Source organism: Aulonocara stuartgranti, assembly GCF_965226115.1.
Source record: "Aulonocara stuartgranti genome assembly, chromosome: 17".
Lineage (NCBI taxonomy): Eukaryota > Metazoa > Chordata > Actinopteri > Cichliformes > Cichlidae > Aulonocara > Aulonocara stuartgranti.
Genome location: NC_138953.1, coordinates 34,286,686 through 34,358,774, shown reverse-complemented (window position 1 = coordinate 34,358,774; position 72,089 = coordinate 34,286,686). Strand labels below are relative to the sequence as shown.

Genomic DNA, 72,089 nt, shown 5'->3' with positions numbered 1-72,089 from the left:
TATATATATATATATATATATAATGTATTTTAAATTTTTGTTTTTCTGTGAAATAGTGACAATCCAATTTAAAAACACTGCACTAAGTACAATAAATATTGTCCTGGCATCCACGGCTAAATAATATGAAATATCAGATTTGCATCTCTTGTAATTACCAGGAGCAAAACAAGCAATACAAAACAGTGGCACACGGACATTCACATATACATACAGTATGTATGAACTTGCTCTAGGACCACATATTACCGGGGGACTTCTGAAGGCCCTCTGTTTGGGTGGCTCATAGGAGGGTGAGGTGCTTCAACATGTGTGTGCATCTAATGAGGTGAGACAGCAAGATAGTGAATGTGTGAAGACTGTGTGTTTGTGTGCGTGTGTTTATTTGCAGCATAATCACTGTACCCTCTGCAGAAGTGAGAGAAAGAGAGGGAATGATGAAGAGAAAGCAGCCGCACATGAGGGAGGGTGGCCTTTGAATGTGTGTTTAAGGTGGTAGGCGTCCTTTTCGCTCAGTGTATGCGTGGAGCTTCAGTGAATGGCTCAAACAGGAAGATAGTAAACGTACAAGTGATTTTTGTCAAGTGTTTTATCTTTCTTCAGAGCTACTTAAAAAGATCTTTAAGGGGAACAATGGGAACATTAGGGCTCAAGTGGTTAAAGTAACCTTCAGCTTTCATTTTCAAAGTTATAGTCGTTTAGAATAATATCCTGCTGAATATGAAAAAGTGTGCAGCAGCTACAAGACAGAAATGTAGGACAAAGACGCCTGTTAAGAAACTGCAGTTTGTATTTGTGTGCCTGTGTGTGAGCGGAGTACAAAAATTTGGCGTCGCCTGAATAAAATATTTCCCAGGGGTTTCTCTGCTTGGCGCTTTGCTGGGGGAAAGCCTGGAGCATCTTTTCAATATCACCCCCGAGAGAGAAGAAGAGCATTCATGAAGGGATCAAATGAATTGCAACCCTTCTTGCTCTCCATCTTTACCACCAATAAGAAGGGGCTCACAGGGGCTCTCTGAGTGCAATGTGGTGTACAGGCTGGGGCGAAGGTTTGGAAGGGATCATGTGATCAGGAGTGCGTGACTTGGTTTCATGAATGGCAATGCCGGTTTAGCTGAATCTGGATTCTAGACAGGATGCACAAAACGAACTACAATATACTATAATGCTTTGAGCATATAATTTAGTCAGGATAAAGAAGATAGAACATTTTAACAATGTTACTGTTAAGTTTATAATTTATGTCCAAAATGAATCTCTACTTTCCTTTTAAAGTCATCTCCAAGTTTTGCACATTATTAAGATAAATCATTGTCATTCATCACCTTTTTTCCTTCTAAGTCACAGCAAAGGGTAATACAAAATACAAAGCACACTCATCTCTGCACAAAATAACCCGTATGGTTAAGTCACTTCTTATTTTCTTTGTATTGGCAGATAAAGGCACTTTTGTTGCTGTGTTTAGACCTAATGTGACACCTACATGCTGCAGTCAATATAAGAGATTCATGTTGAATTTCATAGTGTATAGAAGAAGGCTGTAGCAACCCTAGCCACTTAAATGAATTTGATCACAACTGTGCTTCTAGGTACATGCTCACAACATGAGGTGTAGAGCGCTTAAGGGTGAAAACAGTGTTATACATGCTGGCAAACACTGGACATTTCATATAACTGCAGCGCATGCTTCTCAAATTTCCCCTCTGTTTCAAGCCACAAATATGGCTGTGCACTCAAAAGTTTGAAACACAAAGCTCAGCACCCAGGATCTCACATACACCACCTGCTGCAGCATTTCAAGTCCTAAAATGATGATGGTGTGATGGGAAAGATGTTTACACATCTTTCCCATCACACCATCAATAGCACAGGTCATTATAGAAGTGATTACAGAAGACCTGTTTAACTGCTCATTAACATAAACTTCTAAACATCTTTTCGGCCAATCACATGACAGCAACTCAGTTCATTTAGACATGCAGACTTGATCAAGATGATCGGCTAAAGTACAAACTAAGCATCATAATAGGCAAGAAAGGTGATTTCAGTTACTTTTAAGGTGGCATGGTTGTTGGTGACAGACTGGACTGAGTATCTCAGAAAAATTCATGATCTTCTGTGATTTTCCAGAATAATGCCTTGTTGATGTCAGAGGTCAGAAGAGAATGGCGAGACTGCTTCGAGTATATAGGAAGGTAAAAGTAATTCAAATAACCACTTGCTACAAGAAAGGTATATAAAAGAGCCTCTCTAAATGCTCAACATGCTAAACCTTGAAGACCACACCAGGGGCACCGCGATAGGAGTGGCACTTTAATTTCTCCTACAACATTGCGAGCATTGGTGTGGTCATCTGATGGTAAAGGAATATATATTTGGTACATGTTGGGCCCTTTAGTACCAGTTGAGCATTGTTTAAATTCTAGAGCCTATACTGCTTTCAGCACAGTATCTATCCTGTCACTAAGCACAAATCATCTCAAACTGGTTTATTGAACATTACAATGAGTACTCTTTGTACTCAACAATCCACGATACTCCAGGATCACCAGATGTCAATCCAATTAAGGACCTTTAGGATGTGTTGGAACAGGATCCAACAAATCTGCAGCAACTGTATGATGCTTTCATGCGAGTATGGACAAAACTCTGTCATGAATGTTTCCAGTGCCTTGCTGAATTTATGCTAGAAAGAATTAAATCAGTTCTGAGGGGAAAGAGGGATACAAAGTGGTACTAGTAAGGTATAGCTAACAAACACTCAGTGAGTGTGCATCTATTTCCAACCTAGATCGGTCAATATGCATTCATTTGGGAGATGAAAGATGAGCAATTACTCATCGTCAAAGCTGTGGTGAGAGCTAATTAGCCAACGTTAGCAAGCTATCTAATATTGATCCATGGGTCGTTAGTTTCAGGGTCAGAGCAGTCAATGTCCCAAGGTAGTATTGAAAAGACATATATTTTGAAAACAGCTATATGACATAAATGTAATCAAAGCCCTTTTCAGCTGGCAGGGTAAATGACTCTGTACTGACAATTTGTGTAGCCTAACAAGGTAAGCTTTGGTAAGTATATCTGCATTGCTATACTATGATCTAACTTCTGAGCAAATAAAAACTGAAAACAAATAAGTGACACGAAGCAGGAAAATGCTTTGTTTTGCCCTGCAGGTGGGCACAAAATTTGATATCACTTAAATACTTTTACTATAGACTAGTGATGTGTCGGTCGCGAACGAAACGGCTCTTAGAGCCGGGTCTTTGACATGAACGACGCGAGCCGGCTCCTTATCGCGAGCCGTGGGGTTTTCACAAGCTTGAGATTTTTGCGCTGGGAAGAGGGAGGAGTGGCGGTAGTTACACTCGCAGTAGCACAGGAACAGAGCAGGAGGGAAAGAGAGAAAAAGAGAGCCAGGGACAACAACGTCACATTAGACAGGTATAGTAATCCTCCACAACTATTTTCAGTTGCAAATGATAAAGGATTCAGAAAGTTTATTCATGCAGACCCATATGACAGAGAATGTGCATCTTCTTTTAGTTTTCATATTTTAATTTATATTTAATTGTGTTGTGGTTTGCAGTGTTTTGTGTTGTTTCACTTTAAATTACAATGATAGCAGCAGATAAAAGTCATTACAATTCACCCTGAGGAAAGACAGGTGCATCAGGAAATGGCTGTGCCACAGGAGGTAGAATGAGTCTTCCATTAATTGGAAAGACACTGGTAATAAATGTGTGTATGAAAGGGTGAAGGGACTTATATAAGTGTTTCCACACTTTACACGGTTCAGTGGTCTGCAATGACAGAGTCAGGTGGATGGTGGCAGTGCGATTAGTGGATTAAGGGGGTAGTCAGTGTCATTTGTTTTTACTCTTGGAAGACATCTAGCGGCTGTGTTATTCATATCCCACAGCTTCACAATGGGGAGGCTGATGATTTTGCATAATCTTGGTGAGTCTGTTCTGGTTGGAGTTGGTTACAACAACAAATGGAATTAATGTGGGTATTTTGTGTTTGGTGGTGAAAAGTGGTGAAATGATCAACCAAGCGACTGACAATTTCATTTACAAAACCATTCCGCTATCGTGGCTTCATTTAGCCTTCTTTAAAAACGGCAGCATGGGTCAAGTATTTTTCACTGATTAAATAAATAACCCAAATCAAGTAAAAATGGCATTGTGCATCCATTTTTGTTCCAGCCAGTACAAACTCAGGAACATTTGGAGCTGTTACAAAAAGCAAGCAGTTACATTTTTTTTCAAAATTGCATGTAGTTTCTCCTAAATTAAAAACAAGGACCAGATGGTTTTGGCTTGGAGCTGGAGACCCGCTCTTTTTAATCAGTGCTGAAAGTTGGATGCTGTGCCACTCCCTATTGCGTGGTTAATTACACCATGATACAAAAGACTGAGACCTGCTGATGACTCAAGGAGCAGAAGGAAGAGGAGGAGGTGGAAGGGAGGGAAGCAGGAAGGGAGGGAGGCAGTAATAACAGTGGCTGTAAAGCCATCAAAGCTCCAGTAAATGTTGACTGAGTGTCCTTGAGATCACGGCGGAAGACAGAGGAGTGCGCCTCTGTGTGTGCTCACGTGGGCGTACTTATATGACAACATGCGCCCGTGTGCATTCGAGTATACGCAAGGATCATTACGTGGATGGATGTGTGAAGCTTGGTGGGCGTGCACGTGACATGGAGGTGGGGGGAAAATGACAGGTCAAAGTGGCATATGTGGGCAAAGACAGTGGTAGTCATAAATCAAAGGATCAGTATACGAGTGGCCTAGTTACGAATGCGGCCACCTCACTTGTATTGTCTTTAAATGTCTCTGATTTCATTCATCAATCATGACTACGCAAGTTCAACATTTGCAATTAACCCTGTGAATGAACACACTGTTTCAGTCCACTATCTCACTGTAAGGACAGCAACTAACGTAAATAATTAGTCTTTGCATGGAAAAGATAAAATTCAAATGTGACCAAAGAGCAAATATTAAAACACTTCCTTCTGACTGCTCTTACAGTTTACACAACTCAGTGTTATGCAAGTTTAAAGACTGTAAGCAACTGACTAATCAGGCAGTCAGCACATGTGCAAATGCTGATAAATGAGCACAAATGTATTCGCTTTTAAACTGCATCTGTCCTATAGTAGCCTGAAGGAGTAAATACAGTGTCTCTGTGTGTGTGCGTGTCTAAGGTGACAGGAGCCCGCCACTATGTTTATCGCATAATCCGCCCTCTAAGGGCAAGTGTGCTAAGCACAGATTGCACTCTGGATGTAATCTGCAAGGGCATCATCGCCAGCATACGTGAGACACAGCGCACACAGATGCTGGGTGGCCTTCAGGAGCGTCTGACAACAATAGACCTACTGTAGGTTCAGCCATACAGACACTTTCATAAAGTCTGGATAGAAATGGCATAAAGCAGGGGTGGGCAACTCCAGGCCTCGAGGGCCGGTGTCCTGCAGGTTTTACACATATCACCCTGGGTCAACACACCTGAATCAAGTGATTCGTTCGTTACCAAGCCTCTGGAGAACTTCAGGACATGTTGAGGAGATCATTTAGCCATTTGAATCAGCTGTGTTGGATCAAGGACACATCTAAAACATGCAGGACACCGGCCCTCGAGGCCTGGAGTTGCCCACCCCTGGCATAAAGGAAGGATCCCTGTGCAGGAGCAAACAGACAAATACATATGCAGATTGTCGCTGTGGGAGCCGTCAGCAGCATCTGATAATTTCATTCACCCAATCAGTGCTCATCAGTGCTGGCTGGAGGTGTATCATGGAGGTTCTCTGGGGACATGTGCTCTTGAGAAGAAGCACAAAACCCCTTTCACATGCTCCCTCATCTCTCTCTCTCTCTCTCTCTCTCTCTCTCACACACACACACACACACACACACACACACACACACACACACACACACACACACACACACACACACACACACCTCACCTCAAAGAACAGGGATAATGAGGGATTTATATGCAACTTCCTCTCTATGCAAGATTTTTTTCTGTGCTCAGAGTAACACGGAGAAAAACAAAAACACAAGGACACTCACGGAGCTCTGATATAAGCCTCCTTTTGCCCCATTCTTGGCTCCGCTGCAAGGAACACATTTTTTCCCCGCTGTTCTTATACTTTTTTCAAGTGTTGGAAAATCTGTCTTGTTTGGTTTTACATTATAATGCTACAACTTGAAATTGTCATTCTTTTGTGCACGACGGGCTTCAAATACAGATGATCAGTGTAGATGGTGAACTGTCGCACAACAGTATATCCTTACTGAAGCGAAACTACGTCGCCAGAGTGCTGCTGTGAATGCATGTGGCACATATGACACCATATGAGATTAATGAAGGAACTTAGATCCCCGCAGCTCATGAGATGTGCTGAATTCACACACACGTGCTTGCAACTGTGATAAGAAGGAAGTGTTCTTCTTGCTCATTAGTGCATCTTTTTCCTCAGGTTCTACAGCCAGAGGACAAATAGTGAAAGAAGTCCATTTCCATTCCCCTTCAACTGATTGGCTTCATCTTGACTCTCTCAGAGCTTTAAAGGCTTAGTCCATTTTACCACACTGCCTCCCTTCATCCCCTTCAAGTCAACCTCTTTCTCCTTTGTTTGTGTCTCTTTCTGCCTCCCTCGCTCTGCCATGATACATTAACCCTCTGCTGCACAGTGCATGTGCCACCAGAGGAGCCGATCTTCCGTCTTTCTTTGTCTGAGCTCTTTCATGTCTGTCTTCACCTGCAGGACTCTCTGATCCAAGAATGGTTCAAGCATTCACAAACCCCAGTTGTCCTAATTAGGTTAAATAATATATGGCAGGGACACAAAGGGGATGCTTTTAGGCTTTCTGTCCATGAGGATGCTTTTTGAGCTCTTTGAATGTCACGGGCAGTTTTACCCTAGGGTTCTTCTTCGCTAAAAAACCCTTTTCAGCAGATCAGGTCCGCACTGCAGAGAGCGGGCTACGCCTCATAACACTGCAAATGCAAAGGCCAACATTGGCTATCACAACATGTCTTTTAATTTGTATTATTTAAGGCTCTGCTTCATATGCAGACCTTGACAGGCTCTTGCAATGGTCAACACATTTTGTAATGAGAGCTCCAACAATATCAGTGCTATCCTTCTCACCTGTGAACCTGTGAGTACTTCTGATAGTAAAGATGCAGCTTCTGAGCTGCACCGGCTTTCAGTGCACAGTAACAGTTTCCCTGTATGGGGAAAAAGAAGGTCATCCAGCCAACTAAAACCCTGCACTGTTACATCCCATTCAACAGAACATAAAAGAAACACCTCTGTAATGTGCATAAATCCCAAGGCCTTTTGACTATACAGTCCTCGGCAAGGTACAAAAAGGTGCGTAAATTACTAGAATTTGTCGGCCCGTTATCAGCTGGAAGAGAGCAGTCTGGCATGATTACTGTTCTGTCCTGACTTGGATGGGAAGTGAAAAGTTGGAGACAAAGCTTGCTGACGGTTCTGGTCAAATACTCTTCCACACCACTTACAGGCACCTTCCCATGCGCATTACAGATGTTTCATTGATATCAAGTCATGCTTAGTCTGACGCATGCATAACAAAGTCAGTTATGCGGCATGTGTAATTACCTCATGACAACAAGTACCGCTTCGTTGATCAAATTAGACTGATACACCTGCATGGCTGCAACTGCACCTGCTTCCCTTTAAAACTGTGCCAACCACTTATGCAGTTGTTCTGAGTGCACTGCTGAAATTAAAAAAAAAAAAAAAAACGCCATAAAAAGAAAGGACATTTAAGACTTATTTTGGATCACAATCTGAGTGAATGCAGGTGTTTGATTTATTTTGACCAAATCCTGTAGCATAAATGAGTCAAAAAGCCAGAATCTAAAGGCAGGGAAGAGAAAGTGAACTGAGTTACACTTCTATGTGGGAGGCTATACAAGAACCTTATCGCACTTCCAATTCTATTATCCGGTGGAGAATGCAAGCAAGCTGGCAGTAGCTCCCACTCTTGTTTATTTGCCTTTATAGATTTTTTTTCTCTCTCTCTCCTTTTCTTTTTTTCTAATGGAAGGCACTGTGCCTCCTGCCAAAATGTGGTGATAGAGAATAATACGCCCTGTGAGTGTGTGTTTGTGTGCGTGGAAAGTGTGCTGGTGCCAGAAAACAATGTATGTATGTGCGAATCAGGATGAGCACTGTGGACTTTCACAGCCTGTTATTTATATGCTGCTGTCAAATGAGCTCACTGTACAAAAAAAAAAAAAATTTAAAAGAGACCCAATCAGCATGCCATGGCATCGGAGGTCGTCTGGCAAATCAAAACACAGACACAAGTCTTATTGAATTGTCTTGTTGTGTCCTATCGCCTCGGCTTTGTGTCTTAAAAAGCAACCAGTCGCGTTGAAAGCGGGGCCAAGTGGGCCATCGCAATCAATTAAGTGCTTCTAGGTTTGTTTGCTTGTTTGCAAATCCACATACACACTACCTTCCTCTATAGTCAATAATGAAAAAAGGATGGTATTTACAGAAAAACGCATTAGAGAGTTTTCTACAGTACTGTGCAAAACAGCCACCTTGCTTTTTAGTATATTTTGCTAGGTAAATGGGATATGGGTATAACAATTTATTAAAACGTGCAAACATACATGGAATTACAGGATAAGGATAGCTTCAAAGGCAATATTTGGACCATCTTTATTCTACAACAAAGCCTGAACTCTGTCATGCAGGCTTTCTTTTGATTTCTTTAAGTAGTCCTCAAGAATAGTTCTCCAGGATTCTTGAAGGACATTCAAAGCTCTTCTTTGGATGTTGGCTGCCTTTTGTTCTGTTTTCTGTCAGAAAGATCCCACACTACTTCAATATTGTTGAGGTCCAGGCTCTGGGGAAGGCCAATCCATGACTGATGGCGTTCTATTGTGTGTTTTTTTTCTATATAGGTATGGTTTTACTCCATTGTCATGGTGAAAAATGAAACTGCTGCCAATCAGCAACTTTTCAGATGATATTACATGGTGATTCAAAATGTGACGGTACGTTTTTGTGTTCATGATTTCATCAGTTTTGAAATGCTGCCCAACACGACTGGCTGAAACACAGCCCCAAACCAGGACCCTCCACCTTATTTTGCTGTAGACACTTACCCTTGTGCCTCTCTCCTAATCACCTCTGTACATACTGACAACGATGTGAACCAAAACTGTTCAATTTCAATTCATAAGATCTGTTGCTACTGATTTTTCAGTTTAGTTCCTGTGTGACATGGCATACCTCAGGTTTTTTCTTGTTTCCCTTCCTTAAGAACTGGATAGTCATCTTTCCACTGAGGCCATTTCTTGAGGCTTCAGTGAACAGTGGATGGATCAGATTCATCTCTCAGGTCCTGTTTTAGGTCTTTGCTGGATTTTTTTCCCCATTTCTTGAGGATTTGACTTTCAGATACAAGAACGTCTCACACCATGGAAGCAAAATATAAAGAAAGGAAGGGTGGCTTGAGACTTTTGCACAGCACTGAAAATGACTGTTTCAGAGCGCTGAGAAGCTCAACACTTGACATGCAGAAAATCACAAGCCTGCAATACAAATCTCTTCAGTTTGCCACTCCATTCTGCTCTCATGGTCTGCTGTTATAATGAGTGCTTCAATGACCATCACCTTGCACAAGTGACTCACATCCTGATGACCACTGCAAACTGGATTGCCACTTCAGTTGAGTAGGGTAAATAGAGGGACGGGTTGCTTTATTTATGCATTCTTCTAACTTCAACAGCAGCTGAACAAAAACCATCACTTACATTACTTTAGAGAAAATATTTACTTGTTAGATAACAAAATATTGTCAGAACTGTTTGTTTCTGCATCATAGTTCAGTTTCAGGGATTTGTTTCATGTTACATTCAGTTAACAGCATAAAATTTGTTAAACTCTAAATTATCTCAGTGATTGTCACTTTTTCTTGGCAACCATGAAGAAATCTTGTTTTATTGGACAAATTTGTACGTTTTAAATTGGAGTTTGATGTTAAATAAATTACTTTGCAGTTCCTCATTTTACTTAATATCACATTATACCAGAGTGAAAAGTAAGCAGTCTATTCAGAGGCATTTACAGGAGAAAGCAGTGATTGCTTTGGCTGCTGAATGCTTGTTGAATGTTGTCACATTCAAAGCAGTGAAATAATGCAGCCTGATTATGGTGCATCTGGGACAAAGGGGATGTGAATACGGAGTCGTTTGCAACTCTGTATGTGTGTTTCCATTGTAACTGTGTGCTTTTATATGTCGAACCACAGTACGTGCGTGGGATGACATATTAGCAGCCTGATCCTTTTGCTTAATCCATACACAAACATCTAGTTACAAGGTTAGACTGTGATATATCACTCATGTTCCTACAGATGAAAAGAAAAATTGCAATAAAGTGATGTCAAACATCCAAACATGTATAATAAATAGGCCAACTGACTTGAATAAATTTGCCTGGTTTGAGTTTGTTTTTTCGTATTCCCATTATATGGTCAGAATTCAATATAAATTAAATGAGAATTCAGACTGCTAGGGGTGTAATGTGCAGAGGATACTTTCTTGACATACTTTAGGCCCCTTAACACCAGATCTCAATCCAAAAGAGCCCCGTGGGGATGTGATGGAGCAGGACATTCACATCATGAATGTGCAGCCAACAAATCTGCAATTATGTCATGCTTTCTTGTCAATATGGATGAATGTCACGCAGGAATGTTTCAGGCTCCTTATTGAATCTATGCCACAAAGAATTAAGACCGCTCAGAAGGCAAAATAGCATCCAACCCAGTCTCAGCAAGGCGTAGCAAATGAAGTGGTTACTGAATAGTAAATAAAAAATAAAATAAATGCATGAATTTGTCTATATGGGTTTACTCTATTTAGTCAAGATGGAAAATTAAGTCTAAATGTTATTAAACAGAACTGAAAAGACATAAAATGAATAAAACTCAAGCACAGGCAGCTCGTACTATAAATTTGTATTCACATGTGTGGAGTGGCATTTGAGTTATTGCACTTACTTACACTCCATCAAGTGGAAAAAGAATATCTAAATCTAAATCAATATCTAAATATCAAATTACAATCAAAAAGCGTTCAAGGTGAGGACTAATTAAAGTCTTCCATCCATCTATTCTCTTATTTATTATTTTTATCAGGGTGGCTGGAGTCTATCCCAGCTACCATAAGGGGAAAGGTAGGGTACACCCTGGACAGGTCGCCAGCCTGACGCAGAATTAAAGTCTTCATGAATGAAAATATTAGCTCGGACCATGTTACGATGAAGTTCCTGAAGTCCACTTAAATACAGTAAAAAAAATAATATTTGCTTTTACACTTTTTATATTGTTGCGTTAAAAAAGAAAACAGTAAAAAAAAAATGTATTTGTTTTCCTGCTAGCATTATGGGATCAGTAGCTATGCTACATTAGGGATTAAAGCTAAAAGATGTATATGCTAACACAATTTCAGCCTTTTCTTAGACCTTATTGGATTTTGGAAAAAAGAACAAAAGAACAAAAACAATTTTTATTTCAAATTCAAAAATGTATAAGCTTAAACATGTGTATTCGATTCAAATTTGGCCAGCCAAGCCCATAAAGGGTTGACAAACAGTTTAGATATAATATGTTAAATGGTTTAAGGTGGAGTTTTTTGACCAAACAATTTCCTTTGCTTCATATCTTACTTTAAAGATAAGACAGATGAAAAGCTGGTATTACTTTTCTAATTTAAGTCTGCACAAGAAAGACAGTTTGCATACTTCCAAGTTTTTAGCACTTCCTTTATGTTTTGACTGTTCCCATTTGTGCAGAAATTTACATGGTCCTGCCAACACATAGAATAAGACGGGGTTTGCGAGAGGTGGGGTGGAGGGGCTGGGGCAGCTTCTTTACCAGCCAGACAGATCATATCAGATTGTTTGCTTGCTTCGGGCCCTGCAGTCCCATCAGATAGCGTTTGACAAGCTAAGGCAGCGAAGGTCAAGACATCATGGCAGTGAGGGCGACAACAACCCCAGTCACAGTGCTGGCGAGGAAAATAGTTGGGGGTCAGGAGTGAAGATGAAATGATCAACTCAAAAAAATAAAATAGGGGGCAAAAAGTAGCTGCAGTAGGAGATTTACTGCATTTGAGGCAAATTGCTTGTGTCTGATTTAATTTTACACATGTGCAAGGAAAAGGAAAGTAACTGTGCATTTGACAGACAGGTTTTCTGATGGAACATGGCATCTTTTAGGATTTAAGAATTGTAGAAACCACTTAAAAACTGACAAAGGATTTATGTAGGATTGGACAGCAAGTTCTTATAATTCAAGGCTGCATTTAACTTGTCTTCAATTGGCCTTTTCACAGAATCTTGATGTCACACACTGCTGCAAGGTCAAGGGAGTTGCACTTTTAAGCCAATCCAAACAGAGCCGTCCCTCTGCCAAGCGGATTCTAGCAATCCCCATTACGCACACATTGTCATGCGTCGCCGCTCAGCTCAAATGAGTTACAAAGAAAGCAAGGAGAGGAAACATTAGCGAGCAGTTGGATTGACTGGATGCATAAAAATATTAGAGAGTGATTTATGGACCATGTCGACAGCCAGTTTCAGGCAAACAGTGTTGTGTAAGCAAAGGCCCTTCCGGCATCTCTATCGACCACTCCGGAACAATGGGTGACAGGGAAAGACAATAAAGCCGTAATCTTTAAGCATCAATCAAAGAGAAAATATATCTTTAAAACTGTCACTGGAATCTGAAAGCGATCATATATCCTAACCCAAAACTGACTAAAATATAGTAAAAGCTGAGACAAAAAAAAAGACTGTATATAAATGATGTGCTGTTCGGGGCTCTACAAATTCTCAAAATACTTGATAAGAACAGTTCTTGCCTTTCCTTTTCACTGAACACTGCAGTAAAGCAATGATATATATTTTTTCTTGAGTCTAAAGTCTTTTTTTCTGCCGAGAATGGAAAATTAATGACTGCCGAAAGAACACAACCAAGTTTCAGTTTATTTTTCACCTTTTATTTACAGTTTATTTGGTTTAAGCTCATTGTTTGCTGCACTGACAATAATCAGCCAACAAGAAAAGGAGGTTTAGTTTGCAAACAGAAACCCCTCTATTTTTCATTAGGGGTATAATTTAGAAAGCTCCTCATTTGAAGAGAATTAAAAATAGCAGCAACCTACACATTAGTCAGGTTGTACTGTGTTTCAGTAAGTAATGGAAGGCATGGCTGTCCATCACTCAACAGCTACATAAGAGCATTAAATATTATGCCGTCAAACTGCTTTGCAGTATATGAATAGATATAAAGTAATGGACTGTGTCTATGTGCCTATGAACTTAACTGCGAGAGGGGACTGTGGTTTACAAAATCATGAAAAAGAAGGCTTTCACAGGCTTATCTCAAGCACAGCAGCAAATCTACAACAGAATGGCTGAAAAAGAAAATAATGACAGTGTTGCAATTGCCGAGTCAAAGTCCAGACCTTAACCCGACTGTGACAGAACCAAGGGAGAGTTATGCATAAATGAACGCCTGCAAACATCAATGAAGTGAAACAACCTTGTAAAGGAGAGTTGGCAAAAACATTATAGAGAGACTGATAAAATCATACATGCTTTCTGTAATATAAATAAAAGTATTTACCTGATATTTAGGGTTAAGATTATAGGGGTGCTGTACCACCACAGGATAGCATAATTACTACACTTAACACTACCTGGTTTCAATAGGTAAACTTTTACAATTCAGCATAAGTTCACTAATAAGGACATCCATCCACAATCACCTGTGCATCTAGTACGTTTGTCCCTGATTCAGAAATGTGTAAATCTGGGTGCTTCATACTCATCATTCCCAATTCAAGTTCATAATCCTAGTCATGGTGGCTGCTGTAGGACAGACAACTCTGGCTTCTGTTCATCGGTAGTGTGTGGTCTGTCTGCCTGCTGTTTACCTCAGCTGAAGTTGTCTATTTACTCTAGATTTTAACACTGTTAGATGCTATTATCATCTGTTAGCTACTGTTAGCCAGCATTAGTGAAACTATCTTTGAAGTGGATCTAACATTGTTAGATTTAAACATTTAGCAAATAAACTCTCATCAGATGTGAGAATGTGATCAAACTGTTTCTAGTGACATTTCCACATTATATCACTGTGACCAAGCTACAAAAATGAAGTAGCAAGGAAAAAATTGAAGCTGTGTTACACAATCGTGTAGTGTTTAAAGGGCTTGAGTGTTTAGGAGTACAGTTAGTCTGTTCATAGGGGGGAAAAAACTATTTCTTGAGAGTATTCCAAAGTTATGGATGCTCTAAGCGTATTAGAGATAGTAACATACAGTGCTAAACAGTATAGTAACAGAACTACAGGCTGAGCTCTGTTTTATATAACCAGTTACATATAAGGTCTCCAACGTACACAAAAAAAATCAAAGCGTATGTTTTTATGCATTAAGTAAAGCTGTCCTGGCTCAGCACCGGTCCCCAGTCACTGTGGGTTGGGGATATTCACACAGGTATTGTGTAGTTTAATGTCTGTTGGCACAGAAAAATCCCTAAAGCACTTCATGTTGCACCTTAGGGGTAAAAGCCAGAGGCTGGAGATGCTCTGTCAACCACATCAGCTCACCATAGAAGGGGTGAATGGCTTTTTGTAGGACAGAATTCAGTTTAGTTTGAGCCCCCTTGCTACTGCCTTCAGGCTGTAGCAGCCAGCCTCTTTTTTTTAAACCAGTTTGTTTATTCTGCTCGCCTTCTGTATCACAGCACTGCCTATTCTGCACACCACAGCAAAGAACAGCCACTGGCTAATGCTGATTCAATAGCAGCACATAGGTTTTTATACCTATTGCTACTATTTATGAATGGGTACTCGAGAAACTGCACCATTTCTACCTCTTCACCTCAATACTGAGAGGTGACTCTGCACCGAGGTGAAGAGGCAGTGAAGTCGGTTTGAAGCTATTCACTAGTTCACCTTCACCTTGCTTACACTAACTGCAGACACCAACATGAAAGGTGCACCAGGGATCAATTTGAGAGCAAAAATCATGTTACTTTTAAAAAGCATTGTGCAGATATACTGTATACTCAGTAGGAGCATTTGTTAGCCCTGCCAAAACTGGTCAAAAATCACAAGGCATAGTAGATTATTTTTCTCAGCTCATTCATTAAAGATAAGACATACATTCTCATCCAGGTACACAAATTACAACCATGTCTTTTGAAAGATCTACACAACAGACCTAAAAATTGCAAATGTTTTATCAAATGGACATAAAAACACTGGCCAGTAGTTTCCATTTCCTCATCTTGCAGTCTTCCCACCAGCCAAGTCATTATTCATTCAGTGCGGTTAAAGCACAATTTTGCCATCTAATGACTACGATGCAAAGCATTGCCAAATGAACCTCTCAGTGTAAGCCCCCTCTCAGTAGCAGAGCTGGGTTGTGAACTCTCACCCATCATTACCATACAGTTGTTATTGTTGAATTTTTTGAGGACTAAACAGCATCCAGCTGGGCATAAGAATTGCAGGATTTTGTTGTTTTAGATGTTATTTTATAGACACAAGCTGGACAATATGTATAATCACAAACAGCCCAATAACACCACTACCACTGGTAATAGTCCATTGCAAGCAGCAGGGGTAGGTCTAGAAGGGTGGTATGGGGTGGCGCCCGCCCCCCTTAACATCTGTGACTACGGATGCCATCACTAAGACAATGCTAGTCAATGGTTCTGAGTGCTACGTCCGGCCTTTTGCCAGAGACATGAGTAGGGTGCAAATCACATATTTCTTCATGGTTGGTACAAGGTCAGTTATAAATTTCCAAACTTATGAACTCAGGTATGATAGTTGTCTTAACGCATTTTACTTTGCAATTCAGAAAAATAACAAAACCTAAGATCCAAAGAGAGACCCCATACAACACAAATAAAGTGGTAAAAATACAATTGTGAGGCTTTAGAATGTTATCTTAGTGATCTGATCAGTTATGATTAGGCTTCAAGATGCAGGATGATGCTGATTAGCTTGACCATATAGTCAGGGCATATAGTTAGGGCTAGATCAAGTGAACCTGAATACTCCTTTAGTTATCCTGCAATAGGCCTAGGCTGCTTGGGGTTTTTTGCACTTTTCCCCCTCACTATTTGTTTATACACTTCTTTGCATTTAATCATTAGTTATTACTCATCTATAGCGCTCATCCACATCATGTATTAATCCTGTGTTCCTCCCCTCACACGCAGTTGTTTCTAGCAGATAGCTGCATCTCACTTAGCTGGTTCTGTCAGAGGTTTCTTCCTGTTGAAAGGGAGTTTTTCCTTCCCACTGTCGGGAAGTGCTCTTATAGGGAGACATCTAATTGTTGAGGTTTACTCTATATTATTGTAGGGTCTTTACCTTACAATATGCCTTGAGGCAACTGTTGTTGACATTTGGCAATGTACAAATAAAATTGAACTGAATTGAACTGGAACACCATAACGCGACTCAACGAGTGGTGACAGACATTAAGTCACTAGAAAGAAAAAGAATTATTTGCTTTAAGATCATTTTTAAAGTGGTAGTTACTTCTGATGCCCCCCACCCACCCTGCCTCTGTCACCCTTTTAAAACAATCCTAAAAACACGCCTGCCAGCAGTCCAGGATGACTCTTGGAGAGGATATTATCCAGGATCACCAGCCACGGAATACAACTATCATTCATTTTCCCCTACAGCCTTGAGGTTCTGACAGTTGAGTACAAGATCATGCGTGCACATGCCTAAATCATGTGACTGAGCACAGACACAGAAACGTTTGATATCCAGTCAACAATCAGACTTCGATGTTTCAGGGAAGCTGCAAGTTTAGAGGAGACATTTCAAGCTCAGTCTCACCACAAGGTCATAGCCTGCAGGCAGCAGCAGTAGCAGCAATAACGGCGCTCCATCTCCCAGCCTCATTTAACTGACTGATGCTTTTTGACATGGCGGAGCAATCGAGCCAGTTAGCCTCTGGGAGGCTTCAATTAGGACTGAGACTTAATGCAGCAGAGAACTTTGCAAAGCCCTGATATTAAGTTACAGCCGGACTAAAATCAATAAGGAGAACATGGCTATAGACAGCTACTGTATGCTTCGCCTGACACTTACGGAAGTACTGTGACAGAGAGTTTTCCATTTCTTGCAGATGCAGACTTTAGCTAGGTTGAATAGTTCTGAGTTGTCGCCTGAAAAAGCGTTTAAACTCTCACAGCCAATTAGATATTTCTCATTGAAGTGGTAGTTTGAGGCAAACAGGTGTGCGGGACTGAGTCTTAAAGACGCGTTTTGAATCTCAAAGAGACATAAATTGGAAATTGTTTCAGCTGCACCTGTTGCCTATATGCGGCATTACACACGGACACACATTTTGTTCCTTTATGATAATGAAATAAAGGAGCAGAGCTGTGAGTGACGCAGCCGCCACACTATTTCACAGCTCCTCCGACAGATCCATTTCCTTGCAGCAGGCATGTGATCCAGCTGAGGCCCCTATATAACTGCCTCTGCCACCTCGCATCGGTCGTACATAGTTGATTTATGGATAAGATGCGTGCAGTTATACACTCCCTCGGGGACCAAGCCTATTTGATTCTGTCTGGGGCTTTTAACAGTCCAGGCTGGGCCTTGCAAAGTGGAATATGATGAACTATGGCAATGATTTTTCATTTATTTAGGCCTGGTCATTCTCGAGTTGGCATAAAAAGTCCAATTTGGGATTATTTTTGCAAACAAATGCAATTATTTCATTCAGTCCACACGCTCACCCCAGCTCCATGAATTAACTGCAAATGTCATATGCTGCAGTTTTGTCTAACTTCTCTGTTTTTGAGGACATTTGCGAAATCCCATTTTCCCTTTTCATCAAAGCAAAGGCAGAGATATTCTGTGGCAGCAAAACAATGTTTGATGGAGCAGCCGAAAAAACAACTTTGAGTCAGGCAGACCTTGAGGTTGGCTGTACATCATTTTCCCCCCCTACAGTGCGAGTGCATCATTGTCTGGGCTGTAGCAGTCAGAAATGACAACAGAGGGTGACACTGAAAGGTCCCCAAGTTCAGCAGCCTGAAAAGTCACTGGGCTGGCTCTGACAGAACGCCACAAAGGAAGAGGGGAGGGGTTTTGACAAAACAACAACCTTAAAGTGCTCCAGATCTCTCCGGCAAACACAAAAGAAATGTACATCCAGGTCCTGCTTCTCAAAAGGAATGATTATCTGTCTATTGTATCATAATGGACTCAAATTTTAAGGGGATTTTGGATTGTTTTCAGTTTTTGCTTGAGATCAACCCACTTTTTTAATGGGGGATGAAGCCAGTTACATAAAGATATGATAGCTCTATGCTGTAGAATGCTGTAGAATTTGGTATTGACATGCTCCATATCTCCGTCTGTTTGTGGGTGGAAATCCATTTTACTTATGCTCTGTGTGTGGATTTTTATTGCAATGACTTTAATTATTTTTTAAATTCTGGTGTTCTACGTGTCCTCTCACCATTGATAATTCCTTTGCCATCATCACTCTCAGCAGGGTGTTGTGTTATTTCCTGCTCAGAAGCAGAAAAATTATTAAATGAGAGAGCTATTATACTGCATACATCAAACATTTAGGTCTTGTTTTTCTGGTCTTGTTTTTCTTCTTCAGATGGCATTTGAAGTAAATTCCACGTGATACTGGCCACATAAGTAACAGGTTTTTGACTAAACCTGCCATTTTTCTTGGCAACAGGCTCACAAAGTTGAAAACTCATCATCGGCCCTCACCAGTTGCTGTGTGCTCTTTTGCCCTCTTGAAGAAAGGGGACAATTTGGGTTGAACCAACTGCAATAAACGTGTCAAGTGTAAAATGTAATTCTTTTGTCCAACAGTGAAGCATCTCGGGATGCCAGCGTTCCAATCATTTCAACCATGCACTTTACAAATGCTGTTTACCAATTCCCAGAAAAAAATTGAGACAGTTTAAGATTAACTGTCCCTTTTTATGGTAAAGTCCTGGAGAGTTCAGCCACTCTGTGATGTAAAGGTGACAAAGAAAACTGAAGGCAAAATTAGAGGTTTTCCTAGAAGAAAGGACAAACAAAAACTCTCAAATAACACGTATTAGTTATTTCTATATTTGCAGCCTTCCAACGCCTCTCTCTGTCTCTCGCTAGCAAAGTTGACCCAGAAAGTAAAAGTAAATCTAGTTTTCAGCTACGAGCCCGACACGGAACCCGACTTATTAGCCAGAGGTCCCTTTACTACGGTTCGGAGCCGCAGACCTGTTTTATATATGCACGGAATAGTTTTCCATATGAGATTGCTGCAAAAAGTGCAGCCTTACCTAATGTCCACCCTACAGTTACTCATTTTATATTAAGATATAAAAATCTAGTTGGTATTGCTATGGCGAATAAGCTTCAGTAAAAGTAATAAATCACAAAGCAATAGTACATTCGTGTAGCTGGAAAAAGCTTGACAATATATTATGTAATCTAAAGTATTCAGAATACGTTACTCTCATTGAGTAACGTAATGGAATACGTTACAAAATACATTTGGGGGCATGTATTCTGTAATCTGTAGTGGAATACATTTTAAAAGTAACCTCTCCAACACTGAATGTAATAGTTGGTCATTAGATCAATTTTACAGAGAAGCCCAGACCTCTCCATGTAAACCTACTACAGCTCCTCCAGGAGAACACCCCCCCCCCGCTGAACCACCCCAACTGACTCATTTCGATATGGAGGAGCAGCGGCTCTATTCTGGGACCCCTTAAGTTCTCTCTCCACTACTACAGACCAGTACATCATCCGCATCAGTGCTGATGCTAAACCAATCCATATGTTAAAACCCTGTTCTGCTGTCACTTGTGAACATGACCCTGAGGTACAGTGTGAACTCCTCTACCTGTGGAAAGAGTTCGTTTGTGACCCAGAGAGGGCACTCCACCCTTTCCTGACTGAGAACCACGATCTTATACTTAAAGATACTAATTATCATCCTAGGAACTTCACACTCAGTCGCAAACCTCCCCAGTGTCGGCGCCTCAGGTCAATCAGGTCGCACAGCTCGTGTTTTTCTTGAAGGAGCGATCGTGGGGAAGTCGGGTTTAACTTGAGCGATCGTGGCTCAAGAGTTGGGAGTTCGCCTTGTAATCAGAAGGTTGCCGGTTCGAGCCCCGGCTTGGACAGTCTCGGTCGTTGTGTCCTTGGGCAAGACACTTCACCCGTTGCCTACTGGTGGTGGTCAGAGGGCCCGGTGGCGCCAGTGTCCGGCAGCCTCGCCTCTGTCAGTGCGCCCCAGGGTGGCTGTGGCTACAATGTAGCTTGCCATCACCAGTGTGTGAATGGGTGGATGACTGGATATGTAAAGCGCTCTGGGGTCCTTAGGCGCTTTATAAATACAGGCCATTTACCATTTACCTCAAGACTCACAGTTTCTTCCCCCCGGGCTATTCAAAAAACACAATTTCCCCCCATCCCCACCCCCTGCACATACACCTCACCAATCTGTGTCATGGTCTGTGTATCCTCATCACTCGCATACGGAATCTATATTCAGACCAAGTCCTTTGCACTACTTCCAAGAACTTTGTACTCCATTGTGTGCCTCGAGTCTGTCCTCTGATGGTCATGTTGTTATAAGGACAAGATAAAGACACAATTGCTTCAATTTTCAGGAATGACCTGTATAAATACTGTACTACTCAGAAATCAGAAGAGAAACGACATCGTTACAGTCTCTGCCCCAACAGTTCGCATACAACCTACACATGACTTTTCCACTTCTTCGTGCTTTCAGTTTCCACCTTGATTTAGGCGGTTCTGTAATTAATTTGCATAATTTACTTCAAAGAATATGAAATGAAACATGTAAATTGATAAAATATATATTCATAACTATCCAAACACAGGAGAGAATCTATTGTGAAGCAGCCAAGTGCTTCTAACACCTGGAACTACAAATGCATAAAAAAAACCAAACAAACAAACAGCTGTGCATTTTTGCACATTTAAATGAGCAGATCCGAATTAAATATTCGCAGGTAGCAGGTAAAGGAGCGTGTGCTCCTCTGTATTAGACTGCACTTGCTAAGATAAGATAAGATAAGATAGAACTTTATTAATCCCTCGGGTGGGTTCCTCTGGGAAATTCGACTTCCAAAAAGCACAGCAACGACCGAAGTTACAGTTACAGAATTGTTATATATATATATATATACACACACACACACACACACATATATAAATACAGAGACAAATATAAATAAAATATACAAAGGGGATAAATAGAATAAATAGGAATAAAAAATAAAAATACAAGTGAATTGCACATTTCAAGTATTGAGTCTATTGCACTGTTGACTATTTACAAAAAGTATTGCACAAGGTATTGTACAGTGAGGTGAAGAGGCACTACAGCTTAGTTGTTCCCCCCTCCTTTGTCCTCCTGTTTCCCCTCCCTCTCCCCTCCAGAGAGGAGTTAAACAGTTTGATGGCGTGTGGGACAAAGGAGTTTTTAAGTCTGTTAGTTCTTGTCTTGGGGAGAAGCAACCTGTCACTGAACAGACTCTTCTGGTTGTTAATGGCCGTGTGCAGAGGATGCCCAGCATTGTTCATAATGTCCATCAGTTTCTTTAATGTCCTTTTCTCTGCCACTGTCACCAGAGTGTCCAGCTTCATGCCGACCACAGAGCTAGCCTTCCTGATCAGTTGCTGTTGCCACGGTAACATGGAGAGTCACTAAATCAAAAAGGACTGAAACTTTAGGTATTAAAACTTTAATCTGACTGACATGACACCTACTTATAGAAGCTACATATATAATGAGTGAATTTTCAGGGCATAAATCAGGATTGTGAATATGTTCCATCGTAAAGAGAAATGACTGTGCAAGGCACACATGAAGAAGTGTGTGTGTACAGTACATAAGTTGTGGATTCATCGTCGCTTTCAGACCTTTTGATATGTGACGCAGGAACGTCTCCCCTCATTAGACCTGACTTCCCCTTCCTCCCCTCTGCTGCTGACAGGGAGAGACTCATATCCTACCTCCACCAGTCGGCTCTCACAGTATGGCATCAGTCCATCCGCATGAGTAACTCCAGCTCTTCCCTCAAGTCAGAATCAGTGCTTACGCTTGATCCGATTGGCCACGCACGTCAGCATCACCTCGTGTGAACAGAGGAGATAAAGCATAAAGGTTCACCCTTTGATGTCTGGCCAAGTGCTGAGCCTTCACAGTCACCACGTTAATATAAAGTACATTTCCTCTGGGTGTCAACTTATTGTTTCATCTCCTAATCTTTCCATGGTGTCAGACTCATTTGTCTCATCCTTGTAGTTCCTTGTGTTTTGCTCCCTCAAAATCACTGTAACAGGCTGGAGGAAGACTTACCTGGAGAAAACACAGAAGCAGCAAAATCATTAAAGGTACTCGTCAAACTGAGCATCAGTTTGGGGAGGAAAGGTGATTTACGGGACTTTTGTCAACATACCACATAGGCTGGTCTGAGTTTTTCTGAAACTGCCAGAGGTCAGAGGAGAATGGGTGATAGGAAGCCATCAGTAGTCCAAATAACCAGCTGTTACAATGAAGATATGCGGAAAAACATCTCTGAGTGCGCAACACATGACACCTTGAAGCAGATGATGTAGAGCAATAGGTGAAGTGCTGTGCTTTAACCAGAAGAACCAATGTTGTATGTTACTTTATGTTTTTGTAGTATGTTGGGGTTTAACCTTTTACAGTAGAGCATCCCTGTGTGCTTGTTTTACAGCTGACTTGCACATGGAGACCAAAGTTCTGTGATCAGCTGTAACTATGGCTACTGCTGGGCTCTTTATCTGATAGATTTGTCATCAGAAGAAAAATGTGTAACATAATAAATAAGGCTGTAACCGACTTAAAATTGAAACAGCTACATTGAATTTATTGAATTATATACACAAGTCATTTTAATATTCAGTAAGAAAGGACATACGAAAAATCCTCAAATCTTTCTGTTTATACCCTTTATACCCTGCCATTAGACTATACAGGGGAGTTAGTCAAATCCAGTCTACTATATGCTACTATATTCACATTCTGGTCACACCAATCACATAGCTCTAAAAAGTAGCTAACTGATGTTTAAATGCAGGCATCACAACTAAATGTACACAAACATAAGAAAAGAAAAAGAACTTGCAGATGCTGCCCGCTGCATGTGTGTTATTAACCTCCTACATTTAAACACGCACACCTGAGAGGTTTCCCTGGAAACCAGAAGCAAAGAAAGGACTTGCACCGAGTGTTTTTAGTGAGCATGTCCATTTAACCACACATCTCTGTTCTTTTGCACAACTGAACCTTTTTATCTAAACTCTTGTCATTTATCTGCAAATGCGAAACAAATATCCCCATACAGTGTGAAAGCATTGTGAAAACGTCCTTTAAAACCCTGTTCATTTCTAACAGCTTGCATAGCCTCTTTAGTGGATTACCAAGTCTGTGATAAAGAAGCTTCCACAGATGTTATCTTGCCACAATGGGCCTAAGCAGATGACTTTTACCGCATGTGCAGAGTTTTCAGGTATTCATATTCATAAAGACACATTATGATTACGTGATGAGTAATCATTTGTACCCAGAAGTTCCACGGTGTTAATTGGCAGAGCCATCGCCATCCTCCAGTCACAACTCTGCAGCTAGGGAAAAAAAACAAAAAACAAAACCGTGCCAATACTGCTATCATTCAGGAACTGTGCACGATCATGTGATAGCTGCTAAATTATTAGCCACCAGGCAAACCATGTGTCAAAGTGAGCGAGAAAGCAAGTGTGCACTTGTGTGCGAGGGTGAGGTTACAGGGAATGAAAATAAGCATAGCTTGGATCTAGCCCTGCTTAATTTAAAACTATCAAGTTGTCTAATTGGTTTTAAATGAAGCCCTCTCTCTCTTTTTTGCGTTCTTGTCCAATTAGCATAGCGTTGACTTCAGGATATAATCTCTTCCTGTCACTGTTTTTCCGAATGCTCCAGCCGAGGATAAGTCGTGAGCCGTCAAATCATAGATTCTGTCAGTCTGGCTCACTGTCGCAGCAAGGCAGAAGACACGGCCTCCCTGGGGATCTTAGAGCTTATGGTCGTTAAAGGAGAGCTTGGGAAAGGAAGAAGGCTTAGTAAAGGTAGAATGAAGGCATATCAGTTGTATGTTCATGTGCAGTCAGCGTGAATACTTGGAGGCAGCTGTACCCCCAGAGGTTTTGCATCATTTTTAGACAAAGGAAGAAAAAAAAAGAACAGAAAACTTTGAGCCACAAACAGCAACATGAATTAAAATCACATATGCTGCGTGTAGCTGAGATCTCGTGTTAAAAGACGCTTGCACGTATTGCGTTCAGGATTTCCCCGTTGCCTCCTCAACACTGTAGCTCATAACCGATTCTCTCTTATGTGGCTACCCTTCGCAAATAAATGGGACATTCTATCACTTTCTAAACAGCAGGTTTCTCACGTTAGCTTTAACATGCTTTCATCAAAGAGCAGACATAAACAACTAGCAAATGTTTTTTTTTAAATCCCTTCACGAAAATGCGATTGCATCATTTCTTTTGAAGTTATTTCGATGTAGATGACGGCAAGATAGATAAATAACAAAAATGTGGGCATATCCGTTTGAGAGACTTATGGATGGATGTTTTCTTTATTTATTTATTTAGTTTTTCCTTATACTTGGAGGGCTGGAAAGCCAAAAAAAAGGAGAGGGAAAAGCATTTTGTTCATAAAAAATATCATCGCACCTGTAGACAGGTTGAACTGGTAATGTCATGATGTGAGGATGTCTGTGAATGAGATATATGCTATATCTGATGATCAGAATCCCATGTAATAGGGAAAAACATGCACTTGTTTATTAGAGGGGGAAAAAAGACATGCAGGAAGGCGGGGCTTTTGACAGCGTAGTGTTGGGAGACGCAGTGGCACCAAAAAGTGTGCCTCTCTTTGGGATGCATGTCTTGATCAGTGAGATGGGAGGAACGGGAGGCTGGGAAAACAGCTTGTACAGCCGCTATAATCAGCCACAGCTTTGGCAGAGAGTGGCAGCACTTTATTACTTGTCTAAGTAAATGTATAATTGAGCGAGTCACTTCATCCACTGCTGCACAAGCCTGTGCACTGAACACTGGCAACACACAGGCGAATTTATTTCCAATGAAATCTTGCCAAATGGGAGCTGACTGGCGTGCATCAGGAGAGCTCACGATACTGGATTCCTACTCCCGCTGTCCCCTAAACACTAGCTTGTTTTTTTGGGGTTTTTTTTGTTTAGTTCCCTTTTTTATATTGTGGGGAATGGTGCAAAGTATTTTGTGTCAGATTTAAACTGTATTTCCGAATAAACCCTGGAAACTGTGAAAAATATTGCACTTTGCTTCCCTGGGGATGGTATTAAACGAAAACACTGAGATCAAACATACGCTACACTTTCAATTAGATGCCATTCCACTTGATCTCTTATGTAAAAAGGCATGTGTTGCAATTAGTTCTGATTGAGTTTGTTTTATTAAAACGGCCTGGAGGTTGTGAAGAAAGTCGGCATATTGATGTTAATCCTGGCAATCTATCTGGAAGTCAAATGTTAAAATGATTACACTGAACTTCTGAGTTGCTATTTGACATGAAGGAAAATATATCTGATGCGTACTAGGTGTAATACAGTACGAAGCTAATATTTGCAGACCTGATATTTGCAGAACTAAGCATCGATCCCAATGCTATTGGTATGTAAACGATCCTAGTGCAATATGATCGATACTACTATTGATACTATTTCTGTCGTCTAAGTTCAGTATGTTGCCCCCTGAAGTGGAAATGAATAAATATACCTCAAACATCCACTATCAAAAATGTCTTTGTGATGACTGTCACGTCTATTTTATTTGTAGCCTATAGCACATTTAACAGAAAATGACCCAAAGAGACAGTTCTCCAAAAAACTCAAAATATTACATGCACTGGCTTTAGAGGTTAAAAACATCGGTATCGGCAATACTGGCCATGTATTTACTCGGCATCTGATCGATACCAAAATTTGCGTATTGCGCAGCACTAGTGCAGTTTCTTTGTGATAAATGGGAGAAAAGGAGATGATACTAGATATCTCACCCTGAGAACAGGTGCTGTCTTCATCATCCCAGCTCAAACAGGAATTACCTCAATAATATAGAAACAGGAACAGAAGGGGTTTAATTTCCACAGTGCTTTCTGCATCATTAACAATGGCTTTGATTAATGGTTAACATCCCACCCAAAGCCCCACCTGTGAGAATCGCAATAAAGATGATCGTTTTGTCGGGCTGCGGCAGCTCTTCGATTCCCACATGTGGACCGAGAGATTAAACGGGAAAGCGAAAGCGCGGGGGGTAAATTTTTTTACTCGCACCTGTACTTAAGACACCGGCGGTGTAAATATTGTGACTTTCTAATCAGCAATTTTGGTGCCAGTGCATAAGGGGCACACAGTAGGCGTGTTCGATGGGGGGAAAATAGCCTCGCATCAATTCCTCTATGTTTTCTGCCGACCTCTTTGCAGTTTTGCAACCCACCCATGTAATCCATCATGGAGACATTAATTATGTACTAAGCTCTTCCAGGACAAAGACTCTAATGAAGGGCCTGTCAACATAGGCCTTTCCCTAAACCAGTGCAGTCACAGAGGTGGGAGGGACGCTTGTGCCAAGCAACCCCCCAGGTCTCTCGGTTGGATCTTATCTTGAGGAGGAAAGCAAAAGCCATTCAACTGCACTTTCAGCACCTGCATTGTTCTAATGCTTGCTCCACTGCATACCTGGAAGTGCAAACTAATAGATGCACCAGTGTCTCTGGTGTAATGCTAATTTGGTAGCAATGCTAGTAGCCTTGATTCATGTTCATGAGCAAAGAGGGAGTATTTTATTCTATTTTTTCCACTAGTTCTTCATAATTTGTCACAGCAGGGTTTTTTTAAGGGATTAAACATTAATCTGTCTTCATTTTCAGTCAACACAGAAGCTATAATAGGAGCAGGTCACATTTAAAAGCTGCTCACTGAAAAACAATTGCTGATATATGATATTTCTATAGGACTTAGAAGATGTTTGCATGTAAAAGACGCAGCAAACTCATCTATGTGCAATGTAATTCTTTTCATGGTATCTGTCTAGGATGATAATATACCCATTCTAGACCAAGAAGATATTTTCCATTCAGATTCTGACTCCAAATTAAGGAAATTACACGCGCACGCCACTGTTTGTTCAAATGGCACAATTACAATTTTTCAAAAGCTGCTGAAGAAGGGATAATTATCAGCTGTGTGCTTTAATAACATTTAAATGATGCTCTCAACCGCAGAATCCACCTCAACACCGTTCTTGTTTACCTCTCTTTTGAACATTATTACTTCTCACTTCTTTTTTGGTTTTTTGATTTTTTTTGCCTGTTGTCTACTAATATTTTCACCTTGTTAAAGCTTCATATCCCAGCAAACAACTGTTACACCAATATTACAGTGTTTTGTAATATGCATTCAAACTTGCAAAAAGCAGACACAAAATAGAGTTAAATGAGAAGATTGATATGACTTCATGTCTGTAAGCAGAAGTACAGCTTTGTGGTTGTACGCCTCCACCAGATAATCCACTTGCAGTTTGCATCCATCTCTGTCCAAACTCACTCGATACAAGAGAGTAAAGACTTTGAAGGAATTTAAAGATTTGTGTCATCAATTCATGTGTAGAATGTGGTCATAACCTTCCCCTCCCCTCTATAGACAGACAATCATTCATACTTACATTCAAACACGGCCAATTCAGAACCACCAGTTAACCTAACATGTATGTCTTTGGACTGCGGGAAAAAGTCGAAGTACCCATGCAGGCATGAGAGTTGTGAAAATCCACAGAGAAAGGCCCCAGGACCTAACCACCACATCACTATGCCACTCTATAATATTAGCACTTCATCGTTCTATCCTCCTAAATACCTCCTTTAAATGTTGCAGTAATTACTGTGTTTATTCTTCAGTTACAGCCAAAACAAGAGAAATGATGTGATCGCAGTCTTGACTTATGAACATCAAAATCTAATCAGCTCCTCCCTGAGCCAAAGAGAACGTTTATGCCAAGTTTATGTAATGAATTTCTCTCTCCTGGCTTCAGGGTATTACTTGCAGAAGAATGAAGCCCACATGATGTCACAATGACCTTGACCAAAATCCATTTATCCTTCAGTCCAGGCGAATGTTTGCGGCCAAAATTTGGAGAAATTCATTTGAAGACTTCAAGAGCTACACTATTCATCCGCCAGCCGCAGAGGTATGAATATTAAGCAAGACTCAGCAGATAATTAGCTTGTCTTTGCACGGATGTAAGCAAGGAGAAAAGCAACATGATAAAACAACCGGGTACATGCTTCATGAAGAACTATTTCTTCAACACACAGCAAATGTTTGTGCATTAAATCATTTCTGATGTGAAGTTGCTTATGTGCACAGTCTGGTGGGATCCCTAATCATGTGCCCCAGACAGAAATGACAAGCCAGCCAGACAAAGTATCCTGCCAATCGGCCAGACCGAGACTGAGGTATGTAGGCGGCATAATGGATTGAAGACAGAGCCAGGACAGGGCTGCTGCAGGTCTGCTCTCAGTTTCAGCCAGACAACTCGCAGCAGTCATGGCCCCAGCTGAGCTCCGAGCCTCAGAGGCAGAGAGAGATGGCTCAAGGTGTGAAACTCAAGCCATAACTGAGCCGTGTGGGCTTTTGTTTCATGGCTAATTACCGCTGACTCCTGACTCTCATCCCTTCCCCCACACACCTCTTGCTTTCTCTTTCCTCCATCACCCCTCTGCTCTGCTCTGTCTTGCTGTTCACCAGTGGAAAAGGTATTACTAATGACAGAAGAAGGTTACCCAATTTATCTTTGGGCAAAACCTTTCAGAGTTAGCTCTACTTGTGTCCCTGCAGAGCTTAGATTGCCGAAGGGGGTGAAAAAGGCATGCACAGAGAAAAACAGTAACAAACAGGAACTTGGCTGATCCTGATTTTAATTTGCTTCAAACAGCCAACTATAATATTTCTGGTTTATTATTTATACAATAGCATTTTTAAGGTAAGGAATCTAAAACCTAAATGTATTTCTGAAGTGTGATGGGAAAACCAGTTACCAAACACCTAAAGGAATGTTCTGATACAGTTTTCTCAGAGAAAAAGTTTGATGTACTTGTAGCTTTAGAGAACACCTGACTTATGAATTATTGCAGGAAGACCATGGATGACAAAAGGACTACAAAATGCCAGCAAAAAAAAGAATACCCTATATCGAGAATTCATAAAAAAGAGAACAATAGAAACTGAAATGAAGTATAAAACTTACAAAAATAAATTAACTAATATAATGAGATCCTGTAAAAGAGAGTATTACATTAAAAGGTTAGAACACAATAAAGATAACACAAGAGATATATGGAATGTATTAAACAGAATAATCAAAAATGAATCAAGGAATAATGATTACCCTGGATACTTTATAGAAGGGACAAGAAGTATTAATAACATGGAAGAGATAGTAAATGGCTTTAATGAATTCTTCGTAAACATAGGGCCAAAACTGGCAGAAGAAATAAAGGGTGATGGAATAGAAAGGGACACTGGTGAAAATATTGAAAGGAATAGTAGCTCAATGTTTTTAAGAGCAGTGGAAGAGAAAGATTTATGACATAGTTAGAGGACTTAAGAACAAAACCAGTACAGACTGGAATGATATTGATATGGTAACGGTAAAGACAGTTATTGATGGTATCGTAAAACCATTAAAATATATATTCAACTTGTCGTTTCAAAAAGGAGTTTTTCCACAAAAAATGAAAGTTGCTAAAGTTATTCCCATTTACAAAACCGGTGAAAGACATCATTTCACAAACTATAGACCAGTGTCAATACTCTCCCAGTTCTCTAAGATACTGGAAAAACTCTTCATAAAAAGATTTGATAGTTTTGTGGAAAAATATGAATTAATGACAGATAGTCAGTATGGGTTCAGAAACAACAGATCAACAGCTTTGGCACTGATAGATTTAATGGAAAAGATAACGGAATGTATGGATAATAAGAGGTATGTGCTCGGAGTTTTCTTAGATCTAAAGAAGGCGTTTGATACTGTTAATCATGAAATTCTATTAAAAAAACTGGAAAAGTACGGGTTTAGGGGAGTGGTTTTGGAATGGTTAAAAAGCTATGTAGGGAATAGGCAACAATATGTACAAATAAATGAATATAAATCTAATTTGATGGATATAGCTTGTGGAGTACCTCAAGGTTCAGTACTGGGTCCAAAAATGTTTATTATGTACTTAAATGATATCTGCAGAGTATCGGAGATTTTAAAGTTTGTAATATTTGCAGATGACACAAATATACTGTGTTCAGGTGGGGAGTTGCCACAGGTTTTGGGGATGATCACACAGGAATTAACGATATTAAAGAAGTGGTTTGATATAAATAAATTATCATTGAATCTAGATAAAACCAAATTTATGTTGTTTGGAAACCAAAAGAAAAACATCGAAGTAGAAATATGTGTTGACAATGTATATTTAGAAAGAGTAAATGAAATAAAATTTCTTGGGGTGATCATTGACCACAAGCTCTGTTGGAAGCCGCACATTACTTATGTTCGGGGGAAATTGGCACGGGGCATTGCAGTCCTGGGGAAAGCTAAGTATATGTTGGATCAGAAAGCACTGCACATTTTATACTGTGCTTTACTACTGCCATATATGAGCTACTGTGTAGAGGTCTGGGGAAACACATACAAAAGTAACACACAAACAATAACTATAATACAGAAAAGGGCCATTAGATTAATAAATAATGTAGGGTACAGGGACCATACAAATGCACTCTTTGTCAAAATGCAAGCTATTAAATTCCAAGACTTGGTGAAGCTTAAAACAGCGCAAATAATGTATAAAGTAAGAAATAAATTGCTTCCCAAAGAAATCTGTAAATTGTTCATAGAAAGAGAAGGTGGGTATAACTTAAGAGGGAAATGGAATTTAAAAATACAAAGTGCTAGAACAACTTTAAGAACTATGTCTATCTCAATTGCAGGAGTTAAATTATGGAACAGTCTAACAGAAGAAATAAAAGACAGTCAAAACATAAAACAGTTTAAAGTAAAATATAAAAACCTAATTTTAAATAAGTATAAGAATGAAGAAAACGGGGTTAACCCAGGACGGTAATGTTGCTGGTAATGGTGTTGCGGTTCTTTTTTGTTTTTTTGTTTTGTTGTTTTTCCATAACTTGTGTATCTGCAAATATACACATTCTGTATTTTTCATATGAAAGAAACTATACTGTGGTGGGGCTTGCTAATTTCTTGTTTTTGATTTATGTATGTTATGTTTTGTTTTACTTCATATGTTTCATATGTTGTTTGTTTAATTTAAGACAAAAAAAAAATTAAATGAATGAGAGGTAAAACTTGAGGGGGTAGGGACAAATAAGTAAATACTTCAGCCTACTCCTTTTCAAACAAATAATGGAATGATATTTTGTAATGATTGTGAAGGCAAATGTTTGAAATGTTTGAAATAAAAATGAACTGAACTGAACTGAACTGAATTATTGCTGTTGATGAAGCCTTATCTATGTTGCTGAAATCCACCCAAAATATTGCCTGTAAAGCCACTCAGGGGAACCAAGGAAAACGCTATTTCTCAGTGATTTTATCACCAAACAGCAACAGGTGCAAAAAAGTAAACTTAGCTAAAGTTCTTTTGAATTTTTATTACAAAAAAGGATGACAGTGCGATAGCAAAGTGGATACTACAGGACAGAAATGTGCTGCTTTTTTTTTTTTTTTCCTGTCCCGTTTGGCTCTTTTGCCATCAGAATTGTTGTCTAAAGGCAAACAAAGATGCCCAACGGATTTACTTTACCAAATTGACCATCCCAGCCTTGCCGTAATGGTCCATTTGATTCACCTTTTATTGTTTATTTTATTTTCACTTACTGAATACGGGACAGACTTGACTGGGGGAAAGAAGGGGAGAAAGAAAGAGGGAAAGAGAAACAGCTGAGAAGAGGGACGGGGGAGAAGGGCAAAAAACATAAACCAACAGAACGGGCAGAGAAAAAAAAATGCATATATCAATCACCTGGATCACCTGCTGAGAAAGAAAAAAGAAAACAAGCAGAAGAGAACAAGAGTAATAGAATAAACAGCATCACAATGATATATGGGAATATGACAGTAAATACTAAATGTTAAACATTATTGTGCAGCACATAAGATCAACAGAACACAGTGTGCTTTGAGGTAGGAGCCAAAAAGGGTGTAGTTTGTGGGTGTGATCACCCGTGTGTACACCTGTGAGCATGGATGCGCTTGTTTTTTTTTGTTTTTTTTAAAAGGTTCCTTCATGTAATAATCTGCTAGAGGGTGTGGGGGGGCCCCAGCCCCGTCCTCCAGGGCATGAAGCAGGTATGGAGGAGATCAAAACTCCAGACATCCAGAGGCCCTCAGAACACAAGAGACCATGGAAGACCAACAGAGGGGCAGCTGCGCCACTGTCCCAGAAAGAGCTGAGGAGAGTCCCAGATGAGGGCTCACTCAGCAGCCGCGGAGCAGAAGCCAGGGGGGGTTGCAGTGACGCGCCCGTGAGCTCCGCCGGCAGCCAGCCGTGCCTGAGTGACCGAGTCCCAGGCCGAGAGGCCGGGGGCACCCCACCTCAGAAATGTGCTGCTAACACAACTTCAACTCTTTGCAAGCACCTGCACAGACAGCATGCTAACGCTAAGCTAGCCATGAACCCAGAGTAATGTTAAAGCTTTGACTGCTGACATCAACTCAGCAGCCAGACCCTGAATTTCAACAGGTAACAAAAGCAGCGATGAGAAGTCAGGCTTGAAACCTCCATTTCTACCTGTTTCTTTGAGCGAGTTTTCGAGATTTGTGTTGATGTCTGGGACTGTAGTTTAAGGAATTCTATTTTACTGGTGGTTATAACACAGTGCGTTTCAGATCATTTTACAGAGTAACAAGAAAGTAATGTAATGAAAGTAATGTACTGCAGTCCTTGTAAAAAAATAAAAAGTAATGTGTGATACAGTACTTTTTTTTTTTTAGTAACAACCCCAACACAGCTAATGAAACTTGGGAAATTTAACTGGAAATGTAACTGGAATCCTTTAGTACAAACTGGTATTGGTACTCAAAGATTCCCGGTTGACAAGTGTGACCACTCAGACACAAAAAAAACTTCTACTGCCATAACAGTTTTCTTTTCAAAGTCTTATCTTTTGAGTCTCTGAGCGCCTGCACTGATGTATAATGGAAATGGCGGTAGAAACCAACACAGTAATACATTTGTGTCCCCAACAGTCACAGCCGTGGTGCACATGAAATCAACAGGTGCTTCCCCTGCCACTGTTTATGTGGACAATAACAGCGGGTGACAATGTGCTCTGGTACTGAGAATTGGCACGAGTTAATTTAGCATGAATCGGTATTCTGCAATTCCAACAGTACCACTCTGTGCCCTAAAAAGTATTGAGTTTGATACCTAATTAAATGCTTTATCTATTTTTAAAAAGTAAAAAAGTTGTACTTTTAAACAAATTAAATTGCTTTAAGCATTTCTTAACAAAATAGTGCTACACCAATACTTTCTTGTAGCATTTGTTAATTAAATAGCCTAGCATGCACCTAAAAGGCATTGCTAATGGCATCTCATTGTTTTTAAAGACTCTGGAGAAAGCTAACAACCTTTTCTTTACTTTAGTCAAGCAGGGCTAACTTCCTAGCTCTAGTTGTGTACTTAACACCCAGATTTCAAAGTGACATCAATATTCACAATGGACCTCATTTACTAACATGATGGTGGAAACATTTTTACCATATGTGAAATACAAATGCATATGCAAAATTTAATTGAAACATGCGTGCTGGCCTATTTCACTCTTACCAGCATCCATATGTCACAAGTCTTTATAACATCTGATCCCACTTGGCTGTAAAAGGCAAATACTGATGAATAAACATTTGTACGTACAATTTACACACAGATTTGAATGGACACACTGTAAATAAATGAGTGTAAATCATAAATATAAAGTAATGAGTGCTATTGTGTGGGGTGGTGAAAGCAAATATTGATATTTCCGTTGAACACTTTGCTAAACATTTTGGAAACAAAATGTACATTCAAAAGTGTGGCAGGAAGTTGCTGTTGTTGTTCAGAAAAGGAAAAAGATGTTTTGGAAATAGATACGAAAAAAAAAGAGAACAGGACCATAAAGATAAGGGTGAAAAGCGAGGGGAAAGTGACTGTCATGTCTATGTTGAAAAATGAGGAGCAGATGTCCACAGCTGTTAACGACTAAGCCCCGATTAAACAGTAATTAATCCGCAGAGGCCAAAAGAGTCACTACGACATTTATCAGGTTTTATCTGCTCTGGAAAAGCCAAAGATTAATGCAACCACTAATACACTTGGATTGGAAAAGGTGGACACAAACACTGATGTCAGAGATCTTGAAGGGAGAGAGTCAATGAACTCTCACCTATATCACTTAAAGCAACATTTTTCCTGGGTGGGAATGTTACACGCAGGCGGCATATCAGATGTGCCAGTTGAGTGCGATTTTCTGGGCCAACGTCTTCCTCGGATGCCATCCAATCATCGCCTACTCCATCATCCCTTAGCTGTCCTGCTTCATGTCTGCCACCTTAAAGTCCTGATTATAGAAATGCCAAACTATTCAGTAGCACAATTTATCATGACACTCGCCATGTTCTCTGTAGTGACTGATCATCTTCTGCCTCTGCACCAGGAAAAGCTGTCAGTTTGAAACCTACCTTGTGTCCTGACCTTTGTGATATTCCTCACATTTCTTTTCCTACCAATTCCTTTGTAGAAACCTGCCAAGTACCTCTCTGGTGCGTGCAAAAAAAAAACTCAAGAGATTTGTGGCAACAAGACAATTTTTACAGAGCTATTACCTGAAAGCAGTCAGAGGCAGTATGCACCATGCAAACTGTGGGGTTTTTAGTGATCTCACTAAACATGACATGAGATATGGGAATAAAAACAGAGTCTTGCGGCAGATCGTGAAACACATTAAACGTAATCTATTCATTCATGCTCCTGGATAGAAATTCCCGCTCATAGTTGCAAAATCTTATCTCTTGATTTGTGGTCATAAATTTGAAAGTGCAAGTCCACATTTGGCGACCTGTGAGAGGCATCAGTCACTTTCCACTTTCCCGAGAAACTTCAGTTCACACATATCATCGGTCATTTTAATGTTATTATTTGGGTTAAATTTACACGTAAGCGCTTTTTTCATTCCCAGTTTATTTTAATTTTCACTTGCCATTCCGTGGTTAAGCTTGGGCAACAGAAATACTCAGTTATGCATCACCATTACTTGGTTAGGACTCAAATCCAGGGGGATCCTCCTCAGACTTGTTGATTGCTCCAGCAGGCGCTCAGCCAATATGGACTCCCATGTTAAAATGCCCAATTTAAGAGATGGAATTAATGTAATTGCAGCTTGGTTCAAAATTCTTTTTGATCTCCACAAATAATTGCTGGTTTAATAACAACTTTACCAGGTACAAAAATCACTTGTTTGGATTTAATGAAGGCATTTTCTGTAAAGCCTAACAACCTCAACAGGCGTCTCTGCCATTATTAATTGGATGCATTCAAATTTCCTCCAGCTCATGTAGTAAAACTGAGGTTTTACATGTTTGGCCCTGAAAGTTTGTCTTAAGGAAATCAATCAGTGCCTCAGCCCCCTCGCCAATAACACCAAATCATCTGCAAATAGCCTTGGTATCATCTTTGACTAACATCTGAATTTTGAATAAGCTCATCCAGTCTTGTTTCCTTCATCGCAGAAATATTGCAAAAATCAAACCTTTGCTGTCATTCAGTTATTTGAGACATTTAGTACACATTTTAATCTTCTCCCACTTTGATTATTGTAATTCAGTTTTCATTTATATCTCTCAGTTCTCGATAGCCTGTTTCCAATTAGTGCAGAATGGAGTAGGCGCCCGCTAACAAAAACTTGGCCACACTCACATATCATATCTTTTTCACTGCCTTTCAGTGAAAAATCTCTACAGCCAGAGTTTGCGAGACATTATTATCACAGTCAACCTCTGCGATCTTCTAACCAGTGTCTCCTAACTTTGCTCCTTTATTTTTGGAGCGAAGCTTGCAACTAATGTGAATGGAAATGTGCATGTTGGGATGAATCTCTGACTGTATGGTTGCTTATGTGTCTGTTTATGTGTCTGTACCTACAAATATGTATACTTTAACGTGTGGCTACTACGCTTGCAAAGGTGAAAAGTTTTATAAAATATTGATATCATTACTGTTATTTTAGATTCTAAGTTTTAAAGACAGTTATGGCTTCATCAAATGTCTGTATTCTTGGATGTATGAGCATATGTGGTCTGAGGATAAAGCATACTTCAAAATGAATACCATTTATTTTAGAGTTGTCTGAACAATGTTTTTCTGTGGCTGTTCCTATGTTAAGGTCCTCTTCTGCTTCTCATGGCTCGGTTGTGCCAGAAGATTCCATTTGGGCGCCTCTATTGTTTCTGTTATATTCGTTCCCTCTTCAGAACATTTTGAACACATGTAAGGACATCTTTTATTGCTTCTATCACTTAGGCAACATTCAGGAATATATCTCTTTTAAGCCCTAAGATTTTTCTAGGTCATGCATAGTTGCTTGGACTATTAAAAACTGGATGGTTGATAATTTTCTTCCTGCTCCTTGTTTGTTTCCCTAATACATTTCTGCCTAGTGTAAAGGAAAATCATAGGTCAGAGACCATATTTACTAAATCTTCTATCAGGAATTGTGGAGTAGTTTTTTGACTTAGCATGGACTTGGGATGTTGATGGTAAATCTCTCGTTCCCCCGTGTTTTTTCCCCTTAAGAGACATTGCCAGGTTGAGATCTGCTGTATCACGTCTGGATTGCTGTAATTCATTGTTCACTTGTCTCAACAAAACTGTCGCAGAACATCAGATAATTGTTCAGAATGCAACCATATTCCCATGTCGCACTCTTGCTAATTTAGTTTAGTTTGTCTCCTGTAGGCTGAAAACTAAAGGAGACAGAGCTTTTGCCACAGTGGCCCCCAGATTCTGTAACTCTTTCCCAGTCGTCTTTTGTCCTTTCTCCATTCCCTTCACCCCCAACTGGTTACGGCAGATAGCTGCCCTGGTTTCTTCCTGTGAAAAGGGAGTTTTTCCATCCACTGTTGGCAAATGTTTGTTCATAGAGGGCCATTGGGGTTTTCTCTGTATTATTATAGGGTCTTTACCTTAGAATAGAAAGCACCTTGACCTGACTGTTGTTGTGTTTTGGTGGTATATAAACAAAACTGAATTGAATTGAAATGAGTTGAGCCCAAGATCGCCGGGTTCAGTGGCTTCTCTTAAAAGGAAGTCAGAATCTCCTATGTTTGAACTTGCGTTTGGCTAACTTTTTGTTCGTATGTTTTATTATGTTTGTTGTTAAGCACTGGTAATATTTACCTTGAAAGGTAATATGATATATAAATAAAAGTCTCCGTGGGAGTAGTGTAAAACAAGGTTAAACATCCATACCAAAGGATTGCATTTTCATGACCATTTTGCCACAAGCCCCAGAATAAACATCATCAGCTCACTGCTTTGTTGTTTCACAAGAAAAAAGATTGATGAAATGTGAGTAGGTCAATGTGGACAACTTCATAAAAATATACTGAATGAAATTAATACGAATAAATGATGGGGAAAAAGTAACGCTTAGGGTCCCTCGTGACATGGCATTTGATTATATTTTTTTAGGCACTTAAATAATTGGGAGCTCTAAATCTATGATCGACTCAAGCAAGCGTAAAACCCACAGTGCCTTTGACATTTGCGGAGGTTCACCTTCTGTGGTGTGGTAGAAAAGTGTGGACAAGTGGAGGGAAAAATGAAATCTAATTCTGACCTGCTGAGAAAAGCAGGCAAAGATTAACCAAAGCGCATTGAATATACAGAAAATTAGAGGTTGAAGTGTATGAGCATATGAAACTGAAGGAGCGTTTAATTAGAGTCCTTGCTATTGATTAAGTTGGGCAGAGGTGGGTTTTTCATGCGCTGCTTGGGCTTTTGTGGAGCAATTTATTTTCCACACAGCAGCAGGCAGAAAGGACCCATCCTGCAGAGAAATTAAGCTGCTGGATGAAAGAAATTTAAGATAAGACAGGCAACCAAGGAGTAGGGGAGGAGAGAGATGGAACAGAAACAGTGTAGATAGATTTTATTTTCCATTTAACGCAACTGGGGCAGTTAATTCTAATTTCAATTGATGAAGGGAGAAGGGTTAAAAATATGTAGTGGGAAGCAGGAGCATCAACTAGATAATGGGAACTCAAGACAGAATAAAACTGTGCAACACTGAGGGGTAATAAAGAGTGGAGTAACAAGCTGAGAAGAATGGATGGTACAAGAGATCAGTATAGGCTACGTAAGACTGTGTGTGAGTGTGTGTTTGTGATGAATGGAGGCGGTGGGCGTGATCTTTTTGGCAGAGCAGTCTCGACAGCTGTAGCTTCTGTGAGCAGAAGCAGCAGCATCAGCAGCGGTGGCCGCAAACATCTGTCTCTGCTGCTGTGCCCTTTATACAGCGGAAGATTTGCAAACCCTACACCACAAGTGCCCCTCTGATAGGCTCAGACTTGAGCAATTTAAAAAAGAGTGATGTGTTTTTCAGAAAACTCATCAGTGAGGGTTTTAAAAGGCTAAATGGAAATTAATCGAGAAAGCACAATATTATGTTTATTTTTGTGGAACCAAGCAAAGCATGTACAAGTACAGTGCTGAGAAAAATGTTTCTTCTTGTTAAGCCACTTAACACTGACCTATGACTCATTCAAACATAAAAAAGGCACTTAACTCAAGAGTTGAACGAGAGTCTACACATAACAGACAACTTATCAAAGAACCAATTTTAAATTGTGGCTTCAGGCACTTTGTTGCTACTGTAGCAGCCTGTTGCATAAACACACCATTTGGTTGCATTTATTTAGTTAAATATACAAAAATACTGCAGGTAAAACAGTTTGACTGACAGAAGATTCCCAAAAGACTATTACCACAAAACCTGTCAAACATGGTGAAATATGGTTTGGGGCTACATCCCAGCCAGTGGTGTTGGAGGTCTTGTTGAACGTAATGGAATTATGAACACAGACAAGTGCCACTGGACTTTGTCATGCAGAAAACTGAAGCTGTTGCCAATCAGCAGTGTTCCAGATGGTAGTGCATGCTGGATCAGAGATCCCAAACACACTGCTAACTCAGGAAAAACATACCTGGATGGAACAAGCACACAACTGGCACACCATCAGTCGTGGATTGGCCTCCCCTTCAACATTATCAAAACAGCATGGGATCATCTTCACAGAGAACGGAACAAAAGGCAGCCAACATCCAAAGAAGAGCTTTGTGTGTGTGTGTGTCCAAGTCTTACCATATCATCAACTTAATACTATCCGTGCATTGCTTGTATATGCGGTTAAATAGTGTTTTGACTTGAATGTCCTTCAGGAAGCCTGGAGAAATTATAAGAATGCTGCCCTACAGAGTTCAGGTTGTTTTTAAGAATAAAGGTGATGATACCAAATACTGACTTTCAGGTTAGTTAGAATTCTACACACTCTGTATTTGCCTTATATACTGTATTTTTCCATGTGATTGCATTTTTCAATAAATTGCTGCATTATGTAATATGCATTATAGAACATAAAAAAATGAGTGGTGGCTCAAGACTTTTGCACATCACTGTAGATAAACTTTATTAGTTGAGGATATGCAAAGATGTAGAAATACAATGAAGCATCAGGAGAGATGGGCAGTCAATGCAATAGAAAATAATAGATAAACAAATTAATTAATTGAAAATAATCGAAATTAAAAAGGGGAAGTACAACCTTGAACATAAATGACTCTCTCATAAGTGTATAACCTGAAGAAGAGAAAAGCGTTTAGCACTGTCAGACTGCATATTGCTCTCTCGTTATTAAAATGGCTCTTGACAAGGTCACAAGAGCTTGTCAGGCCCCTACGCTATTAACTAACTTTCACATATTCCACTAAGAGTAAGAAGCTTATGTCTTCTAAAGTTGCAAGCGACATTTCAGCAAAAATAATACATATAACCAACCGGTGGCGCTGCTTCTTATTGGTACTACTTGGCCTTGGCCCTTGCCTGCTTTCTCAATTTGCATAAATATGAGGAGTTTAAAATGGCAGTGTGAAATGAAGCCACCTGATGAACTCATTCCAGGTTAGCTGCGAGTCCATTAAGTTTATTAGGCTGGCAGCAAGCGCAGGCCACCACCCGACGTTAGGTATGTGAGGCAGGACGGCTTGCATCTGGCAGATGGCTGAATACATGCGATTCACTCAGATGTTTGGATATGTGTGCACACACAGACATCTGAAGAAAAAGTAATGCATGAGCTTTGTTACACATGCTAACATTAACACACAACTTGGTTTATGAGATTAGTTAATAGTAGTGATTTTTTTTTAAAGATACCCACAGCTAGCACATCTGTTTAGATGTTTTTTCCTGTGCAATCATGGATGCACATGGATCCACACACTTAACTCATTTTACTTAAGAGGACACTAATTACATTAAATTAAATATGTGAAGAGTGTGGAATATATACATCTATAATAATGAAACTGTTCCATTCCTTCCAGTCATATCATTCAAAGAGCCCCCTGTGCTAAAATTAACGGATGAAGACAAAGCCAGCGAATAATATGAGAGAATAACATGTTTTGCTTCATCCTGGTGTCCTTCCATTTTTTAAATCCTTTTCTCTATTGTCTCTTTGAGTAGGGGTGGAAACGGGTCGGGTCTCGCACCAAAAGAGCGCTGGCAGTAAAATCCAAGCAGGAACGGAGCCCAGTTAAGGGACTTGCTCAGTAAAGGGATTTGAGTCTCTCAGGCAGCGCTTACTCACAGGTTAGGATTATGGCCATTGTTGGGGCTTTGGGGTCTGCCAGTCTTAGTGGGAGGCTAGCAGGAAGTGCTGCCTGGGAGGCTGATCTCATGTTAGCAAGTCTCAAGTTTCACCTCCCTGTAACACTACTGGTAAGCTGTCTTAGCCTCCTTGGGAGTAATAGGAAAGGAACTATGAACAAGATAAATAAATAAATACATAAACAAAATAATCTCAATAAATTGTTGCAGTCTAATGTGTTGTTAACATTTGGGTAAAAATATGCTTAAAAATAAAATGCAAAAAATTGTATTTTTCAAAAAGAAGTGTTTTTGCAACCAGAGGAATCACCTCCAGCTGAACATTAGAGGGAATGACCATTTGAGGTTTCTGTGTTGGTTTTACTTTTCACATCCTGAAATTTATGCTTTCTGTGATGTGGAAGCTAGTTTCACAAAAGACTGAACAATTTAAAATTTTGACCAATCACACTGCCCATTGCCTTCCTAAATCCATGGCTAAAAACACTCCTCAGTGCTCCAGTACCTGTGTATGATATTGAAGGTGACCAAAAACATACACCAGCAATCAGACTTGCATATTAGAAAATTCTTAATAGGATGGCGGTGGCTCAGGAGGAAGAGCAGGTCAGCTACCAATCGGAAGGTCGGCAGATCGATCTCAGTCTCCTCAAGTGTGCATGTCGAAATATCCTTGGGCAAAATATTGAATGCTGAGCTGGCTCCAATGCATCCATCGGAGAGTATGTGAATATCAGAGATGCTTCCACTGAAATGTGGATGTGAATGTCAGACAGTGTGCTCATCTATAGATAGAAGCACTGTACGAATGTGGCTGGCTGAATGACACTCATAGTAGAAAGTGCTTTAAGTGCTCAACTTTCTGTACCTCAAATTCTGCTGTAATTTTACCTGTTTAACTTGTTCTGTAGTTTGTCTCACATATGCAAAAGACTAAAATGATGTGATCACATTGTTGCAACATTATATAAACCAGTAAAATAGCCTCCCCATGACAACAAGGCAGGCATTTGCACCCCAGCCCTGATTATTCCAAATGGATTAAGAAATACATACAGTTATTACATAATGTGCATTTGAGAATTATGTAGCTGTAGCCAGCTCTCCCTCTGCGCTCTGCCAAAGCATCCCATTTTACATCCAGTTATAAAAGAACAACACCTTCGCATGGATGTTTATTTAAAACTTTGAACAAATGTGCCAAAAAAACCAGAAAGAAAATTCCAGACACTATGCAAGACTAACTTCCTCTCCAGGGTTTCAGTTTTTATCCTCGCCGCAATGACGCGAAGCTGTGCTTCAAACAGAATCCAACAGAAATTGTTGACATGGACGAAGAGTAGTATTTTTTCAAAAGTGAGTGTAGCTGGGTGGTTTTTTTTTCTTCAAAACTTGCTCTGTGGTTTTTACACAGGAGACTTCCAACCATCCACACACACACACACACACACACACACACACACACACACACACACACACAATCAATGGTTTCATGTGTATGATGTAGTGCTAGAGGTGGTGTTGGTGGGAGTTAACACCACTGCTATGAAGCCTTAAAAAAAAAAAAAAACTATCAAGAGTGAGAGTTTGATACAGTCTGGTCATGGAAGCCACGGCACTGGGGAGACAGCGAAAGCCTTTGTGACAAAGTGAGAGTACAGTGCACGTTGGAGAGGGAGGGAGGGGGAGTGCTGTAGCTTCCACAAGCTGTAGCAGAGAGAGAGGAAAGAAAAAAAATGGCAAGGCATGCAGAAAGAAACAGCAGAAAAGGAGGCGTCGAATGTAAGAAATGCTTGGCTGGTTTACCATGACTGCTCCGAGGGACACCCGTTGTGTTTGATCTCACAGGGAACATCACATGGGAGAGATAACTCCACAACACTTCTCAGTGGGGCTCTCCGCTTCTCCATAACCTCCATGCATCCCCTCAGCTGAGAGCGAGAAACGCCGATACAAACAAGGGAGAAGGGGGAGGCGAACAAACAATGAAGTATGATTTATGAACACTTCTCAGGCTCCCTTCCTGCATCCCTGTTGGTGATGGTTGGGGAGGGGGGGGGGGGGGGTGAACAATGCTGACTCCTCTGAGGGAGAGCATGTACCCCCTCCCTCCTCCACTTGTCTTTTAGCCCAGAGATCTATTTGTGCTGACTTCTTAAAAGCCATTCAGAGTGTCACTCGGACAAAGTGGAAGGGCCCTAATTGCATTTAACAAAGTGAAAGCAGATCTGCACAAGCGTAAATGGATTGGATTTCTCGCTTTATTCAATCGTTCCCATAATGCACCTCTGTCACTTTGTAAAACTCTGTCACTTTGTGTGCTTTCAACATTTCCTTCTATTTAGGCTAGTTAAACATGTGTCACATCAACTAGCTATTGCTAACACTGGAAAATCTAAATCTTTAGAGGCTGTTTAGAGAACATTTTTACTCTCAGAAGCCGTTGATTCAGGTTAGCTAGAAACAACATTTTCTCATTTCCTATATAATGAGTTGGACCTTTGCTGATTTCACAACAAGAGGTAATTCGCTATACTCGCGTCTTTACTTTCACAGCTGCAGACTGATTGTATGCAGAGCAGCAGTCACCCACTCATGAGAGTCTTGTTTAGTGCTTTTCATAATGGAAAACAATGCAGTGGATGGTTATTAACCATATTCGATGAGCTCATAATTTCATCTCTATTGCTTCTGAAATCTAATCAAGCTCTTAGCTCAATGTCAGATGTATGGCTTGTGGCAGTGGTCCCGGGTAGCTCAATTTATCTATCAATCGCTTACAGTTTGTTAAAAGCGAGTATGGGTCCATTGTACTCTGTGTTTCCCTGCGCCACTATCCCTGGCATGGCAACACCTGTTCTGTCCTCCTTGCTTCCGTTTACTGCCTCCAGCTGGTGTCTGATTAATTTGTAGTGTACCTGAAGAGCACAAATGTGCAATCTGTATCGCTTACTTCTCCAAAAGAATTATATCTTTGTTCATATACCCGATATATACATCAGTTGACACTTTGATACTGTTTGTAACTGTTGCAGTTCTCATTAATGCAAATATATCCAATCAGCCAATCATATGTCAGAAACTTGATGCATTTAGGCACGTAGACATATCCAAAATGACCTGCCCAAAAACTGAGCTTCAGAAAGGGAAAGAAAGATGGTTTAACTGACTCTAAATGTGGTATGGTTTGTTGGTGGCAGGCATACTAATCTACTGATATTTTCCTCACACAGCCATCTCTGGGGTTTCTCTGAAAAAGAGAAACTATCCAGTGAGTGTGAGTTCTCTGGTGGTAAACTGTAAAAGGTGAGAGGAGAATGGCCAGACTGTTTCAGGCAGATAGAAAGGTGGCAGGGACTCAATTAAGCACTTGTTGCTACCAAGGTATGCAAAAGAGCATCTCTAAACACAGAACATGTTAAAGCTTGAAGCAGATGGGCAGACAAGTAGCAGAAGGCCACTCCTGTCAGCTCAGAACAGAAAATCGAAGTTACAGTTCACTCAAAAAAAAAAGAAAAAAAAAGAAAAAAAAAAGCAGACAATAAAGTGGACAAGACTGTAAAAAACATTGTCTGGTCCAATGAGCCACAATTTTCCTCCTACAATCAAACGGTAGGGTTAAAATTTGACATAAACAACATGAAACCATGGATCCATCACCCCTTGTTTCAGTTTTTGAGACTGGCGGTAATGTAATGTAATTGTGCGGGGGACTAGTTTCTTGGCATGTTTGAGTCCCTTAGTACTAAGTGAGCAACGTTTAAATCCCAGAATTTACCTGAGTATTGTTGCTGACCATGTCCATCCCTTTATGATCACAGTGTCCCATCTTCTGAAGCCTGCTTCCAGCGGGATGAAATCCATGTTACCACATCACAAAGCTTGAACATGAGCTCAGGTTCACTGTATTCAAATGATCTCCACAGTCACCAGATCTCAATCCAGTACAGCACCATTGGGATATTGTGGAATGGGAAATTTGCATCATGGATGTGCAACAACTGCATAATGCTATCAGGGAAAAATAGCCTAAAATCTCTGAGGAATGTTTTCAGCACCGTGTTGAATCCATGCCATGAAGAATTAAGACAGCTCTGAAGGGAAAGTCAGGTCTTAGCAAAATGTACCTCAGAAAGTAGTCAGTGTATGTTTTATTCATAAATAATGATACATGCACATTTGGCTGGCCGACTGGCTTTTTACTGGCCGACTACTTTTCAGTCAGTAAAAAGTTCAGTAAAAGTACTCCGAACACAGTGTGACAGTACCGCATTGATTTAACACTTACACCCCCGGAGAGCAGTCATTTCGGGGTAGTACCTTAGACCCCCGCGGAGTCATCATTTTGCGTTTCTACCTTTAAAAGCCGGAGAGCAGTCAAATGCTGGAAGTGGAAGCTAAATTGGCTAGTCATTCATATGTATATTGGGTCGTTACCTAGGAATTCTGGAGGGAGGGGATTGGGGGAGAAATCAACACACATGAGTCTAGGTCCTTTGTTGCTGACATTTATTGATAAAAACAGTAGTTTCATTTCATGTTATTTCCTTTTTCATTTCAAGCAAGGAAGTGGATGTAGTTAGTAAGTAAGATATTTCAGACATTATTCTGACACAGAGGAGGAGATACTGGAATTATAATTAGTATCTATGCATGCATTTGTGATTTTGTTTGACCTTCCCATTGCTTACAGTACAAAAAACCAACCATTTGTACACATATGTACTAATAATAATAAAAAGTGAGTGCAACACTGCAACCCGTCACCCCGTCGTTCAGTGGTCGTTGATCAGTGGTCCATTGTGGCACCATTCAGAGCACTGGTACAATAGTACCAGCAAGATATGGGAAGACATTGCAAATGTACTTGGATTTTAGGTTGCAAGCCACCCAAAACTTGATCCCAAACTTGTCAGGTTTACTTGCAAACACTTGGAGTGTTTCAGTATGCCATCTTAGGGAGAACTCAACACACATGTAGGTCCTTTGTTGCTGACATTTATTGATGAAAATAGAAAAAAAACCAACCGTTTGTACACATGTTTACAAATAATAACAAAAATTGAGTGAGTACATTACAACATTTTCAGCAATCACTCACAATCCTGGCACTGCCACGGTATCTGTCGCCTGCATTTACCACATGTGTACCTGTAGCAGTGAACACATCGCACAGTGGCCTGATTTTTTTTGCATCTGTGTTTGACCTGACACGTGGCCCTTTTTCCAGGGCTCGGTGTGGAGGGTTGTGTCCGAAGCAACTGTTCTTTTCTTTCCTTCTTCGCAGCTACATGAGAGTGAGCCAATTCGGTTGCAAGGGCTACCAGGAAGTCCACCCGTCTTTCCTTCGTCCCGGTGCATTCTTGATACAGCACATGTGCATTCAGTGCTGCCATGTCAATCATGTTATAAAACACGGCAACTGGCCAGCGCCGTGTTCCTTTGCGGACAGTGTACTCCCGAACCATCTGGTCCATCACATCCACGCCACACTTTGTCTTGTTGTAAAGGGTGACAGTGTTTGGCTTCCTTTTGGTAGTGTTTTCGGTCTGAACCACGCTGTGCATGCTGCTAAGAATATATACTGTCTTCTTCCGTTTGGCCGCATACGCCGTCAGCGTGGCAGCAGAGGTTGAAAACACCTAAGAAATAAGATAAATTGTTAATTCCATAGCCCTTTTACACACAATGAAACACATAAACATAGAACCACAAAAGACCTGCAACATACCTGAGTGGTGAATTCATTGCGATCTGTCTGTCTAGTGGATTGAGGAATTTCCCTGCGAATCTTGTTGACTGTGCCGAGGATGGTGGTTTTCCGTCTAAGAAGTTTTTGCGCAAGTGAAAGCGATGTGAAAAAATTGTCAGTGGTAACATTTCTGCCCTTGTCCAGGAATGGTTCCATCAGCCTCATAACTACATTTTCGGAAAGTCTCTCCCCAGTGGGACGATTGGGGTCCTTGCCAAGATATGGGAAGACATTGCAAATGTACTTGGATTTTAGGTCGCAAGCCACCCAAAACTTGATCCCAAACTTGTCCGGTTTACTGGCAATATACTGCAGGAAACTGCACCGAGTTTTTGATGGGAAAAGCTGTTCATTGATGGTGATATGTAGACCAGGGTTGTAGCACGTGATGCAGTTGGTGACAAATGATCCCCACACACTGGAAATTGCTGCGAACTTATCAGTCTTTGCTCGATCACAGCGGGTGGACTTGTCATCAAAGCGTAGGTGTTGCATGATGTCTTGGAAGCGGTTTCGTGCCATAGTTCCAATTATCTGTGGGTTTCCCAGGTTTGCTGACCAGCAGTCATTTACAGATGGAACCCTGTAAACCCCCCGCAAGATGACAATAGCAATAAATGCCATTAGTTCAGGGAGGTCCATGAACCAACAAACATGCTCCGTTTGCTGTGCATGTTGAATAGTCCATTCTTGAATGCTACGAAGCATGTCAAGAGTGATGAAACACAGGAAGCTCTGAAGGCGACTCAAGATACTTCTCCTGGCCTTAGCCGTTGGCTCTCCATCTGCAGCGTACGGTTCTATAGGGGTGAAAGGGAGACGGGTCCCCACATGTTCTTCACGCCACACTGTGCCATCTTTCGCTGTCTCAGTCCCCAAACAAGCTCTCTTTTTCGGTGGAGAAGCAGTCTCCTCATCTGCAGTGTGAACAAATTCAAATTGTGAGCAATGGGAAGGTCAAACAAAATCACAAATGCATGCATAGATACTAATTATAATTCCAGTATCTCCTCCTCTGTGTCAGAATAATGTCTGAAATATCTTACTTACTAACTACATCCACTTCCTTGCTTGAAATGAAAAAGGAAATAACATGAAATGAAACTAACCGGAAGACTGATCAGACAGCTCTGAGTCCGAATCCGGCTGAACTTCTAGGTCTTCTCCATCCGAGTCACAAGGGTCGACTTCCGCCAGGATCATTTCCAACGCCTGCTGGGTGGTGAGTCTTCTCTGCATTTTCTTTCCTTGGAGAGGAGGTCCGTACACCACAGGATTCTTCAGGGCAATGAAGGGTTAGGCTAAGTGCAGTGAGATTGTATCATATATATACCCTTGATCACAATTGATCAGTGGGGTCAGGTCACACTGATCAGCGGGGTCACACCCCCGTCGTTCAGTGGTCGTTGATCAGTGGTGCCACAATGGACCACAGAACGACGGGGTGACGGGTTTCCTGCAGTATATTGCAAGTAAACCTGACAAGTTTGGGATCAAGTTTTGGGTGGCTTGCAACCTAAAATCCAAGTACATTTGCAATGTCTTCCCATATCTTGCTGGTACTATTGTACCAGTGCTCTGAATGGTGCCACAATGGACCACTGATCAACGACGGGGGTGTGACCACATAACAATGCAACCCGTCACCCCGTCGTTCAGTGGTCGTTGATCAGTGGTGCCACAATGGACCACAGAACGACGGGGTGACGGGTTTCCTGCAGTATATTGCAAGTAAACCTGACAAGTTTGGGATCAAGTTTTGGGTGGCTTGCAACCTAAAATCCAAGTACATTTGCAATGTCTTCCCATATCTTGCTGGTACTATTGTACCAGTGCTCTGAATGGTGCCACAATGGACCACTGATCAACGACCACTGAACGACGGGGTGATGGGTTGCAGTGTTGCACTCACTTTTTATTATTATTAGTACATATGTGTACAAATGGTTGGTTTTTTGTACTGTAAGCAATGGGAAGGTCAAACAAAATCACAAATGCATGCATAGATACTAATTATAATTCCAGTATCTCCTCCTCTGTGTCAGAATAATGTCTGAAATATCTTACTTACTAACTACATCCACTTCCTTGCTTGAAATGAAAAAGGAAATAACATGAAATGAAACTACTGTTTTTATCAATAAATGTCAGCAACAAAGGACCTAGACTCATGTGTGTTGATTTCTCCACACTCACTGCGGATGAGGAGACTGCTTCTCCACCGAAAAAGAGAGCTTGTTTGGGGACTGAGACACTCATCTGCAGTGTGAACAAATTCAAATTGTGAGCAATGGGAAGGTCAAACAAAATCACAAATGCATGCATAGATACTAATTATAATTCCAGTATCTCCTCCTCTGTGTCAGAATAATGTCTGAAATATCTTACTTACTAACTACATCCACTTCCTTGCTTGAAATGAAAAAGGAAATAACATGAAATGAAACTACTGTTTTTATCAATAAATGTCAGCAACAAAGGACCTAGACTCATGTGTGTTGATTTCTCCCCCAATCCCCTCCCTCCAGAATTCCTAGGTAACGACCCAATATACATATGAATGACTAGCCAATTTAGCTTCCACTTCCAGCATTTGACTGCTCTCCGGCTTTTAAAGGTAGAAACGCAAAATGATGACTCCGCGGGGGTCTCAGGTAGAAGCCTTCTTGACTTGACTGCTCTCCGGCTTTTAAAGGTAGAACGGTAGAAGCTGGGAATTCCAGTGTTAAAAATCATGCCGTGGAAGATGTTGTTAAGTAAAAGAGTATTTAAATACCACATCTTTATTTATTATCATGCATTCAAAGCTAATTTTAGCTGTTGTTTTTTTAGAATTTGTGTGGAATTAATGGCTGCTTTCATTTGAGTGTCAGAGGACAACTCAGACTGAAGGTTGATGTTAATTAGTCCTATAATTTATAATAACATAATCCATATATTCATTATGGATTAAATAATAAACAGTGAAAAATGCTGTCACAAATTCTCCAAATTATTCTGAACAAAGACGCAAATTTTCTGCTAATCCACTAGTTAATTAATTCTCCCGTGTATCTGTAAGCTGGAGAATAGTTTAGAAAATTATAAACTCAAATAACTTTTTTTCTAAGTTTTTTTAATATAAAAAAGATATTTACATATTTTGCAGAAAGTTTGTAGATAAAAGAAGTGAAATAAAAAGTGCAACAATTTCTTCTCAGATGTGCTGTGGTAGAAGTAAATAAACATCACTGCAGCAACAGCTCTGCATTACAAAAAAAATGGTTAAAACTGTAAGAATTACTGACAAAGGACCCTGCAATTTGAATATTTCGCCTAAAACTAGAAAACCTCTGTGTGTTTGCCCATTCGCTTTGATAAAATGTGCCAAACTGTGCTCGAAGATGTGCTGCAAGCGTATCTCTCCTGTCATTCCAGACCTGTCATCCCTCACCTGGCCAGCAGCTGTAACTATTGAGTTTCCCGACTCAGCTCATCACCTGCTTCCCCAACTGCTTCTTATGAGCCATTACCCTCAGGAGATACAGTGCACAGATGTTTTGATGACCACCTGCCTCCCGTAGAGCTCCACATTAATTTCCTGGTCTGGCTGCAGTCTCATTCCTCACCGCAATTGTGCATTTTGACCTACAATCACCTCACCTGTTTTGCCTCCCGAGCCGGCTTTTGTCCTCCAGCGCTGTGATTCAGCGTCACACTTCCTCATCCCGTCTGCCTTTCTCTAACTCCCCTCCTGCATGACCTTTCAACAGCGTGTGGCTTGGCAGTCTCCATCTTAAAAGGTGGGGGTGGTTCGGGTGGCATGCTTCCTTGCGAGGGTGATAATGACCTTTTACCATGAATGTGAGGAGACAGTGGGCATTTATTATGGAGTGATGGGAATAAAGGAAGGGGCGGGACATGAGAGGAGCAGCATGCCTTAATAGCACAAATGCAAGTAAACTGAGCTAAATATAACTGCCAACATGAGGTATTTTAAAAGCTGCCCAGCCCCTGGCACTGCTTCACCATTTATTGACCGACAGAGCCAACATGCAGTAGCTTAAAGAAATATCAAAAAGAGCATGAATACTTTGGGGAAATGATGTAAACTTTCTCTCTTTACCCATCACAAGTGTATGTGTGTGTGACAACAAAGCTTTAAATTAGCTTGCAATGTTAGGATAGAAACTATTCCCAAACAGGCTGTTATTCGATTCAGCATACTACACTCAACAAAAATATAAACGCAACACCTTTGTTACTGCTCCCATTCCCCATGGGATGGACGTAGAGACCTAAAATTCATTCCAGATACACAATATAACCATCCCTCCCAAACAGTGGTCACAAATCAGTCCAAATGTGTGGTAGTGGGCACATCTGCCATATTGAGATAATCCATCCCACCTTACAGGTGTGCCACATCAGGATGCTGATCTGACATCATGAGTAGTGCACAGGTGTACCTCAGACTGCCCACAACAAAAGGCCACCCTGGAATGTGCAGTTTTTTGCGCTATTGGGGGTCTGGGGACCCAGAACCGGTCAGTATCTGGTGTGACCACCATTTGCCTCATGCAGTGCAACACATCGTCGCATGGAGTCTATCAGATTGTCAATTGTGGACTGTGGAATGTTGGTCCACTCCACTTCAATGGCTGTGCGAGGTTGTTGGATATTCGTGGGAACTGGTACACGCTGTCGTATACGCCGGTCAAGCACATCCCGAACATGCTCAATGGGTGACATGTCCGGTGAGTATGCTGGCCATGCAAGAACTGGGACATTCTCAGCTGCCATCTGCCCTGAACAATGTGAACCATGATTCATCTGTGAAGCGCACACCTCTCCAACGTGCCAGACGCCATCGAATGTGAGCATTTGCCCACACAAGTCTGTTACGGCGATGAGCTGGAGTCAGGTCAAGACCCCGATGAGGACGACGGGCATGCAGTTGAGCGTCCCTGAGACGGTTTCTGACAGTTTGTGCAGAAATTGTTTGGTTGTGCAAACCAATTGTTCCAGCAGCTGTCTGGGTGGCTGGTCTCAGAGGATCTTGGAGGTGAATCTGCTGGATGTGGAGGTCCTGGGCTGGTGTGGTTACACGAGGTCTGCGGTTGTGAGGCCGGTTGGATGTGCTGCCATATTCTCTGAAACGCCTGTGGAGACGGCTTATGGTTGAGAAATGAACATTCAATGCACGGGCGACAGATCTGGTTGACATTCCTGCTGTCAGCATGCCAATTGCACGCTCCCTCATTGCTTGTGGCATCTGTGGCATTTTGCTGTGAGACAAAACTGCACATTCCAGGGTGGCCTTTTGTTGTGGGCAGTCTGAGGTACACCTGTGCACTACTCATGATGTCAGATCAGCATCCTGATGTGGCACACCTGTGAGGTGGGATGGATTATCTCAATATGGCAGATGTGCCCACTACCACACATTTGGACTGATTTGTGACCACTGTTTGGGAGGGATGGTTATATTGTGTATCTGGAATGAATTTTAGGTCTCTACGTCCATCCCATGGGGAATGGGAGCAGTAACAAAGGTGTTGCGTTTATATTTTTGTTGAGTGTATATATGTGAACTGTCGTGCTATACCTTGAATGTCAACCCCATTCGTTACTCTTATGATCATTAGAGTGCACCTTCCAGCACATGTGACTGACACTCTTCCGAGCATAATTATAACACAGAATTACCGCTCGCTCAACCTTGAGTCGATCGCCTTCTCCCTGGAAACACATCCGTCTCCGTAAAAAGCAATTAAACACTGACAAATCAAAGCCTACATTCTATGATACACCCTGCCTGCGAAGCCTGCAGTGAGAGGTCGAACACTGAGCGACATGAAAGATTAAATGTATCAATAATGCATTCGGGCAGAATGATTCAGTGGGGGCACCTAAATGAGGCGTCACTGCCTTGTCACACTGGGGAACAGGTGCACCACCGCCGAAGCTCCTGTGCCGCCGCATACGGCGCGTATATTTGGCATGTCAGATGAACAGGTGTTGTGTATAATTCATCTTTGTTCCATATTTCATGTACAGGAGCAAGAGAGCGGTTTTGGAGTCTACAGGGGAGTGGGGTGGGGTGGGTGGAGGGCCTCTTTGCCAGACTGCTGGCTCAGTGTGGTGCTTCACCTCAGGAGGTCTCTCAGTGAGGTCCTATTTCAGGAGTACTTGTTTGTGTTTGTTTCGCCATATGAGCTTTATGGATTTCCATCCAATGATGCTTGCTTAATGGTCGCGTATTAATCAGGATACGGCTGCAAAACCCCCAAACTGGAATACGCTAGTAAATAAAAGAAACACTAAGCAGCTCTCAAATGTATTTTTCATGACATCTCAAAGGAGCCGCAACAGCCGAAAAAAGATGAACATGAAGTGGAATACTGGATTAATCCACCGAGACGAGGTAATATACATGAACCCACTGTCAATCGCCGATTTTTAGTACGCCCTTGAAAAGATTTTACTGCCAAACCGTGACAAATTTGCGCTGTCACATAAAAATAAAGCTGTTGTTAAAATCACAATATTTCTTTCTCTAATAATATTTTTAAAATATGAATTCCCAAAAGCCTCTTTACATTTGAATTATAGTACATTCTGTTCAATTTAGTCAGCAAATGGTAATTCAACTGCACCACTTGAGGGGGAAAAGTACAGAATGCCTTTTTTCCTCTCTCCGTCTCTCTCTCTCTCATGTAATGGACAAAGTATCCGTTAACAGAAATAAAGTGAGTCATCGATATGCCACTCACATGCCTGCGAGGAATTCTGCACCATAATTGTTTCAACTTAGGCTGTTATTCATGTCCTGTACGGGTTTCCTCCAAGAGTGTCAGAGGGTTTTAAGTAGAGGCCCGGCTTTGCAGCAGACAAAATTCAGTAATAAAACAGGGGTCACATGTATTTTTCATTTGGGTGTCAGAGGAGCAGTAAGGCAAGATCTTGATGTTAATTGTAGTGCGCTGGAATGAAACAGCACACTGGATGATGTAAAAAGTGATGGCGTTAAAATGGAATTTTAGTTTTGAACATCTCTAAAGTAAGGGAACATTCTAAGCCTCATTTCCCTTTTTAAAAACTGATAAAGCAATAGCTATAAATTGCTTGTTGATGATAGAGGTTTGTTTTTTGATCCATGGATTGTCTATGGAGGCTATGGATAGCCTATTAAAAGAGGAAAATCTCTAAAAAGAGGAAAGCGAAAGCAGACTTATCATTGTCTTAGCTTGCTTTTGTTATTATGTCTTCAAACTTACCTTTAAATGTAAGCTTTTATTGTGAAAAGAAAAGTACGATGTATCTAATTAATCCCTCTGTTTGTGTCTGTCTATTCTTCATTCATCTGTCCAACTTAGAAATTGGCAGATGCACACACTACACACTACAAAAAGGTGTTGTTTGATTTTAAGTTGCTTTGATTGAGGGAGTGAGGTGATGATGTCACGGTTCACACAGTTTTTACAGCTCACATGCACCGTAATGTCATCATCAAAGACACACGTTTGTCTTTGATGATGACGACAATGCCTAGCAACAACAGAAATGTGCTTTGTTGATTGATTGCCCAGCAACAGAGAGAGAGAGAAAGCACCCCTCAACCTAACATCCTCAACGCCCTGCCAATCACTCGGATCCCCCACAATTCACCTGCCAAGTTCAGAACAGATCAGATAAACAGTTTTTCAGATGGACAAAGAACAGACACACATACAGAGATTCCTTTATTTAACAGTGAGCCTCAGAGGATTGGGTATCACATTAATTGTTGCTAGATCTTTATCGTTTGAGTAACAGTAGTCAGCTTACAGACTGTATATAAAAGATGGCTATAACCTTTGGGTCATAAAAATGAAGCCCACATGTAAGTGCCTTAACCCTGCATTTTTTTCCTAAATATCACTAGTTGTCAATGGTCTGCTCTGTTGTGAAGTCTGTGAGAAAATGGATTTATGTCACCAATAGTCAGAAGCACTTTTTTTTTTTTAAACAGACCCAGTCCTATTAGTCCTATTTGATTTTGACTTACATTTGACTTACCATTCTTAGTTTACTCTTTAAAGCTTCTCTCATATTGGCAAGCTCGGGTCCTCTACCAGAGGCCTGGGAGCTTGAGGGTCCTGCGCAGTATCTTAGCTGTTCCCAGGACTGCGCTCTTCTGGACAGAGATCTCCGATGTTGTTCCCGGGATCTGCTGGAGCCACTCGCCTAGCTTGGGAGTCACCGCACCTAGTGCGCCGATTACCACGGGGACCACCGTTACCTTCACCCTCCACATCCTCTCGGGCTCTTCTCTGAGCCCTTGGTATTTCTCCAGCTTCTCGTGTTCCTTCTTCCTGATATTGCTGTCATTCGGAACCGCTACATCGATCACTACGATCTTCTTCTGTTTGTCTACCACCACTATGTCCGGTTGGTTAGCCACCACCATTTTGTCCGTCTGTATCTGGAAGTCCCACAGGATCTTAGCTCGGTCATTCTCCACCACCCTTGGGGGCATCTCCCATTTATCCCCATACTGGCCTCCAATAGGGTAGTGGTTAGACTTCACGCCTTTGGAACAGAGGATCGCAAGTTCGATTCCTGCATGGGGCTTCTGTATCCAGTAACGGTATATATATATATATATATATGAAATGCAGAAGGTTGGATCCCTGAGGAAATTTTCTCAAACTTGACCTCCTTAAATTTGACTTGCCCTGTTTTTAGCTTGTTTCCGTCTAACGGCTGGCAATCATATGAGAGTGCAGAGTCCTCAGTCAGATGCACAACTTAATTATATTATTTTTATTGCACTCAGTTCATTGATTTATGTTTGCAGCCTATCCAAAACTTCTTGGTAAATGGGTAGGGATTCTAACAATGGCTTTAATTCCTAAATAGTTTTGTTAAATCCCTTGAATTAAAGATGAAAGTATGTACTTCAGTCACATCTTGATTGATTTAAAATCTACTGTGATGTTGTTAAGAGACAAGACTACAAAACTAACTTTATATTTCAGCTTATTTCATTGGCACAATGATTATAAACTTGTTTCCTGCAATAAGGGTAATAAGCTCTGACAAGACGATCACACATCATAAGCTCATTAATAAAAAGCACACAGACAAGGTGACTAGCAACCTGGCAAACAAAGTGCAGCATTTAGAAGCTAAAGAGGTGAAAAAAAATCCTTTAGAGCTCAGTGGGAATGTTGAATATACATTCCTCAGGTGGAGGGAAGTGTGACACCAGATGAGTACTGTCTACTTTGCTTAGCTCTCAGTATGTAGAAGATTTCAGTGAAATTCGTGCAATACAAAAACACTGAACCACGAACTCTCAATACATAACTTTTGCATTAAGAGGATACTTTTTTTAAATGTTTAAATTTTTTGCAAATATTTTCGCTGTATCCAATCATTTAGTTCATAATGGGTGCAGTGTAGCAGATTGATAATATACTATAAGCCTGACGTAAGTAACCGGCATTTCTTAAAAATGGAATTGAACTGGCTGAGTTCTGCTGTTCTACTCATTATTACCCCCATTACAAGGTGCAAAAAACTGCACTCCATTACAGTGTGGAACAGCCACAGGGGGTTAGAGGAATTTCATTGGTAGCTGTAGAGGGAAGGCAGAACCACTTTAGGTGTACTCTGTATTTGCTCTGTAAACTTTTTGCTAGCTCAATAGCAAACGCTTTCCAGTGTTTATAATGATTATGTCTTAATTGCTTTGTTCATTTTGTTCTTACGGAAACCTCCAATTCCATTTTGAGAGGATATTCTGCAAAATCCCTTATTATGCCACTTATAAGCCTTTATGTTGTGCAGATCCCGCAGTGTGATTTAAATGGGATCAGACAGTTACACAAACAACAATTAAAAGCTTGGTTAAGTTTGTTCTTCCTGATTACCACTGAAGTTGGTCCCTGCATACAAAGCAGCTCCTCCACAACAAATGTCTGTTGATGTGCATTTGATGTGCCTCTGTCCCTCCCACTACACAATGCACTCTCATCCAAGGCCTTTATGAATAAGGCCAGTCACTTTACAAAGACAGATGGTAATAGTCTAGTCAGTCTGGGACTTGGAGAGCCGTGTGTTTGTAGCTGTCTATTGCTCTGTCATAACAGTATATAGTCAAATGAGGTGATACATTTTGATTGGGAAACACAAGGAAAATCAGATGCCTATCAAGGATTTAACAAATCATCTGTACATCAAGGCAAATAGAAAGCCATGCACTACTCATAGTTATCCTTCATGGTTCTAGGCAAGATAGGGCACTGTGATTGCCTGGAAAGTTGATGGTAATAAAGGCAAATGGAAAACCACAATATGCTCAATATGCTGTGCTTAGTATGGAGCAACAGTTTAAATGGCTATGAGATAGAAAGCATTCTGGATGCCCAATACTATTGGATAAAATCATAGTTATAGAATGTGACTGAGTACATTTACTTGAATACCGAAGTACAGCTTTATAGACAGACAGACACAAACAGACAGAACTTGTCCTGAAGTGGATTATCATCTGCTGTTTGGAACTACTTTTATTTTAGGGCAAGTGATGTTAACCAAGATCAAATCATGTGAGTGCTGTAGAATTGTGTCTGCACCACAAATCAACACAACTTATTCAACCACCTGAAAACACACCACAGACGGCAGCATAATAATACATGAAGGCCAAGAAGAGCAATCCAACTGTTGCTAATGTGAATTGTCCAACATCTGCTCAGACGTCCATAAAAATGAGCCTGCACAGTGCGTCTGTGCATCCATCCAGGTCACAAAGATACAATGAAATCATCAACAGAGTCACATTGCATTTGGCTAAATATGTGTCCAATAAACAAGGTTTTGTGAAAATGGTCAACTTACTGGACAAAAGACATGATGTCCCTAATATGGCAATACTTGCCTGCATGCAAAACCGTGCAGGGAAATAGAGAGGGAACTCACGGCCAGTGTTGCCAACTTAGCGACTTTGTCACTATATTTAGCGAGTTTTCAGACCCAGGGGTCTGAAAAAGAAAAAAAAAAAACAACGTGAAAGCGCGTATCGCTTTTACTCTCAACAAGCAGCGGGTGCTGTAACGCAGTCAGTTCTTCTTTTACTCTTTTACTCTTATGCTGTTTTGTGGATCACAAGGTTTAAAACTACTTATAAGCACACACACACAAAGTAACTCCACCAGAGTGCCTATTTCGGGTCACAGATCGCCATTTGGCATTTTCTACCTTTAAAACCCGGAGAGCAGCCAAATGGCTTTTAGCTAGGCTTTAGCTTCAGCCAAGTGGAAGCTAAATTGGCTAGTCATTCATATGTAAATTGGGTCGTTATCTGGGAATTCTGGAGGGAGGGGAGTGGGGGTGTGTGATTAGGGTTGCCAACCGTCCCTTAAAATACGGAATCGTCCCGTATTTCGAAACAAAAGTACACGTCCCGTATTGAGCTAATAAGGGACGCACTTTGTCCCGTAATACAGTGAGAATCAAAAGTAGTCTATAACTTTTAATGGAATTAACGCTTTGTTTGAAAACATAATTCCCAGCCCCTCTCCTGCTTTGTGACCAATGAGCTGACAGCACACTTATGACAATTCGAGTATGACAATTCAGATTACCGCTCATCTCATTGGTCGAGGAAAGGTCGCTTGCGGAGAAAATACCGGAAGACAACAGATGACCACAACAAGAAGCATGGCCAACAGGGGAACAAACGCCGACTCTGCGGTGCAAGTCTCGGATGACAGTACACCTAAAGCTGGGCAAACACTGTGCGATTTTTTTCAGTCACGTTATTCAGCTCCTGCTCAAACTGCACGATTGACTCGCAGGGGTTAGAAGTTGGTAGGTCACGATGCAGGGTCTCACACTATACCGCCCGATGCTCTGATGCGACCTGAGTGCTCACACTGTGCCTCCATAACATGAAGGTTATAACAGAAAATCTGTCGCTCGCTCTGTCTTTCACTCACACAGACACACACACCACCACCATCAACTTTGCTAAATTGCTAATGAAAAACATTGATCAGGCAGCTGTGATTGAGCAGCAGTGTAAATCCAACTATTTTCACGGTTGTTGTGGTCGTGATCATTTTGTGATGCCACATCGAAAAGGCTTGGATGAGCTTTCCAAAGTTCTACAAGTTGTGCCTCCATCGCTTGTGTCCAGATCACACGCTGCACAGCCGTGCTGCGCCGTCTTTTTCACCAACGTTTACGTTTACGTTTGCGCGCGATCATCAATCGCTCGTGAGGGTGTCACCACAGGCGCTCAGCCTGTGGTGACACCCTCACGAGCGATTGATGATCGGGAGCTGGTCGTGAGGTGTTAATCACTTCTCGTTACCCCACGTATACTACACGACGCACGATGAAGGCCAAAATCGGTCCGATCACTCAAAAATCGGCTCAAAATGGGCCAAAAATCGCACAATCAACTTCAAGTCAAATGGTTAAAAAAATAATTTCACACACAAAAAAAGAGCTAGAAAATTCACCACACTGGGAAGGGTGAAGACAACTGGGTCGCCCGGCCCTGGCCACGAGGTGTCCCTTATTTATTTTTCAGGGAGTTGGCAACCCTATGTGTGATTGAGGGCGTGGGGGAGCTGCTAAAAGCTGTGCACTTCCTTTTGTGTTTCATCTTGATGCATTCTCAATCATCCAGGGAAATAAATCTCCAAAAGTCACCAACTTGGAGTGTTTCAGTTTGCCATCTTAGGGAGAAATCAACACACATGGGTGTATGTCCTTTGTTGCTGAGATTTATTGATAAAAACAGTACAAAAAACCAACCATTTGTACACATATTTACAAATGGCCTGCTGAGTGGTGCATGGAGCATGTTCATTGGTTCATGGACCTCCCTGAACTAATGGCATTTATTGCAATTGTCATCTTGCGGGGGATTAACAGGGTTCCATCTCTAAATGACTGCTGGTGGGCAAACCTGGGAAACCCACAGATAATTGGAACTATGGCACGAAACCGCTTCCAAGACATCATGCAACACCTACGCTTTGATGACAAGTCCACCCGCAGTGATCGAGCAAAGACTGATAAGTTCGCTGCAATTTCCAGTGTGTGGGGATCATTTGTCACCAACTGTATCACGTGCTACAACCCTGGTCTACATATCACCGTTGATGAACAGCTTTTCCCATCAAAGACTCGGTGCTGTTTCCTGCAGTATATTGCAAGTAAACCTGACAAGTTTGGGATCAAGTTTTGGGTGGCTTGCGACCTAAAATCCAAGTACATTTGCAATATCTTCCCATATCTTGGCAAGGACCCCAATCGTCCCACTGGGGAGAGACTTTCTGAAAATGTAGTAATGAGGCTGATGGAACCATTCCTAGACAAGGGCAGAAATGTTACCACGGACAATTTTTTCACATTGCTTTCACTTGCACAAAAACTTCTTAGACGGAAAACCACCATCCTCGGCACAGTCAACAGGATTCGCAGGGAAATTCCTCAATCCACTAGACAGACAGATCGCAATGAATTCACCACTCAGGTATGTTACAGGTCTTTTGTGGTTCTATGTTTATGTGTTTCATTGTGTGTAAAAGGGCTATGGAAATAACAATTTATCTTATTTCTTAGGTGTTTTCAACCTCTGCTGCCACGCTGACGGCGTATGCGGCCAAACGGAAGAAGACAGTCTATATTCTTAGCAGCATGCACAGCGTGGTTCAGACTGATAACACCACCAAAAGAAAGCCAAACACTGTCTCCCTTTACAACAAAACAAAGTGTGGCGTGGATGTGATGGACCAGATGGTTCGGGAGTACACTGTCCGCAAAGGAACACGGCGCTGGCCAGTCGCCGTGTTTTATAACATGATTGACATGGCAGCACTGAATGCACATGTGCTGTATCAAGCATGCACCGGGACGAAGGAAAGACGGGTGGACTTCCTGGTGGCGCTTGCAACAGAGTTGGCTCGCTCTCATGTAGCTGGGAAGAAGGCAAGAAAAGAACAGTTGCTTCGGACACAACCCTCCACACCTAGCCCTGGAAAAAGAGCCACGTGTCAGGTCAAACACAACTGCAAGAACAATCATGCCACTGTGCGATGTGTTCACTGCAAAAGATACACATGTGGTAAATGCAGACTACAGATACCATGGCAGTGCCAGGATTGTGAGTGATTGCTGAAAATGTTGAATTGTACTCACTCACTTTTTATTATTATTTGTAAATATGTGTACAAATGGTTGGTTTTTTGTACTGTTTTTATCAATAAATCTCAGCAATAAAGGACATACACCCATGTGTGTTGATTTCTCCCTAAGATGGCAAACTGAAACACTCCAAGTTGGTGACTTTTGGAGATTTATTTCCCTGGATGATTGAGAATGCATCAAGATGAAACACAAAAGGAAGTGCACAGCTTTTAGCAGCTCCCCCACGCCCTCAATCACACACCCCCACTCCCCTCCCTCCAGAATTCTCAGATAACGACCCAATTTACATATGAATGACTAGCTAATTTAGCTTCCACTTGGCTGAAGCTAAAGCCTAGCTAAAAGCCTACCAGCCATTTGGCTGCTCTCGGGTTTTATAGGTAGAAAGGTAGAAGCCTGGGGGATGCTAGTGTTAAAAAACAATAATTGCTAAAAGAAATTTAATTTGTAGCATTTATGACGTTTTTTACTCACTTTGTCTCTTCCATGTTATTTCTCTCTCCAACAAAATAGGTTACAATTAGATTAGCATGACCAATTATGTAAATTAGGCGATGACGTCATTTAGCGACTTCTAGTGACTTTTAGGACAACCAATAGCGATTTTCCTTACTGAGGAGTTGGCAACACTGCTCACGGCAGTCAAGTACTTTGCTTTGAGTTTCAGTCACATTCATCACATTCAGGTGGAATGAATAGAGTGAAAGCATTTAGATTTTGCTTTGAGGAGATCCACTTAGGTCTGTTGAATGCACACCATATTTCTTTGTTAAGATGTTTTAATTACCAGGAATGTAGCAAAATGTAGACATAAAAGTTGTTGATTTAATTTTGGTTATGATACAATTTTTTATTTATATTCTTAATTTTTTTCTGAGGGATGTGCTGAATTCAGGTAAATAGGGACGAGCAATTTTAATCTGATGCAAAGACTGAAGCATCTTTACGTCTGACTGAGATCTTTCACAGACATGTGAAGCATGTTTTCATAATAGTACGATTAAAACATTTCTTGTCACTAAAATCAATGAATAATAATAAATAATCAGGATCAAGTTACCAGCAATGTTTATTTAATAAAATAAAAGTCCTCAACATCTGGAACATTAAAGAGCTGTATACATCAGTGGATCAATAATTATGATCTAAAGTACTGAATGCTGAAAAGTGCAATTCTACATAATGGGTATACTTACAGCACGGTGGCACGGTGGATAGCACTGTTGCCGCACAGCAAGAAGGTCCTGAGTTCAATTCCAACACCAGGCCGGGGCCTTTCTGTGTGGAGTTTGCATGTTCTCCCCGTGTTTGCGTGGGTTCCCTCCGGGTACTCCGGCTTCCTCCCACCGTCCAAAGACATGCAGCTTGTGGGGATAGGTTAATTGGAAAATCCAAATTGCCACTAGGTGTGAATGTGCGAATGAATGTGAGTGCGAATGGTTGTCTGTCCCTGTGTGTTGGCCCTGCGACAGACTGGCGACCTGTCCAGGGTGTACCCTGCCTCTCGCCCTATGACAGCTGGGATAGGCTCCAGCGCCCCCCGCGACCCTGAAAAGGATAAGCGGAAGCGAATGGATGGATGGATGGGTATACTTACTTGAGGCATTTTAAATACATTTTAATTATCTGATATTTCTATTAAAGAACGATTACAACTTTTACTTACATTTTTCACTTTGTGAATTATTTATACAAAATTATATTTAAACTCTTTCGCAGCACCACATTTCATGAAACAAATGTTTAATAGGACATGTGAGTGCAGCCTGTACATACAGTCATTGTCCAATTTTCTGCACTGATTTTATTTCTGTTTAAATATTCTGGCATCCTGTGAGCTCTCCCTAGCTTTTTCTTTGTCCCTCTGTGCCACCCCCATACACAGATTTAATAATTCGGCCAGTTGAATGTTTTAAGGATAATAAAATTTGCTGCTATCAACCTATATTTATAAGCACTGCATAACGCCAGACTATTCTAAACAAAGTCTAAGGGGGGAAAAAAACATGCCAGTTAGCATGCATTGCTATCAAGTTTAAGTAACACATTTTTGAAATTTTAAATTATTTACTATCAAAATCTAAGATGAGATCAATGCTACTTTCATAATAAATACTCGTGTGTTAAGTACCTAGCCAATGTCTGGAGACAGGTGTATTAGCTTAGCATAAACATTAAAAGGCTAAAAAAAAAAAATAGCTTGCTATTTAGCGTGTCGTATTAGATTAGTTTAATCTGTACCTTGTGTTATTTCACCCTAAAATCATATTTCTTTTTATTTTACATAGAGTACACATTAAACAAACTATATAACGCGGTTAACAAGTGAGATTTTGAGTTGTTGGTAGGTGTATTTAGCTAGGTGATCCCCTAGTTCTGTACTTCATGGATAAGGAGATCTTGGATAATCTTTTTGCTTAAAACACTTTTTAAAAATGTGTTTAAGTAAAAGTTACGTTAATTGCGTTATCTCAACAACAACAATAGATTTTTGGACAATAAATTTGGACTTTTGTTTTTTTTAATTCGACATTTTTTATGTTGTCTTTTCTTGAACACTGGGCTGGTGAAAGAAATTCTGTGATACTTATCTTTATTTTATTTTATTGTATTTACCATTAACTGTCCAATAACTACAAAGTTACACAATAGATTTTCATTCTGTGTCTATGTCCACAAGCCATCCTTTATTGACTTATCAAAGGACCTCCTACCTGCTCACTCATTACAAAGTACCAAAGGCTAAAAATGTCAGCTTAGCGTCTAAGATGTAAATATGCAGTGGGAGGGAAAATGCTGCAATCATCTCATAAAGGTGGTAAGAATGACCTACCGACCACTTTTCATTCTAATGCAAAATGAAAAAACATTTATAAGATGCTATTTTAGCTTTTATTTACTATGTAGTGCTTTGTTATTTTTGAGTCTAGAATATTACACACTGATTTGCTTTAAACAAGATATAGTCTGCACCCTGTGCAGCTGCTCATAGTGTCTGTAAACTGCTCATTAGCTCAGCAACCCTGGGCTTTTTGCCTGTGACTCAGCTGTCTAAAATCTAACTGGCACGCCACACTTCTCCCAGAATATTATAGAAAGAAAAACTTGTAAATCGACTAAATGCTTCATCTTCAAGCTTTACAGTCTTCTTCAAATATTCTCCTCTATGTGCAATGTTCTGCTGTTATGTGGAAATATTGCTGACATATCACCGAGAGGCTTGGAATAGTATATTAAACAAACAATGCGATTCAATTTCTTGAAATGGTACACTGATCACTTTGTGCGTGGTCAGAATTGAATTTTTCTGAAATGTGATATTTGAACTGACTACATCACAGTGGAGGAAAGAGAATCGCTCATAAATCATTCCTTGACATTGCTGCTTCATTACCCCAAACTCACTTTCTCCCAGCCTTTCTCTGTCTCTCATCAAAACTCCATAATCCCTGTCAAAGCTGTTTGGATTGCAGGTTAAAAGTGATTCACAAAAAGAGGGAGAGAGAGAGATTGCGAAAGGGTGGATGGAGAAGGTTATAATCTCCTCTGAATGGGGCTTGGGTTCCACACACTTATGATAATTACCCCTCGTTAGCTTTGCTGGTGCCATACATGCTTTTATAGGTGCGGGGATGGTGCAAATGGAACTAGCTTGTAATTCTAATTGCCCCGAGTGCAGAGAATTATCCCCCTCCTCCGTGAACACATGGACGAGCTGATCATTTGATTTTAGAGGCTGCTTTTGGCCCCCGTTTTCACCAACAACTGCCCATGTGATGGATTTAAGTCAAGGTCAAATTTGAAAGCTCTGATTACAGACTGAGTGGTCTTATGGATCAAATGCTAGGAGAGCAAAAGGCAGAGGGAAGAAAATCACACCTCTTCTTCTGTGGCAGTAGCATTGCAAGTGGTTAGCAGTTCACTATGTCACATATAAGAGTTTAATAAAGTATGATGTGTTCTAAGTCCCAGAGAAATCTCTGTATGCATGGGACAAAGCCTTTCACCAGTACTGTGAGCTTAATAGTCAAATGAACAGGTACTAGATCAGGGGTGCTCACACTTTTTCCGCATGTGAGCTACTTATAAAATGACCAAGTCAAAATGATCTACCCACTACAAAAATCCAAAACATATACTTATTTATAAATATATTGAGGATTCTTTATATCTACAATGTATATACATGCATAACCGCAATATCCAATATTTCACAACACAATTAACTATGTAAATTTTTTGTCATTACCTGAGTTTACTCTGATGACTTGCACTGAATTGAATCAGCCAGGGATGCATAGTCCGGACAGTAGCTGCTGACGGCCAGGTTTAAGAGAAAAAAACCGAGAGCTAAAAATTGGAGTTAACTCGCTGACTAGCTTGTCAGTTTTACTACACTTCGCGCCGCTGTTTGCGCATGCGCAGCGACCTAAGCGTCAGAAAAAATCTGATGTCATCTGACTGGCTTCCCTGTATCAATCAAGTGACGGGATGGATGATAGGCTGGCATCTATTTTTTTAATGCCATGCGATCTACCAATACTACCTTTGCGATCGACTGGTCGATCGCGATCGACGTATTGAGCACCCCTGTACTAGATGATAGGCTCAAAAATACTTGTGAAAATTAGTATAACTGAGCAAAGTCTCCATGTGCAAATGCAATTTTAAACTCTACCATGCAAAGAAAGAAAAAAAAACATCTATAAACATCATCCAGAAATACCAGAGCTGATTTAAAATGGACTGAGGCAAAGTGGGAAAACAGTCCTGTTGTCTGGCCAATTATAATATGAAATTTTTTTCTTGGCTCACTGACCACATGCTGCATGTATTACAACAGCATCGCTCCTAAGAAAAACAGTGTCAGTGCTAAACTGGCCTGTCTGCAGTCCACAACTGTCACACTCTTTTTTTTTTACCCCCATTTACATTTTACACACTGGCCTCAATTTTTTGTAAAGTAGGTTGTATGGAACAGAATTATTGTAGTTATTAAAGAAGTTTAAAAGTATGGAAACAGCCACGCATGTGATGGATATATTTTCAGAAAGTGGCATTCATATAGGAATGTCTGCTGAGCTCTTTGCCAATAAAGCTCTTTCGCAGCAGTCATTTTGACTTGAAATAGTAAGTAAACAGGTGTTACTTATGACAGTCATTCAAGCTCTCTGCATGTTAATATGACAAAACTCTCATTAATGTTGTTAGTAACACCTGTGCTTATTTCCCTGCAACATGAAAAGTATAAAAGCTCAACAGTAAAACTGTAGAGCTGTAGAAGTGTCATGTTAACAATCCATTAAAATTTGGCTTACATCCACCAAGGTCTTCAAGATCAACTTATTTATTAATTTGTCAAAAAAAAAAAAAAAGATAAAGCTTTTGACCTCTGACCTTCCCTTCAGAATTAGTAAATTGATCTGAAAGTTAAAGTAATAATTATGCTCTATGTAACTATTTAAAGCTATGTTTCTTATTCCCATTGTTTGTATTGACAATATAGTTATATAGGAAATGATATATGGGAATTCTACATATCACATTAGTTTGGACCTCTGACCTCTTCTTCAAGGTCAAACTTTCGTAAAATGTCTTTTATCTTTAAAACTATGCTTAAAATTCTACTGCCTTTGTGTTTTGCATCCAAAAATCAGGTCACATTTGACCTCTGACCTCACTTTTACATTTCTATGTTTAAGCAATGTATTGTGCAGAGGAAGAAAATTAGCTTCCTAGTTAGAAATATACTGTAGTATACTTACTTGGCTCTCGGCGAAGGCGGTCGCACTTTTCTCCTCTCCTCCTTCCCCTTATCTTCCCTGCTTGGCCTCTTGTGTTCTGTCTTGTCTCGTGTGCACTACTTTTCCCTGGAACAGTCTCTCACTGTCGTTCTCTAAAACCTAATAGAGAATTATGGATTTGATCAACTGGTCTCTGAACGCTATTGACACCCTCTTCTCAACGAGAAGTCTGGGCTCGGGAGAGCCCGAGTGCCCTGGAGGGACTTTCCCTGCCGGATACACGATGGATGGGTGGCAAACCTGGAGGATCTTGTGCCTGGCGGGACTGTCTATCGAGGACGCTGAGGATATTTACCTATTCGGAACCATGATAACGGGGTTCTTGCTGATCGGAGCTGGCTTGGCCCTGACTTATCGGAGAAATAAGAGAGCGGAACCGGCTGTTCAAACTCCCCCTAAGCTGACCGCTGGAATTGAAGCGATGGGGCGAGGCGCGGCCTCCCACACCGAACGCAGCATGGTTAACACCTTGGAGACGCTTACAGCTGCCGTGAAGACTCAAACTAACACCATTGAGCGTATGATGGGATACATCAGAGAGGGGCCTGCTCACAATAACACCCTTGAGCGAAAGTTGGATAACATCGCAGAACGGCTCACTGCAGCTGTGGGGTCTCAGAACCAAAAGACTGACAACACCACGGAACAGAAGCTTGATACCATCATGGGGAGGCTCGCAGCGCTCCAACGGGAAATCGAGGCCCCAGTGTCAGAGTGCTAAATTCGCTGCTCGCATAAAGGAGAAATCAACAATATTCTACATTTGGACACCACGGCGCCAGCTGCTAGGCCCAAGGCTGGAGCCCACCAAAACAACTCCCTGATAACGACTGTGTGATGACTATTCTTCCCATCCCATGAAGGACACCTGGATCGGCTGGAGGACTGTTTACTTAGCCTGATACGGCGAAGGACACTGTCTCAGCTGAACTATGGACACGCACACACATACACTTACACTGATAAGCACGCACTCATCCCCCTCCCTTCCAAACGCCTTCGATGCTTGTTCCTGCGGGGGAAGGCAGCGGGTCTGCGTGCCGCGCTGAAATGATAGCATGGTGCAGGACGACTGCTGTGTTCCTTCGAATCACCCCCCACCCCCTATCCATCCCCTGTGGCTTGTCATGTGCTCTGATGTTGTGATGTGGACATTAATGTGCTCTCTGTGCAGAGGAGTTTTTTTGTTTCCTGTTCTCATGCTGTCCTCCCATAGGTTGCCCAGCGTGTGAAGAGGTCTCTTTTTTTCCTCTTGTACTTTTCCCAATGTTGTGTAATTTTTTCAGTGTTATTCTCTCAACGCTGCCGGTCTCTGACTGTATTCCCATGTGATGTCTTGTTGTTGTGTGTGTAAGTCGGGGGGGGTCCTATTCCTCTGTGGGGCAACCTGCATATGGCCAATAAAGCATTCATTCATTCATTCATTATATAGTAATTTCAAGTTATTCATGTCCAATTACATCTAAACCAATATCTATTATCCATTATCTGCTCCTACATGATGTTTATGTAATCAATCTAAACATCTGTCATGCTAACATTTTTATCATCTGCTTTTTCCTGCACTACAAACTAATTAAAGAACATTTAAAAAGAACAAAGCAATGCTTTGTTAATAATAACAACAACATGTCAGGTCTGATACGGAATCTCACTCTAGGGCATCAATGGAAATGCTAGACATGCAAACAGTGTAAAGTTCGGCTTGTGTGGTCCACAATGCATGTATAAAACCTTAATGCTGCTTGATGTTAACACCTGCAATACCACCAGAGAACTGCTACGTTTCATGCAGCGCAGAGCTCATTTCTGCAAGTATACAGTGGTGAGACACATTAGCTCAGAAAGTTGGCAAAGACTTAGAAATAAAACCAAAGAAAGGAGCTGACTTGGAAAGGTGTACTTTTGTGGGCTTTCCTATTACAGTGACATTTCAAACCAGTGTGCTTATCCAACGCTGGCTTTGTCAGCTATAAGTGATTCATCTTGGAGATAAAAGCAAACAAATGCTGCCTGGAGAGCTGTCTGATGGTAGCTGCCCATGATGCTGAATTTACCCTTGGCTGCTTTTCTCTCTCTTTCTGTCGTTCCCTCAGCCTCCATCTCTCTGTCAGTCTGTGTCCATCTGCCTTGAGCCTGTGTGTAAGCACACATTGCCAATGTCACTCAAGACTGTCAAAGCAAGGCTGCAGCAACCACCTCCACTGCACAACGACTATAATGTCTCAGGCGGGTGAAATATTGGCAATTGCTGTGTGCACAGTGTCAGCAGTTGCAGTCAATATGTCCTTTTTACTGTTTCAGTACAAGCATTAAAAGTCTCCTGGCAGAAGACAAACAACATAGCCATGACCGATCCAGATAGGTGTCAACTCCGTTCAACAACAACAACATCGGCCTTTACGTTAAGCCTTCAAGCTCATCGTGTGACACCGTGATGAGGTCTCTTGTTAAAAATAGACTTGTTGGGGTGCAATCTATTAAAAATTTACAGACGTATGAAGAAAATCCCAAGATTATTAAACACAGATTAATGACTTAATGGTCTGTTTTTTTGTTTTGTTGATTAAAACCTTTAAAAATCTCAATCACACTGCAAGTTTTCACCTCTTACGGGGGCTTTTTTAAAATTGAATTTCATTTGCTGTGTGAGTACACATCCAAAGTCGATTTTATCCGTACTCAATTCATTAACTCGTCAAAGGGTTTACACTTTTATCTTGGGTGGTTCTGAGGCAAAAGAGGTCCTTTGTCATTTCTCAAGAAATAAGCCTTTGTATTCATGGCATGGATGAACAATCATCACTAATGAAGTATTACTTCACACGAAGGAAAAGAGGGAGATGATTTTAATTTAGAAAATGTCAACAGTTTCTGAGGAGCGTGTCAAAATGCTGTGGCTGTTTGGAAATGAGCACTGAGCTGGCCTCTTTTGGGGAGCTTTTTTTTTTTTTTTTACTAAAATTCTACTGAATTAGTAGAAGCCGTCAGTATTGCTATTAAAGACTTCTGCTCTGTGTTCTGGTGCATTTCCACACATGTCACAGAAAACATGGATCTCCCTGGTGACTCTTTAAATCTATTACTGTCTCTATTAGCAATTCAATTTCATATTGCTCTAATAGGGATATTTTATGCCTTTATATAATATTCATTTCACACATTTAAGAGAGGCCCAAGGCTCACGAGTGTTTTGCTGATTCTTACACTGGGTTTCACAGTTTAAAATTCTAATTCTCATTTTCAGTGGATTCATTTAATCCACAAATGCCCCTCTGGTACATCGACATCAATTAAAGATGGCTGAAGGTTCAGAACTTTGAGCTGGGCTCTGTGTAAGCTACACAGATTTCAGTTTAAAATTCCCACTAGCGGCTAATCGGATGGGAGGCAGTCAGCTGAACTAGGTGGTGCTTGTCTGCCCCCCCAAAATTCTTAACTTTACATATTTCTTAATTCCTAATTTGGATTTTATATGTATATCTGTAGGATTGACAGACCTCTGTTACTTCTTCCATATTGCAGTGAGCCACAACCACCACTAGACACCTTGTGTCTACTGTGAGATGTCAGTGACGGGCAGCGTTTGACGCCTTGGGCAAAAGAACAGGCTGTGAGGACTGATAGGAAGATCTTTTCTGCCCCTTTGACATCTAATGTAGTGAGGAAATGGACAGCGAAAATCATCAACATGCCAACTCCCTTTTCCAGCTCCTCTGCTTTACTCGGCTCTGCAGGTCACTGAGGAGTAAAGTAACTAGATTCAAAAGGACACTATGGTGCAGTAACTGTAAACAGTAGTACTCTCACACAGCTGTTGCATCTGCATGTTAATAAACAACAGAATTCAAAACAGCAAAAAATTTCTTCATGTCCTTTCTTGTTTCTTCTTCTACTCATTAATGACATTTTTCATTAACGTGAAAAGAAGACATGATTGTTATGGATTTGGTACTGCCTGTTTCATTGAGAAACAATTTAGAGCAGATTTAAAAGAGGTTATTATAACAGTAGCAAGCTTAAGTCTAAAACCGGATAAATGCTCATATCAGGGGGAAACATTCTTCCCCATAGCAGTGAGGGAGCATGAAACTCATGGACAGGCTACAGATCTACTACCTGGATTTTGGACTACCTCACCGACCGACCACAGTATGTGAGGACTCAGGGCTGTGTGTCGGACAGGGTCGTCTGCAGTACGGGGGCCCCACAGGGAACGGTTCTGGCTCCGTTCCTCTTCACCATCTACACTGCAGACTTCTCCCACAATTCCACCCAGTGCTTCCTGCAGAAGTTCTCTGATGACTCTGCAATAGTCGGCCTCATCACTGATGGGGACGACAAGGAGTACAGAGGACTGACTCAAGACTTTGTGGACTGGTGCCAGCTGAACTACCTCCAGATCAACGCCAGTAAAACCAAGGAGCTGGTGGTAGACTTCCGCAGGCACAAGCATTCTCCACTGCAACCACTGAACATCCAGGGTATGGACATTGAGGCTGTGGACAGCTACAGGTACCTTGGTGTTCATCTGAACAATAGACTGGACTGGACTCATAACTCAGACGCCCTCTACAGGAAAGGGCAGAGCAGGCTGTACCTGCTGCGGAGACTCAGGTCGTTTGGGGTGGAGGGCCCACTCCTGAAGACCTTCTATGACTCTGTGGTGGCTTCTGCTATCTTTTATGGTGTGGTCTGCTGGGGCGGCAGCATCTCTGCTGGGGACAGGAAGAGACTGAACAGGGTGATCCGAAGGGCCAGCTCTGTTCTAGGATGCCCTCTGGACCCAGTGGAGGTGGTGAGTGACAGGAGAACGGCGGCTAAGCTTTCATCCCTGTTGGACAACGTCTCCCACCCCATGCAGCAGACTGTGACAGCACTGAGCAGCTCCTTCAGTGGGAGACTGCGGCACCCACGGTGTGGGACGGAGAGATTTCGCAGGTCTTTCCTCCCCACTGCTGTCAGACTCCACAACAAAGACTTTAACTGAACAAACACACACATCCACACATGTGCAATAACACTAAGTGCAATAATCTTTTCTGGCATCGTTGTATTTTTACTCAGTTGTATATAGCATTCGTATTCTATTTTTATCTTATTGTATATTTTTATTCTATTTTATTCTACTGTATATAGTATTTTATTTTATTCTATTCTGTACAGCTGTGTA

General features: G+C 41.0%; 1 protein-coding gene across 2 annotated transcripts; it reads right to left on the bottom strand.

Moving 5' to 3' along the window:
• Positions 1-46,149: 46,149 nt before the first annotated feature.
• On the bottom strand, positions 46,150-49,649 carry LOC309692941 (piggyBac transposable element-derived protein 4-like). Of its 2 annotated transcripts, none has more exons than XM_082511863.1 (4): positions 49,116-49,649; positions 48,029-48,220; positions 46,899-47,836; positions 46,150-46,809 (listed from the first exon to the last, which is right to left on the bottom strand). In XM_082511863.1, exons 2-4 carry the CDS (start codon positions 48,156-48,158, stop codon positions 46,261-46,263), a joined length of 1,617 nt encoding a protein of 538 aa, XP_082367989.1. In that variant the 5' UTR covers positions 48,159-48,220; positions 49,116-49,649; the 3' UTR covers positions 46,150-46,260. The 2 variants fall into 2 exon arrangements, with proteins under 2 accessions (XP_082367989.1, XP_082367988.1); XM_082511862.1 differs by having other exon boundaries at positions 48,029-48,197.
• Positions 49,650-72,089: the final 22,440 nt, after the last annotated feature.

What these genes read in the sequence shown, in the direction of transcription:
- LOC309692941 (XM_082511862.1), bottom strand. Translation starts at nt 49,244, where the DNA reads ATGCATGCATTTGTGATTTTGTTTGACCTTCCCATTGCTCACAATTTG. An exon ending in GCTGTCTGATCAGTCTTCCG is followed by an intron (nt 47,837 to 48,028) that starts GTTAGTTTCATT and finishes TTCACACTGCAG; the next exon opens with ATGAGGAGACTGCTTCTCCA. An exon ending in GCAATGAATTCACCACTCAG is followed by an intron (nt 46,810 to 46,898) that starts GTATGTTGCAGG and finishes CTTATTTCTTAG; the next exon opens with GTGTTTTCAACCTCTGCTGC.